The following is a 72089-nucleotide window of genomic DNA, read 5'->3' as shown; positions in this document are numbered from 1 at the left end:
GTTTTTAATGGAGTTGTATGAGGTATTTGTCAGTGAGTAATAAGTCAGAGTATCACTCATAGGGGATCCTGCTCAGCCCCTTTTTTCAGAAATCAAACAGAATTGAGGCAGACAGGATCAGCTCCACTGCATAAATGAACTTACTCTGAGAAAGTATAATGTGTTGTCGTCTCTTTGGAACGTTTTCAGGGCGTAACTTTGCTGTCTTATTTTTCACATAGGCACAAACATGTTCTTCTGCTAGATCAGCTAGTCCAGGTCTATGATGAACAAGTCACCTTTAATTTACTCCGAACACTGTTATGTTGTGAATTGTAATATTTCTGTATCTCAGTTTTATTTCACTTTAGTAAAAAAAATCTCTGCTCTACCCCGCTGACACAGTTATTACAGCAGAGTTTGTTGTTTCAGCTTAGGCTTTCCCCTTCAATAGTTTGAATGATGTAATTTGATAAGGAACATATCTCATGGGCCATGGGTCAGGTTATTATTAATTACAAAAAAAAAAAAAAGATGTGAGTCAAAAGTATTATCTTAAAACAAATCAAGACAACCTAGGTACTACACAGTTTTGTTTTTTTTTTCTTTTTTTTCTTTTTTTTCATGTTTTCACAATCTAGTCTGTGTAATTCAATGACTCGTTGCTCTTAAGTCATTCGTATCTGATCCACTGAGATCTGACCTGCTGGATCACACGCAGCCGGTACGTGATGTTGGGAGCCAGTGTGAGATCAGGTGCCGTGACGAAGTAGAGACAGATCTGGTGTGATTTGACCAAAACACGGTGGGCCTTCAGTTGATGGTGAGTGATGAAGAAGTTTTCCAATCTCTCTTTTTTTTTTTAGTCTACAGAGCCTCATTCTGCCTCTAAACTCCTGTTCATAAAGTGAACTTCTTGAATCCACAGTAAAGGGCATGTTATCGTTGCTGTCAGATTCATTTATTTTTAGTGTGTTTGTATTTGTGTCTCTTTTGAAGACAAGAGACTTGGAAAGTTGTTTGGTGCACTGCAGGCAGAAGAATACTTCAGTGTCACATACAGAAAACAAAGGGAAGCAAAGCAAAGCTCTGAAAATGTTCTGAATATTGCTAATGCTTACCCCAATTCAATGTTTGGGCTTATGTTTCTGTAACCCAGATTAATTCTATCAAAACATTGATCCTTTCAGCAGTGGTTGATAGTTTCTCAGCAAGTTTCTTCTAAAACAGCACTTAAGAAAAAATGCCATCCCTTTCAGTTAATACATTGTGCTCTTGTAATTTTTCCAGCAAGACTATGCAAGACCACAAGGCATCAACACATCATTAGAAGCATGTCACATCTTATACATATATATATATGCTGAAAACAATTTCAGTGATTAATTTTGTAGTGATGGTGGACACAGGAGTCTAACTGTCAGACAAAAAAAAGGACAGAAGAGCAGAAGAAAGCTAAACGGGAGAGTGATTCAGCCCGAGCTAAAAGCTAACACAGCTAAACTGATTGTGATAATGTTCATACCAACCCACAGTCAGTAGTTATTCTGCAGTGGTTTGTTCACACTTGAGAGTCTATCAATAAAATAAAGAGTTAGGTTACGTTTGTGCTGCTTAGTAGATGACTGGCAGGACATAACTAACCAGGATTTACTAATGTTACACATTACAGACATGTCTTACAGCACCGGGCTGCCAGCTGCCCTAAGTATAGATGGCTACAAATCGACGGTACAAACAAGACATGGCCGCTTTCCTTAATTTAAGGGGATCTGGGATCAGTGATCGGCCCATCCTTACATATCAAACTGATCTTATAAACCTCCAAAAGGTCTGACAGCCAGCCATTGTTGGTTTTTCTCTGAGACCTAAAACTCGGGACACTTCATTCGTTGTTCAAGTTAAAACAAAAGTTTATTGTTTCACAGACATTCAATGATTTTCAATAAAATAAGATTGGAACATTGAGGGTATGTGCTGTCAGTTATACAAAACAAAAATAAATAATAGAAATCGGTATCGGTCCAAATCAATATCAACAGGTCAGGCTTTTTAAAGATCAGTGATAGGCCAGAAAAATGTGATCGGTGCACCCCTGGTACAAACTTATGTTTGCTTGTTGCCACTTGTCAAACAACAAGGATATGTAACTGTAGCTGATAAAAACCTTAGTTCACTATGTTGTATCCAGTAAAAAGTTGTATTGAACAAAGTAAATTTGTTTTGATACGATCTCCATTTAATTCCAAAACAAACACAAGCCTCGCTAAAAGTCGCGTCTTCTCGACGGTATTTGTGAGACTCTGGACCAAAAGGTGGCGCTGCAGTCCAATTAAAATTGACCCTCCTCACAGCATCGTTTAACAACTGCAGCAGAACAGTATCAACTAATAACATACATATTGTTTAATATTTACTCAGAGTTTAAAAAACGTTAAACAGTTTAAATTCAGAGGTAATCCTGTTTTGATGCTTGTTGTAAGAAACAGCAGACACAAAGCTGATGTTCTCTTTTCTGTTTCGCAAAGGTATTTTGGATCTTATCAGAAATGCCAGATGACCATACCCGAAACACACAATGAACCAAACATACAAAGAAGGGAAAGTAGACTTCTGTCCCATAAAAAAGACAGCAGAAAGAAGGTAGTATAAAAAAAAACCCTGCACACTGTGAATCTGAAAAACATGCAGACAGCAACAAAAGCCTCCTGAGCAAAATATGATGGTGAAAGGGTTAGAAAATAAGAATGACATGCACACAACCCCCCGTACATGCTCCCTCACCTCCCCCACTCTGACTGCATCCTCTCTCATCTGTCCATCCCCTCTTCTCCTTTCTCTTTCCCTCTTCCATCTCCATCTCTCTGCTCAAAAGGTTAGTAAATGTCAGATGGGAGTTGTCATCATCTTCAATGGCGTCATCTTTCTTCATAGAAATACTGTCTGCTCCTTGTGTGTGTGTGTGTGTGTGTGTGTGTGTGTGTGTGTGTGTGTGTGTGTGCGCAGAGAAGTTGAAGGGAATACAATTGAACAGAATGAAATGGAACAGGGTATTGAAAATGGGAAATTACAGCTTTCAACAAAGGGTGAACACACACACACACACACACACACACACCAACAGATACACATAAACATGCACACTCTACAAAAGACATCAAGATAGAGATATACAGTAGACTTCATACAGCTCAGCTACTTCTCTTTCTTTTCCATTTACGTGTCTTCAGCCTCTCCGTGTTCGTCATAAAGAAATCACAAGACTTCAGTGAACGACTTAGATTCAGTGTAGCTGCCTGTGACTTATCCAATTCCAGCACACCCAATTTTGTTTTTATCTCTTTCTGTCTCTCTGCTGCGCCTTCATCACAGCCTGTATTTGCCTCTCTATATATTTCATGACTAATGGAAGGAGCGGGCCTTTGTGGTGATGACAAATCCCCACTCTCAGACACTTTTACAGCCCCTAAAGAGCCCTTTGACAAACGACTGGGCTGTAAACCTAATATTCTAATGCTGTGTGTTATTGTAATGGCGTGTATGTGCATGAGTGAATATTTAGGAGATGTTAAGTATTGCTTATTTCCGCCCAATTACAAAAGCGCTTTAGCATCAGAAACAAATCATACCACAGAGGCGTACATGCAAGAGCACTCTCACTGGGGTTTATAGACTGGAGAAGTGTCAACTTCAATACATGTTTAAAGATGTAGTGTGTGCAACTAGCACTGTGTGCATGTGCAGTTATATGATACCTGTGCAACACTAAAAAGTTAGCCATCCTATCCTTTAAAACAGAAACTGTGATGAGAAGGCTAAATCTAGACAATACTGGTTTCTAGACCAGTTTTAGAAGAGCTGAAGCATCCCTGAAATTTAGAGTGCATTTACAGGGACTTTGGTCTCCTGTTTCGAGCCTTTCCCTTGTGTTGAGGGTTTTTCAGAATGGGGCATTTACATGCACACCTTGCTATTCTTCTTCACCTTGCTCTAGTGTTTGGCCCTTAAGTGAAGTTACTTCAGAAATTTGCAACAAGATCTGACTTGCTTTAGAAAACAGCTCCCTGTAGCATGTCAGTGCCTTCACTCATCTGAGGCCATGTCCAGATGTAGCTAAGTATCTAGTATCATACCTTGTTAATATCCCAGTGAAGTTATTTGACCCCATAGAACATAATGGGAGGCCCTGAGCTCCCTTCTCCATACTGTCCTCTGGATCATTGCTTCAGATGGCCCAGCTGCATCCAAAAAAGTGAAGATTTTGGAAAACTCCAGGTTAGATGCTGGAAAAGAGGTTTTGGTTCTCAAACATCAAAGCTCATTGACTTTGACATTGGGATTAATTATGATAAGCTGTCATGGGTTTCATGTCTGATAAACGCTGCCTCATATGGGTTGGACCAGGTGCATGTGAACAAAAGTATTTTTAAAAACGAATGAAGGGGGATATCAGTTCTTGAAAATACCCAACTACATGTGTACAAGGCCTAAATTTCAATTTATATTTTAGTCTTTCCTTACAGGAGGATCCCTTTCTTAATTGATCTGTCATGACTGCTTACATTTGATCTAAGTGCTTACAACAAGTGGAGGAGGCACAGAACCTCAATGGTTACCAAAAAGTTGACAGTCAAAGCTCTCTATGTTTGGGATCATGTGATGCTCTTAACATGGTGTGGTTCTGCCTGAGGTTTCTGTCTATTAAAGGAGATTTGTCCCTGTTGTAACTCACTATATGCTGCAAAGGTCTGTATTAATGGTGGGTTAAGATGAGATCAGATTTCTTATCTTTTTTTGATGTTGGGTCTTAGTTAAAAATCTTGCATTAGCGTATTACAATAGCAGGTCTAAACTCATTAATGTTGGAGATTGGTAGTGTATATATATATATATATATATATATATATATATATATATATATATATATATATATATATATATAAATGTGTATATATATATGTGTATTTATATATATATATATATATATATATATATATATATATATATATATATATATATATATATATATACACATTTATATATATATATATATATATATATATATATATATATATATATATATATATATATATATATATATATATATATATATATATATATACACATTTATATATATATATAAACACACACACACACACGGAGTCTCTCACTCAGTGATAAACATCTACCCATTTTTCCTGCTAAGAGACTTGGCTTATGGCATGCTGGGTTTTACTATTACGAACATTTTTAGTGTGTCCCAAATCGCATACTTCCATACTGTGTACTCAAAATTTTCAAACTGAGTGTACCAAGCATACTACATACTCAGTGGCTTAGTGCGCAAATTTTGAGGGTGTAGTGCTGTCTCAAATTGCATACTGCCGAGCGCTGTACTTACCAGAAATGACGACATGATGTCGACCTCTTCTTCTTCTACATCTAATTGTGACCGGCTTCCAGCGCGTTTCTGCCAAATACCTCCACTATTTGCCAGCGAATTTTCACCTGATTCAAATGAATGGCTCGTTATCAGGCTCGAGCAGAGCTTGATGACGAGCTGATTATTTGAATGAGGTGTGTTGGAGTCGGGTAACATCTAAAACATGCAGGGCAGGGGGGCCCCAGGACCAGATTTGAGAAACACTGGCATAGCCTATCATTCGCGGAACAAAGCAAACAAAAACAAGTTACACCACATACACAACGTCAACAGCTGATGGTGCTTGGTTGGAAACAACACGTGTAAAAAAACAACATCAACAAGTTACATTTATACATTGCTGCCAGAGGAGGAAATGAGTGTGTTAAGTGTCCACAGCTGCATACTCAAAATCCGGGACAATTTGAGTACATCATCCTGGTACTTTTGCATACTCATTTTTTGCATACTATGCATACTGTTTTTCATTTTGACGCAGTATACTCAAAATTTTGAGTGTTTGAGTATGGAAGTATGCGATTTGGGACACACTCTTTGAATTGGCCTGCTTCATTAGGACCTTTTCTTTTCTTTTTTTTTTTTCTTTTTTTTATTGTTTTACCATGATCTGCCCCTTAGATTCAGCCAGAAAGATAAGGAAGCATTCAAGTAAACTGTCTCTCCTCATCCTCAGCTGCAGAGCACCACTCACTGCTGTCTGGTGTTGTGCTGTTCTCCACCTAATCAATCTCAGTTCAATATTCACTTGAACAGTATTAGCTGTGTTTTCACCTTCACCAACACCTGGGGGAAATATCAGGTTTTATAGCTGCTACATGCTACACTTAATGCACCAGCTAAATGCTAAGTTTGTCTCTTTAGCATTTAGCTGCTGCGTAGGTAGTGCACTCGTCAGGTAGTGTAGTTTGTCTGAAATTCTTGCTGAAAACAGCAGCGGCAGGAAAGAAGTTTATGGGAGTGTTGGGAGCAAACCAGATCTATAAAGCTGTCAGCCATAAAAGCAAAACAATGAAGTGAAAAGGCTTTAAATCTCTGTAGAGCTGAGGGAAGTAGTCAGGGTTGATGATGACAACCTGATTCATAATCATGGAAGATCAGTCAGATACATAGCATGTCATTCAAGCTGTTGCTGATTCAAATATATACTTTAATTCAGCTTCAAAGTTCTTGGCCAACAGCTATATAGATACGTAATGCCTCCCTTAAACTAAGTACAGAACTCATACCTTCACTCCCCCTGTAAGATTATACAGGAGTGCAACACTCCTGAAAAAAAACCCATTAATTTTGAAAGAAAACACCAGAATCTTACATTCAGTCGCTCCTGTTTGCATCTTGGTACAGATTTTACCATCTACATCACATAATGTACCAAAGACCCAATTGTTTGAAACAACCTGCCACAAATAAATTAGATTGTGGAAAGTGTGTGGGCTTAGAGAACACTGTGTAAAGATTGACTGCTCTGTCAGTCTTTAAAATTACAGTCCAATTCATCCATTAAATTGTGAAGGTTTTTCAAAAGTTTGTTTTGTTTGTTAAAAAAAAAAAAACCTGAAAAGACATAGAAGGAGACAGAAAGATTAACCATACTTGCTGTAACGGCTTTATAAAAAATATTCATGATTAAAAAGAAGTCCAAATTTTGGCATCGTTTACATGTCTGAATTTTTGGACGTTGTTTTGCTTTTACTGCAGCCCTGGATTCATCAAGCTGGAATCTAGAAGAATTTGTGTTTCGCAGTCTTATCTTACCGTAATATTGACAGATGAAGCTCAGAGCAGCAGATGACGTTTGTCTATGGCTAAGTGGGTTGACAATTAACCAACCAAATATCAAAGGTATTAGTGAGCTTAACACTGAACTCAAAATGCCTTGCAATGACGTAAAGGACAATCTCTCCTCTGGTGGTTTGAAGGTTTGGAAAAGTAATCAACTGTGGTTGAGGGTTCAATCCCAGCTCCTGCAATCACACATAGAAGTGTCCTTGGATAAGACACTGAACCCCAATTTGTTCAAGCTGTAAAAGCCCTTTGATTGGTCAGAGAAAGTAAAAAAGTGCTTTAAACATACAAGTCTGTTTCTTATGGGTGATAAAAGATGCTATCTGTTTTTGAGTTGAATGGATCCAGATAATTTTATGACAAAAAAAAGCTGAATTTAAAATAAGCTAATAACTTCACAGAGATCACAATTAGGGCTGGGCAACGATTAAAACTTTTAATTGTAATTAATCGCATGATTTCCCCGATTAATCATAATTAATTGCATTGTAAATTCAAAATCTAATAATGAATTCAAAAGCAGTGTATAGTGTACTTTTATTGGAATGTTCTGCCATATGAACGAAAGTGCCATAACATCTGTCATGCAAACACTAAATCAGTACTTGTTATACAGTAATAGTTAAATCACATATTTAGTGCAAATCAAATTTACAAAATGTAAATACAAAATTAAAGCTTATTGCCACTGTCAGGGCATTAAAGTGATACTAGGGGATGGAACAAGTTGGGTCTTATGACAAGGTTTAGGGCAGAAATTACCCCTACAGCAGTGTTTTTGTGCAGCAGAAGCCCAGAGCGCTCACACCAAACACCCCCTCCCTGCTCCTCTGCCGGTTTCCTCTGCACTCATACGGGGCCATATTTTATTTGACCAAAAACACAAATAAACGGACTCCCACTGAAAAAATCTGATATCAGTCTGCATTCACACTTTATTAAGAGAATTTTCAGCGCGTTACTTTCACACAAAAACACCTCTAAATAAGGCTCTAGTTCTCATCGTGTCTCTTTGTCCTGGCAGACTACCTGCGTTTGTTTATATGTGGCACGCCGTGTGCGCAGACTGATACACTAAGTTCCGTGGCATTGCCCCTCTTCTCCATGCTTGTTTTGGTTACTCATCGTGTTTTTCCGCCAATTTCACTTCCGGTTCCACCGCGGTCAGCAACAGACATTTACAAAATAAAAGCATGTGAGCAACATGCACTAATGTGCAATAAAATATTCAACAGCGTTAATAGATTGACGGGTTAACGCGAAAATAACGCGTTAACTTGCCCAGCACTAATCACAATACATCCAGTGTGGATCCCCCTTAACCTCCTCATATCTGTAAAATCACATTTTTCAAACACATAATGATAAAAGCCCAAGACCAAACTGAAAACATTTGCAAAATAAATAAATAAAGTAAAAGCTCCTTGGCATTATTGTTGTGAATAAGAAAAATATTTTTTTTTGTTAAAGATCAGTGAAAGAGGGGCTTGTGTGAACCACCTGTCACAAAATGTTTGATTGTGGAAAGATCGTGGGCTAATATAACACAGTGTACATTCTGCCTGATGTTTCAGGCTTTACAGTCACAGCTAGATCTGTTATTTCATTGTGAAGGGTTTTCAACAGACTCTTTTTCTTTGGTTGTTTGTTTGCATGTCATTCAGAACAATAATGCTTTTCAAGGGTTGAACAAAAATAAGAGGAGAAAGAAGGAATAATCAACTCACAGCAGCTGCTTTATAAAGAGATTAATTAATTAATCAATAAAGAAAAATGAATTTCAGCAGCCCCGACGACATTGCCAGACCATCATGCCCCATGTCTGTTACACTGAACATGCAGCATAGATCTTATCATGTTGAGACTTGATAAATCAAGAGTGGACTCTGCTTGTACATTGATAAGGCCTCAGGGCTAGCATGCTCAGTTCTCTGCTTATACAGTCTTACAGTGTGTACGTCTCAACACCTTTTCTTTCTTCACGTGTTCATAATCCCCTAATGGCTACATGCTGTTATTTCCCCAGAGAGCCGGTGAGCCGCTCACCGCAGCGGGAATGCATTAAATTCAAGAGTTGTTGACGTACGCTCAACAGAAAGCAATAACCTGTGCAGGGTCATTTTTTCCTCCATTTCCTTTCATTTTCTGGGGTCGAGCAGAATTGCCTTTCAGTGTTAGTGTGATTATGCTCCGTTTAACATGGGAATTATGAGAATTACACAGGCAAGTGAGGCACGGCATGCTTAGACAAGATTAAAAAACAGCTGCACTGGAAGCGAGACGGACAAAGGACGAGAGGGATGAAGAGAAACAGAGGGAGAAGATAGACATGTAGCTTTACAGGTATAATATCTTTTGAGTTTGAGGCGAGATATGTTGGGTTACAATTTTTAGGGATGCAGGAATTAAATCTGAGTGAATTACATCTTAGTGACTGCAGGCATGAATACAGGATGGTGACCAGCAGCTTATCTAAAGCCCCCATAGAAAACATGTTTGGATTTATTCGATTTAAACTCTTCCTCATGTCTTTTGTGGAGACCACGCATTATATATTTAAAAGACGCTCCAGTCATTTCCCTGACCACTCACTGCCAACTCAACTCCAACATGTCAGACACTGAAACACGTCAAATCAAGACTTTTTCTGAGTCTGCATCAAAATGCGACTTGCCCTTTGCATGACCTCTGTGGTAAACACTGTAAATAACAAAGTTATCATTATAAAATAGCTCAAAGAAATCAAAGAGCGCGGAGGGTGGCATCAGCGATAGAGGGAATCCCTGGTCTCTTGAAACAGAACCCTGAAAGGCACGAGCCACGTCCCCGCTGAGCCTCCACGGTGAACAGCTCAATTACAGTGCTGGTGAAAAACGGCTGTAAAAACTTCACTCCCCTCAATCTGATTTGGACTTACTTAATTATCGGAATCAGAAGTCGAGTGTTTTCAAGCTGCCGGCATGAGACGGTTCATTAAAGATCCGCCACCGCTTTGTTAACGCGGCAGCTCCCGGGGATCGATGTGTAATGCGCTTTTTGTTTATGGACACAGAGGAAGAAGGAGAGGAGAGAGGACAAACTAATTGAGCTCCTCCAATTATTATCCGGACGGCCTGGTGGCCTGCTTGATGGCAGAAGAGAGATCCTCCCCGTGAGCAATTATAGGTGCATTCCTGAAAACTGTCACATGAACAGGACTGGGCCTAATTGTTGCTAGCAGATGCACTGGGAGGCAGCTCTGTGATTGTTGACAGAGTCGTGTGACAAACCTCTCTGTCTCTCCTCAGCAGGAAAATGAAGTAACTTTTCTCTAGCTCGCCGCTCCTTTCCTCGACGGACAGCCGATGGACTCAAATGGCAGGTATAATTGAATTTCACAGTCTTCATGGTGGCGCACACACTTACACACAAACACTCTCAGCTGTTAGCGTTGGAGTCGAAAGAAACAGCACTAATATGGTCTCACACTCAGTAATTACAACCCAATCTGTGCTGTTTCTCCTGTTTTCTCTTTTAATTGCTCCTCTCTCTTTTTATCAGTCCTTTTCTCTTACGCTCCCTCCTCCTCTGCCGTCCCTCCATCCCACTCTGTCGCTCCTCACCAATGCAGCATTTGAAGAATTAGCCGCACTAACACAGGCCCTAATTGGCTGTCACCGCGTGCTCGAAAATGTGAAGCCACTTCCTCGATATAATCATGTTTACACACGAGCGCCGGGTGCCAGACTGCTGGGCTTGTCTCTATCGAGCTTGTTTAGGAAGTAATTTACTGTAAAATTGGCTATGATAGTCCGTCACAAAGAGGGGGAGAGAGGAGCTAGCTCAGCGTAAAAAGGCTGACACAATGACTTTCCCAGCTTGCAGGGTTTTTCCTCTTTCTTACTGTTGATTTGGAGGAGGGGCCTTGCTATTGTATCAACACCAGTAAGCCTCATTATCTCCAAATTATCATAATCAGATTACTCAAAGTAAAGCAGGTTTAACAATGTGTTACGACGACTAACAAATCACATCAGATGGATTACAGGGCATCCACATCTACAAACAGGCAACATTATCATTATGCTGCTACATTGGTTTTCACAGGCTTTCTCTCTGCTACTTCAATTTATCACGCTAATTGGAGGAGATAAAACACAGCCATTTCAGAAAATAACAAATCAAGATGCAGCCTGGGAAATAAAAACACACAAACCCATAATCTGCTGCAATTCCATTCACGACAAAAGACCTTGATGGCAGCACAATCAAATGGGTTCCTTCAAATAGAACAGTCACGCCTTTTCTTTCACCGCTAACAGTGTAGGCAGTGTCTCTCATAAGTGTCAGGAGGATTCCAGATTAAAAGCATCTTTGTTTGAAAACACAGTGACCGGAGGGGCAGCTCTCCCACAACAGAAGCACATTCCTTAGTTACCGGCCCCGTTAATTCCCATTCCCTGCACAGCGAGGGTTGGTGGGTCACTTGAGGAGTCTGCACACTGTGAAGTAGACCTGACATTTTTCTCCTCTAATTGTGTTTTTCTCTCTCTTTGCAGGATTGCAGGGTGTGTGTGTGACTGTGTTTGTGTGTGTGACTGTGTTTGTGTGTTTATCTGTTTTGCTCTGTGTGCGTGTCTGCAGGAAGAAGAACTTTCAACAGAATGTGTGTTTCAGAAAGTGCATTTGTGTGTGTGAATGTAAGCAGGAATACTTATTCATCTGTCTGCGCGTGTGTGTATTTGTATGTGTGTGGGTTTTGTTTGTGTGTTTATGTGTTTGTGTGTGTGTTTTCAGCAACAGTGTGTATGTTTTTGCCAATTAGGCACTCAATGACAGGACATGTGGTGAAGCAGCTAGCTGGGCTATTCATGGATCAGCAGTTATGGGAGGAAATTTCCAAATACCAACTGGATACACACACACACACACACACACTCACACACACACACACACACACACACACACACACACACACACACACAGTCGCAGAGCCTCAGTAATTTTGAACGCTCAGTATAAGGAGTTGATCTCAGTGGCTCAGACAGCAGGATGCTGTCTGTCAATGCATCATGTGTTGACACAGTTGTCCTTCTCAAGTGTCAAGTTCCCATGTTTGTTTTGAAGATTCGCAAATTGCCCAAGTTTTGACAAGAGATGTCAAACAGAGTTTTTATTTTCACCCATTGAGGCAACAGTTTAACAGCTCTTTCAGAAAAAAAGAAGCACTTCAACATAACGTATTGACCCAAATATAAGACAAGGTTTTTTTCATTAGAAATAATGTGGAAAAAGGGGGAGTCGTCTATAATATGGGTCCAAACATTGACCTAAACATTGAATAATTGAAAATTAAAAGTAACTTAATTCTACTCCTTAATAAAATATTCAGAACAAACTTGGATAGAGCCCTGCACTTTGTATACTGGGTATAATCACAGAGGGGGTGGATTTATCGACCCAACAGATTATGTGGTGTAGACTAGCCTTTATCACAGGCTGCAGGATTATCCTTAGGCATTGGAAAACAAAAACTGTCATCCCATTTAATGAATGGCTGACAGAAATAATCAAAATAGCTAGTTATGAGCAATTAAGTTTTAAACTAAATAATAGACAAGAGGTATTTTCGAAAGTATGGGGCCCTTTTGTGAGCATGGTGCTAAATGGCTGAGGGAAAGTAGATATTATAGTCCCATATGTGTGTTTGTATATGTTCATGTGTGTTAACGGTTAGGTATGTATGTGTATGTACGTGTATATGAACAGTGTATGAATGACTAAGATGCTTCTATAATTTGAGGGACTCCCAAACCAAATATGATGGGAGGTTGTGAAGAAGGGATTATGAATGCCTTGCCAAGATGTGGACTGATAAGATGGGAAGAACACTAATGGTACTTACCCTGTAAATGCTTGTCTTGATTTTTTTTTTTTTTTTTTTAATTGTATTTTATTATCTTTATTGCTCTTTTCGTGTTTGCTATATATATATATATATATATATATATATATATATATATATATATATATATATATATATATATATATATATATATATATATATATAAATATGTGTGTGTGTGTGTGTGTGTGTGTGTGTGTGTGAGTGTAACACACTTTGTTCTCATTTTCTTCTTTCTTACCGTCTGTTCTGTATTGTTGTTGTTCAAAAACAATAAAAAGTGAGTTGCAAAAAAAAAAAAAAAAAGTGAATTAAAAGTTGGGGGAGTTAACAGTAAGTGAACAACTGAGGCGGTGATATGATGCTAATTTTAAGATGATGATGGTCAATGCAGCACTGATGTTAAACAACTGTCAGGCAGACAAAAAATGTGGAGTAAAGTCGAAGATTGCACATTTCAAAGTGCATAGAATGGGAACCGTAAGAGAAGAGCTTATTATGGTCCTAAAAGCGGCCATTTCCTAGAGATTGACAGAATTGGTATATGTTTATCAAGAAACGTAGCGAAAGCCTGCCCATTACCAGAGCTGTCATCGGAATTATATTTGAAACACTGATCTTAGTGATTGTATTTACAGACAAAGATGAAAGCAGTCTCTAATAATCATTTCAATGATAATATAATTTTAAAAAATAAAGTAATTTTTGGTTATCAGAGTCTTTTTCTAAAGATTGGTCTTGAAAAGTGGGAATCATCTTATAATCAGGGTCATCCTATATTCAACACGGGTCAACACAGTGTTTTGAAGAAGAAAAATACATTCGACACCTCACTTGTGCTTATGATTACGGGTCTGAAATTTCTTGGGTTTATAATTGTATGAACCTATAATCTTGGGATGAGTAATGAATTTTGAATACTTGAGTGTTAATCAGTTTAATTCAATAACAATAATAACGATTTAAAAAAAAAAAGTACACAAAGATATTGTCTTATTTTAAAAATACTATTTTCTATCTTTTCTGCAGTCACTGGTTGTAATACAGCACCAGACAGTGGCTGCAGTGCATCTGACAGTTATTTGAAAAACTGCTAAATAATAAAAGAAGTATCCTAGATGCTGGACATAAGATGTACTGCTGTGAGATTCAGATACTGAGAATAGCTGGGAAATGAAAATAAACACACACACACACACATACACACACACACACACACACACACACACACACACACACACACACACACACACACACACACACACACACAACACTGCTGTTTCACAAAACACCAGCACAAAGATCAGGTCAGGCACTGCCAGGGTCTGCTACCAGCTACCAGCTACTCCAGTGCCTGTAAACGCTGTCACCACACAAACAGGCCATTTCCATCATGGGTGTTCCATGGAGTGTTCACACTTAGGGTTCACACCATAATTTGTTTAGAAATAGACACTGTGTCAATGAAGTCACTGATCTGTATATGATAAGGATTTGTGAAGCCCACTGCCATTTGGTGCAGTATTGGAAACAATGACCTCAACTCCTGGCTAGTCAGATAAAAGATTGAGTCTTGGCGTGCTTTGAGCCCCCTCACTAACAGCTACATTACACCTGTTTGTCAGGTAAAGGTAGAGTCTGCAGGATTTTCCGACAAAAAAGTCAACTTTTACAAGAATAATCCTGCTCAATTGTCCCTTCTGGGCCTCGATAAATGTGTGTCAGTATCTGAATATGCCTTGAACCCTCCCCTCAGCCTGTAAGCTGATTTCTTGGTTATATCAGTGCATTTCTGGGTGGAGAGTAGGCGTGGTTACATCAGCCAATCACAGCGCGCCCAGTGCGCAAATGACTTTGCGTTAAGGTGAAGCTTGACTCGACTTTCACCGACTTTTAGGCACCTGGAGAGATGCTAGGGATGAGGAGCGATGGGAGTTGGCTTCCTGCTGAGCATGTACGTGTTAAATACCTGTGATTAGCTTATGCTAACATGCCTGGACAGGTGTACGGCTCTCGAGTCTCTCTCAAGTAGAAACGCTATGCTGCAGGTGGTTGTTAGGCTTGTAAATGTGTTCATGTAGTCACGGTCAGAAGCTGTGGGTGTGCGCTGCTGCTGGCACTGAACCAAGGAGGAGGAGCCCAGTTCAATTGTTGTGTTTACGAACAGGACATGAAAATTCCTGCAGACCCTACCTTTAAGTCAGCTGTTGTTATATAATTTGTGAAATAGTTTACATATGCATATTCTTTTCCTTGATCTGACCAGCTGAAAAAATGTCATTAAAATAATATTTGCCAACTTAATGGGCTGATATTTACAGGGCAGGACGTTTGAATACTTCCTCTGCACTTTTAAAAAAAGCAAATCAAACAAACCAATGACAGAGCAAAGACACAAAGCTTCTCTATGTTGCAGAGTAAATCAATTCAAAGATGATCCCATTTATGTTTTAAGAAGTCTTGTTTGCTTTTAGTCTTAAGCTCTTTATTTATTTGCCAGTTAAACTTTCTAATGTCTTGTGTGTGTTCTCAGATGAATTAAAAACAGAAGCCAAAGCAAACAAACTCAACCTGGAGTTGGACCACACTCACCCAAATATACGGTGTATAGGTGATGTAGGTGTAATTGCAGTTTCTGGTCAGCACATGAATTATTTTGCTCAGTGTCTGGTCTGGATCCAGGCCACATTAATCACAGCTGTGCCCTTTCATCAGGATTTTGTCGGAGTTCTTTGAGACTGCAGCTCCTGCCTCTCACAGCCATGCACCCGTACCGGATTACTCAAATATCCCTCACATTGTTTGAATAATACAACCTAAGGATGAGCAAACATGAAAACTATCATTTTTAGAAGTAAACTCAAGCCTTCTGTTTTTATTTTGTTGTCACGCTTGCCAGAAGCAGTTGAGTTGTACAAAGATAAAAGATGTCAATAAAAAAAAAAATTGTATTTTCTTGGACAATTCTTCACAGACTTATTTATGTTTAAGTCCTCAATACTTGCTTCAAAGAGTGTAAAGGTCACCACTTGTTCTTCAAACTAGCCATGGGATTGGTTATAGAAAAGAGGAAATGATGGGCAAAGGAATAAAATGGAATACACTGCAATTAAATATAATGAGCATGAAACAGCCAATAAGACACAAGTCAAGAGGGAAAAAAACAAGAAAACTCTGGAGTGGGTTTAGTAAAATAATGATCATTTTTCTTCAGTGTCAGTTTCTCTCTGAGTTATTCAATAAAACCTGGTTTGTTGTTATTTTTATTTTATTTTTAGCTTATGCACAGTGGTTCCTTGACTTATAACTACAACTCATTATGTACAGAGCTCCAAATTACTCATATGTCAAATCAATTTTAATCATTGAACCTAATTGAAATGCCAATAATTATTACCCCCCCCCCCCCAAAAAATGCATTTTTTTGTTATAATTTACAATAAAAAAAATTGTGCATAACAAATATTGAATAAAAACACAATACTACATCAGAATGTGCTGTAAAGTGGTTTTATTAAATATAATGTAAAGCACTTATCTTGGAGATCAGTCAGCTTGAACATACTAATGGAGGTGGAGGAGAAAAGCTAAAACCATCAATCCATCCATCAATCTTCTGCCTCTTATCTGGGGTCGGGTCGCGGGGGCAGCAGCCTAAGCAGGGAAGCCCAGACTTCCCTCGACCTAGCTACTTCATTCAGCTCTTCCCGGGGGATCCCGAGACGTTCCCAGGCCAGCCGAGAGATGTAGTCTTCCCAGCGTGTCCTGGGTCTGCCCCAGGGTCTCCACCCGATGGGACGTGCCCTGGACACCTCACCAGGGAGGCGTCCAGGAGGCATCCTCATCAGATGCCCGAGCCATCTCATCTGGCTCATCTCAATGTGGAGGAGTAGCGGCTCTACTTCGAGTTCCTCCCGGATAGCCGAACTTCTCACCCTATCTCTAAGGGAGAGTCCAGCCACCCTACGGAGGAAGCTCATTTCGGCCACTTGTACCCGCAATCTTGTTCTTTTGGTCACTACCCAAAGCTCATGACCATAGGTGAGGGTGGGGATGAAGATCGACCGGTAAACAGAGAGCTTTGCCTTCCGGCTCAGCTCCCTCTTCACCACGACAGACCTGTGCAGAGTCTGCATTACTGCAGACGCTGCACCGATCCGCCTGTCGATCTCTTGCTACATCCTTCCCTTACTCGTGAACAAGTACCTGGGGTAACTTAAACTCCTCAACTTGGGGCAGGATCTCCTCCCCGACCTGGAGAGGGCACTCCGCCTTCCGGCTGAGGACCATGGACTTAGATTTGGAGGTGCTGGGTGGCGCTTCACACTGCGCTGCAAACCGATCCAGAGAGAGCTGAAGGTCATGGCTCGATGAAGCCAACAGGACTACATCATCTGCAAAAAGCAGTGATCCAATCCTGAGGTCACCAAACCGACACCCTGGCTGGGCCTAGAAGTTCTGTCCATACAAGTTATGAAAAGCTAAAACCGAACAACTGAATCTTATTTGCTGATTTTTGCTCTTTTCACCAAGCTTTCACCTGCACTTTTGTCTACAGGTGTTTTTTGTGAATAAAAACATGCCCAAGGAGCTCTGTTCTGTCCTCCCTTTCAGAATGTTTCTAAAATTAGTAAGGCCGGTCACATGCCCATCTGCAACTTTTTCATGGTGCTTTTTGATTTTTTAATTTTCTGAATGAAGTCTGAAAGTTTTGCAAAAGTGCAAGCACAACCCTGACACTTTACTGTAAGCTCACTGCTTCAAGTACATGAAAGAGACACAGGATACTGGGCAGGTGTTGCAGTGTTCACTGCGGCGTACACTGTGCCAACTAACAGTGGGGTATCTGAAGCTGGATCACAACCTGAATTTTAGCTCTAAACTCAAAGCTAAAAATCATCAGTTGGGACACTTGTACGTCAAGTTACCACTGTATCTATACAAACTCGTCCAGTCCTGAGAGGATAGTGTGTTTAATGGTCACCCACTGGACTGAATGTGCACTGAGTTACCTCGATCAATCATCATACCAGCCTCCTCTCCTGAAGTGATGCCATATGGCGTCTCTCCCTCTCTGCTCTCACTCTGTCTCTTCCTCCAGCTAAATTTCTCACCTCCACGTCTTCAGTCTCACTCTCCTCTCCTTTGTCCTTACCTCTTTTCTTTGTGCCTTGGATACTTCCCCTCAGCCCCTTTGTCTCCTCTTTGCCTGTATCTCTTCCTCCTTTCTTGCTGAAGCTCACAGATGTATGTGCACACGCTGCCCAGCTTGTCCTCCTGCCACCGATTTTTCAGGGCCAGATCTGTGCATGAATGAGAGCACTGCCAGCGGGCATGACATCTCTCCTACTATCTCCCTCCTTCCTCTGTCTCCCCTCCTCTACTTTATGTATCTCCTTTTCACCTGTCTCAGCTCTGCCTTATCTGGTCTGGGATCAATACAGAAGCAAAGAAGCAAAAGAAACTACTGAAAAATAGACTTTTTGTTATCTTGTCTGTGTACAGCTGCACACATTCCTCAGTCAGAGATTACAGGGGTGCCAAATGTTGCAAATCTACTGCTTTCATGTAAAGCAAAAGTAAAACGTTCCCTGATGATGATGTTGTTTCTCAGCATAGACATCAGGAGTCTCTCCATTGACAATATTCCTGAAAACAGCATCCATGTACTGATTTTAAGGGTTAAGCTTCTCACAGTTTTTGTCTGGTGTTAATGCAGAGTCCTCACAGGCGTATTCTTTACTATTATATCTCTTTGTAGTGAGGCAGAAGCAACACAGAGTAATCTATTCATGTAAAGTTGGCTCACTGAACAAGATTTTCATGGCTCCTTACTCATTTGATTCAGATTCAGTGAGGAAACTTGCATTATTTGTTCAGCTAAAGGAAAAAAAAGACTTCTTTTGCTGTTTTCATCACTGAATGTGGGAAATGTTTGAGACTTATCAGATGGTAGTAAGTTGTGTTACACCAGTGCAAACTCACAAAAGAGCCTAGTGCTCTTTTCAGCCCCTGGAACAGTGAAGTTTTTAAGTATTAATTGATGGATGACTTTGAATTAAATAGTTCAAATGCTCATAACACATATCACAGGTACTGTGACAGACGATATACAAGTTCTCCTCTCCTTGCACTTTTTTTTCTCACTCACATCACAGTTGTATTCACACCAAGAAAGCTGGAACTTGAAAGTGTCAAATTTGTCACATAAAAACAGTAAAATATTTAATAACTGCACAAGTCTTATATCAGTCAGTGTCTGACATCAGTGCAGTTTAATGCAGTGGTTTACTTCTTTGTTTATCATACCTGTGAAAGAAGTTACTATTATGTGGTTGTTGTTTTTTTTTAATATCTTCTCAATCCATTGTTTTTAACATTACTACAAACTCTCTTTTACTGTATAAGTCTTTTCAAATATCCAGTGCAAAAAGTCTCACCACATACCTGTCTTTGTTATTTTCCACCTTTTGTAGTGCTTCTTTCCATGTACATCATCCAGGTTGTTTTATGGCTCTCGTCTACAAAACAGACTAGTTTAACTTGGTATAGTGTGGTATAATGAATAAGGGCAAGTTGTCTTGCTGACAGCAGCAAAATACACACATCTTACTGGATCACTTTTGCATTTTTATGACAAACCTCACCATGGCTAGAAACTTGAAGGCTTAGTGATGGACAATACTAGATCTACTACAAGAATTACTTGTAGGTTTCTTAATGTTAGTCTGTGTCCAGTCCATTTCTGCTCCGCTATAATATAGCATTGTCAGGATGAAGAACCAATCCAGACAACAGGGCAGCTTAAGTCACAAGACTAAGGATTTACCATGCTTCCCGCGCTAATGAGTCTCTACTCATTCATGTTTTCTTCACAGTTAGCTAAAAAACCTCAAACATGTTGGCTCCAGGTCTGACTCAGATCATCATGACAGTTTGTTGAATAAGGTTATAAGTAAGGTTATAAGTAAGTGAGTAAGTATAAGTTTTGTGTATCTGGAGTTCTTCGTCTTGCTGGATCTTAAACATAATGAAGCAGAGCGGGTAGAAGTGCTGGCTCCAGTGCCGTGACAGAGTAGAGACAGGCAGGTCCATTCTTAATAGATTAGACCACTCAGCGTATTTTATCGGTCCCATGTGCTGAAGATCTAGATGATAGAAGACATAGTATCCATAGCATACCCCCCCCCCCCCCCCCCCCCCCCAGACCAACACAAACCTGCTCTACAATCTGAAGTCAGTGGTCCAGTACTTCTTTTGTTCAGACCATTGGGATTTGTGTCCCCCTTGCACTATTGCGATAAATTAATTAATTAATTAATTAACTTAAAAAAAGCACTCAGAGAGTGCAGACCTTCGCCAAGCATATTGTGATTGTCACACAACATTTTAGTCCTACTTTAATGTTATACTCCCTTTCAGCAGACTGTCTGCTACAATTTGGTGTTAGTTGCAGGTTTGTATGATAATTTGTTTCCTGACAGTGTTGGAAATTATGATGACACAGTCCATATATCATATTCTTGATCTTAGTATCCAGAATATTGGTAGGATTTGGATCATTCTTTAACATCTGTCAGAAATTATGGTGACCTTGTCTTGTATTGTTTTGCAAAGCAATCCAACCATTTACTGTGGAGTTACATACACATATGGTGAAAACGGCCCTATCTCACAATGATAAAGAATCCTTTAAAAAAATCCTGGGTACTTAGGATGATCTGGATTTGATCACTTCTTCCTTATACCAATTTGAACATTTCCTGAAAATTTCATCAAGATCATTTTGTTACTTTTTGAGTTATGTTCTTCACAGATAAACAGAAAAACAGACAAACTCACAAAACATAACCTCCTTGGTGAAGGTAATAGATAAATAAACTAAAGGTAAGTGAAATAGTATTATTGGTATTGTGCTTCTACATGTACATTATTCCTCTACTACTGGTTCTGTATAATCTATAATGTATTATCACTGTGACCATTCCTCTTAATTATCGTTTTAAACAATAATGTGGGTGTTAGAGGACTGTGTCGGACCATAACAACTTCATATAAGCCAAAAAGTTATTATAGTCTTAGCCATGTTATTTGTATTCTCCACTATGCTGATTCTGATGAGACTGCGCTTCTTGTAAACAGCTACTTTACAATGATGTAGGCGGGCCTGCAGGGGCCCAAGAAGTCCAGCCTGAGACTGACACCCAGCTGTCCCTGAAGCATGCTTATACCACTACACTCATTACACACACAGTACAGATTACAGCAGTGTGATCCAGGAAGCTTAGTATTTGTAAACTTGATTGGAGTTTAATTGATAAAGCTAGATGATACATTTTTCATTGATTCCAATTAGACACAAACTTCAGTTCAGTCTTTGCAAGTGTTTCCAGACACTGTCTTTGCAGATGATTAACAGGACTTCTTACTCCAGAAACACTGAATGCCCAAGGTGTATGTTGCTCCTGTTTCTCTCTCTCCTCCAGACTTAAACAGCCAGACTGGGCGTCTGTCCAAGAAACACACCTGCTGGATACCTCAAAACACATTAGTCTGTTGTGAGAGCCTCTTACTGCAAGCCTCTTCTCCTCCATGTTGCACTCTCCATCTCTACTCTGCTCTCATTTCCTCTCCACTCCTGTCATCCTGTAACCTCTCTGGCTGTCTGTTTTTCCCTTCTTTTCCATTCATCCTCTACATGGTGACTCAAGCAAAAACATGTTTCTATCACCAGGAGCATCCAGGGTAAATCCTCTGTAGTTTTAAGTTTATCAGGCTCATGAAGTCTGCACACAGAGCTCCATCGTTTGGCTCATTTCTGGTGAGAATTAGTTCATCCACAGGTAAAAGACAAAGAAAACCAAGCAGAAGTAAATTCCTCCATTAAATGTGGGGAAATCTAGGAGTGTTTTTGTCTTATTTTCAGTAGAAAATTCCTTTTTAGACTCAATATGAGCCAAATTCACCTGACCAATCCAGAAAAATATCTTGTTTAAAGTTATTTAAAGACAAAAATGAGGTCTGAATTGCTCGTAACCAGTAAAAAAAAAAATCTGCCAATGGAACAAGAGAAAAGTTACTTGTATCAAGACATTGTTCTAGTCTCAAGGAAATTTTCAAGCAAATTTTTCTTGTTCCATTGGCAGATTTTTTAACTGGTTACAAGCGATTCAAACCTCATTTTTGTCCTCTGATAACTTGAAACAAGACATTTTTCTGGATTGATAAGTTGAAAGTGGCTCAAATCGAGTATAATAAGACAATTTTTACTTAAAAAAAAAAGACAAAAACACTTGATAAGATTTCAGTTTTTTGCAGTTTGATCATCTCAGACTGCATTTCAGGGCTCTGGGTTTGAGCAGTATACCTGGGGTAGCAGGTCAGTGCAGTCTCCTCATTTTCAATCTCTATCTTCTCCATCTTTGATGCAGAAAGCCATTATGTCACAGACTAACAACATCCTGGTCAAACTTTTGTTTTCCTTCACTTCCTTTATGGTGGTACTGCTTTTGGTGTGATGCCCACCAAGAATGCTGTCATCGGTCTCCATTGTCATTGGTCTTCGAACATTGTGTCTTCACTAGTATCAAAGTTTCTTGGCATGAAATTTTGCAGAATACAAAAATTGTGCACAATTAAATCAGGTTTTAAAAAAAGGGGGGGGACCGAATTTTAGCATGTGACTGCAGGTGCTCTGTGCGAAATCTTCATTTCCCGCAAGTCTGGCATTAATAATGTGGGATATTTTTGCAAAGTCGGCCTAAGACACAAGTCTGGATCAGCACTCCTCACGCGTTCTCCTCTGCACACATCTAGGCACGGGAGGCTGCTGTCGTTAAAGGATCATAATTTTGACATTCAATCAGCTTATCATGACAAACTTTGAGGAACGTTGCATTTGATCAAAACTACAACAAGGCAGGGTCTATTCACCTGTTTTAAGTGTGTTTGCCCTGCTTCAACATGATGTCTGTATCAGAGTTTGAAAAAACACTATCAATCATCCTCCCCCTCATCAGCTGATGCTCATTTGAGCTAAAGTTCATGTACTGAGACTAAACTAATGGCCCCATTTTGTTAAGTGCTTGTGTTTTTTAATGGGTGGTAATTGTTAGTTTGAAGGTGTTCAGTTTCATTCTGAAGGTCTGAACGGGAGCGTTTTAACTTCACTGTGTTTGTTGTTTTTTTTGTTTTTGTTTTCTGTTTAGGGAAAATCCAACAAACTCAAGAATTGTACAGCATCTTACTCATATTAAGGAATATCTGCTGTTTAAACTTAGCTGCCAGTTGTCCCTCCTGCCCTCTTAGCTTTGGGGTAGAAGTAAACAGAGTTGTCAATAACGGAATGACAGTACAGTAACAAAGTACAAATACTTTGTTACTGTACTCAAGTAAATTTTTTACATATCTGTACTTTACTTGGTCACTTTAATGTCTGACTACTTTTACTAAAATTCCTTAATAAAATGTATACTTATACTCTGATACATTTTCTCTAGTCATATTTGTTACTTGTTACTTGTTACTACAAAATAAAATTAGAGAAAATTTGAGATGGTGACACAATGCCTACCGGATGAAATGCAGAGAGTTACTGAAACAGCAGCATGCAAGCTTTCGTTGAAGAAGTTCAAGCCTCTTTCTCCTGCGCCTGGATATTGTTCTTTTACTTTGAGGAAGCCACAACAACTTTTCAAAATCAAAATTCTAACTGCTTACTTTTCAAAAAATACTTTTACTGATGCTTTTTTAAGACTTAAGTCGATTTTATATTAGGAAATTACTTTTGATATTTAAGTGCAATAAAAATCAGGTACTTCAAGACTTTTACTCGAGCAACATTCCAATGGGTGACTTTAACTTTTACCAAAGTCGTTTTTTGGTAACTTGTACTTTTACTCAAGTACTTTATGCAAGACTGGGCAGACAACTCGAGCTGCGCTGCTATGCATATATCCCATGTCACTCGCCATAACCGTCTTCCAATCACATACCCTGCCTCTCTATTTGGGGGTCTATTTAAACTTGAAATTTCCCATATCTCCCCCTGCCTTTCAATGCTCTGTATCTCCACTGTCACTCAATGGTTCTATGTGAACTTATCTGCAGGGAGTCATGCTGGAGCCAGGGCGCCAAACATATAACATGTATTTGCTGCTACAGTGAACAATCATGAGTTGTCTGACTGAACTATTTTCAAAGTGAAAGCTCCTGGCAATCCAGCCAGTTGGCATATGGTGTGGGTCTTTAGTGAAATAATGCTCATCAAACAGCTACTCCTCACTTCATAAATCAACTGCTCCTTATCCATGTTGGTTTTGTCCAATTAGAATTCAGCCTTCACTCAAACCCCTCTGCAGATGAAGTCAATGAAGAAGTCTTCATCCAATGAGATTGTGAATTTTGCATATAGACAATACACCCAGTACTTTAGAGCCTTCAAGCTTGCATTGTACTCCAGGTTTTGGAATTTTTTCATATTGTCATAAGTTAAGATGAGGTTAATAGGAAATGGTAAAAGACAACACTGAAGACACTGGTGTCAAATGCATGGCCTGCCACGGCTACACGGTCTACTTTTTATGACCATGGCTTTAATCTGTGTCCGTCCAGTGTGTGACACTGTGTAGAAACCACAGAAAGGCATTCAGCCAGCCACTCAGAATCAAGTAAAAGGAGTTATTGTATTATTAAAAACAAACATTAAATCTCTTGAGTTTCAGAAACCCATTGCTGCAGACAGAATGTGTCTCTGTGAACGTTACACGGCTGAAAGCTGACAGTGTTCATTATTTTCTGTTCTTTGCTCTGCCTTATGTCTATCTGTTACTCTGTGTTGGGCTCAGTCACCTGCGCTCCCCCATCACCTCAGCTCATAACACAAAACTAACACACAGACTCTGCCTGTGACACCGCAGCCACATATTGCACACTTTAAAGTCCGACAGCCACATTTGTTTCATCTCTCATCTAAACTGTACGGAGGCAGCCGATGTATTCAAGTTGATTTCAGTTTGTTTCTCACACAAGATATGAGCACAGAATGAACATGAATATACTGTCATGAAACATCTTTTGAGTACTAACAAAAAGAAACATCTGGGGATCTGGGAACATTGTGAAAGCTAGATTCACCCCAGAAGACACCCTATATCTGCTGAGAACTGTCCATTGAGTGACTCATCGCCGCTCACAGATTGTAGACGCAGCAATTTTGTGTTATCAAAAACTTTTCTGCTGTTAAGTTCTATAGCTCAAAATAAGCATCAAAATAACGAGACATTTCTGCAGGGTTTTCTTTCTCAGTTCACTGTGGGTCACATGGATGAAGTGTGTATTAAATGTTTGAATGCACCTCCTTGACAGATTTCATGCTTCGTGCAGTTAAAACTGCAGAAACAGGTTTCAGTCTTCCAGTTTGTAAGACTGCAAAAATGTCAGCCAGGCTGCTCCCATCAAAATGTCACATTTGTTTGCATAGTTGAAAAAGGAGCCAGTACTGTAAGCCTTATTATGTAATTATGCTGCATAATTCTCAAATTTGCATTACTCTGTGGTAATGTGATGTAACTGTGATGGGGGTTGGTGCAAAAGTATATCAGTGGCACTTTCTTGCCCTTTGTGTGTCACTCACACAAACCAACACCTCTGGCTGCTAGGAATCCGTTGCTGAAGAGCTTAAAACTGGAGTTCATAGACCATCTTCTTGAAGCTGGATCTGGCAGTACCAGAAACCACATGCAGACTTATCCAAAAGAGCTGGTTGACAGCCTGGTACCTACAAACTGCATATGTCTAAATTGGGGGCTGTCATTTTAATGCGTTTATTAGATTAATTAATTACACCGCAAGTTTACGCATTATAAAAATTAACGCAGATTAATCAAGGACGCACTTATTTTCAAATGTCTGGTATTTACAAACCGTTTGTCCTACTTGGAAAAGTGGCGGTCTCGTCAGATTTTCACATTTCCGACAGTCCCTGAATGTATCACACCTGACGTCAGCAACATGCACTTTTTGATGAAAAGCAAACACACAGTCAAAAGAAAAACTTTCACATGACAAGCTTTATGCTGTCATAGATGGTCTTTGTATTGTTACATACAGATTTCAGCTTCTATCATTAATAGCAGGGCGGCCACATTCTCTCAGACTAACAGCAGGGAAATATTAACCAGAGCAGTGGCAGACTAGGACTGAAAAACAGCCCTGGACTTTCACCTTTGACTCGGCCCAATCTGCAACAATGGGACCCCCCACCAGCACCGGCCGTCACTTAGGGACACACAAACACAACAACACACTGACACACACACTAAAGTTTTCCCTCTCTGTCAGTGTCTCGTCTCACATGGTAAACACAGCCAGAACTTCTCTGTCCCTCTCCGTTTCATGGCACATCAAGTGTGTACACATGGGAGCTCTATTTTTAGCTTACACATACATTTCTGAAGCCTCGGGTCTACTCACCTGCTGAAGGTGCGTTGCACTCGTTCAGTTGTGCCCTGCTCATGTTTCCAAACAAGGAAACAGTAGGAAACATACTAACTCCTCGTGGTAGGAGGTACAGGGCTTTCCGGTCAGCCTTGGTTTGGTTGCACTTGTTCAGCATTACTTCAACTTTTCTCCCTGTGAGTGTGTTTTTGAGGAACTCTTACCTTGTTTATTTCATGGTGTATTAAGTAATGATTATTTACCTTTATGCTTTCAAGTGAATATTTTTTCACACAACTTTGGGAGGGTGGCTAAAGAAAAGTCCTCATCATTACTGCATGCTTTCCCCTTCAGCTGTGATTATCCACTTTCAGGAGGTTTGGTTATGAGTTAATCTGGTTTCCTTTCATTCTTAAGTGCATTTCTTCTTATTATTTCTTTTCTCATTTTTACATGTATTTGCTCATATTCAGTATTTTGCAAAAGATAAGATGGATAGTGAAGTTGGAGATTCATCAACAACAAAAAACTTTTTTTTTTTTTTTTTTTTTTCTTAATATTGCAACCAAAAATTTGAGGTTTTCGAAATTGTGGCCTTTCCTTTACCATTTTTGGTTGCAATATTAAGGTTTTTTAGCAATTCTAGGTGTAGTGGAAACAAGATTCATGATAATTCCTTTCTCTCTAAATAAACTTACTTAACATCTCCAACACACATCCAGTAACATAAGTTATGTATGCACCATGTTGTGGTTTGTTAATTTGCATGTGGATGTTGTAGTTTCTCTCATCTAATTTTAGATTAACATGAAATAACTTTTTTATAGGCTGTATCCAAGCTGTAACATTTAGTCAAAATATATGACCGATGCTGAATTGAAATAAGCAGCAGTTTTTTGAGAGTCCGCTTAAAGTTGGCTGAAGAAACACATTAAACCAAATGCACAATAAGCAAACAAACAAAAAAAATATATGACCCTTTTTAATCTGATTGGAAAAACCTTTTTTCAATCTAGTTAAAATTAGAAAATGAAACAGCATTGGGTAGTTATCATTTTATCAAGATTTCAAGCTTGCCCATTTAAGGGGATGGCTTGGGTTGCCAATTTTTGAGGCAGAAAAGTAAAGAGGAGGGGGTTAGTGGCCCAACTTTTGATTTATTATTTCAAATAACTTTCCCAAATTAATCATATATCATGATTACTGTATCTGTAGTTTTCCATATCTGATGCTTCAGATGTTGCTGTTGCATGTTCCACAGGCCACCATGCACCACTGGTGACAGATTTTGCTGTGTCCTTTGAATTCATTTCAATGACACTGTCAGGCCAGTCACTTGAGATTTCCTACTCAGGAGCCAGTATTTTTGCATCCTTTTCCTTTTCAATGTGGTTTAGGGGAGGGTTACCAGATGCATTCACAGGCACAGACAAGTTAAAGTCTTATTTCCTGTGACTTTCTCTCACCCAATTAATGATGATCATTTATTCTGTGCTTGAAATTATCAAACCAACGGACTCTCATGTTGATTTTGGGTAGATTGGTGCTGCGGTCAAGGCAAATTGAAAATACGGGACAAATTGTGCTCTGTATTGATTCAAAATGGGATGCAACATTTAAGCATGAAATACCTGGTGATTCTGTATCTTAGAGAACGGGTGGCAACCCTAGTTATATCTGACAGATGACCACACAGCTGTGAGAAAGTAATAACAACCCGTCTCTTTACCTCATCCCAACAAAGCCACGTGGAGTCAGTTTTCCAATAGGGCATTGCTGATAGGCTTCAAAACTCTGTATCAGGGAGAAATGGGTGACGTCACGATGTCAGTGTTAATGTTATACAGTTGATGACTTCACCTCTGACTTGTAGGCCAAACAAAGAACACTTGTGGTATGTTCATGTGTTTTTTGAGGGACACAGAGAGAAGAGGGAGAGGGGCCATGGGGACGCTGTGTCAGATGATGTGAAAGGGGTTTGGATCAAGCTTCCCTGGATGTGTCTGGATTTGTGTGAGTGTGCGACTGAGAGAGGTTGGTCGGGCTCAAAGGTTATCTGTCATTGGGACAGCAGAACTGCTGATCTCCTCTTTTCTTTCTGTGGAGATGTCAGCCTGACACGCTCGCTACTGCACATTCTCATTGGCTCTCCCTGTCCGCCTCTCTGCCCATCTGGCTAAAAAAAAGGGCAGAGGGGCATGACTGGGTACAGCAACAAGGAGTGTGTGTGTGTGTGTGTGTGTGTGTGTGTGTGTGTGTGTGTGTGTGTGTGTGTGTGTGTGTGTGTGTGTGTGTGTGTGCACTTGGCAGCTGTATACAAGTGTGTGCACATTTCCATAGAGCTGAAAGTATAATGCTGCATCAGATCCGACTGTCAGCTTTCTCTTGACATTGAGAGGAGAGAAAGTGTGAGAAAAGAGAGGGAAGAAAGGAGACAAAGGGGGAAAAAAAGAAAAAAAAGAAAGAAAAAGTAAGAAAAAAATTAAAGACATGATGCAGAGGAGAGGAGAAAGAGAGAGAAGTGGGGTATACAGCAGAGAAGCAGACACTTGTGGTGGGGGGAACACCACACACACACACACACACTTGCTCATAAAAACACATTTTGTTTGCTATGCAGTGACCTGCTGCAGACAATTATGTCTCCCTTGCTCTGCCACAATCAAATTACTGCTGGAGGACAAGCCCTCTGTGACAAACACACTTGCATACACACACACCTTTACCCTCACTCACCTACACGCACAATGGAGTGTGCACTCATACAACCACACCAATGCAAAATCTTTAGAGGTGATTCTATGTTTCACTGAACCCAGGTGATCTTTTGGAAGTAATAAAAAAAGTGATGAAGGTAGGAGTCAGGGAAAATAGAGGCTCATAGGGTTCATAGTCAGGAAAGAAGTGTGACTTTTCTGATGTGACTTGATGAGACTTGGCAGACAGCACCAATCAAGGCTTTCTGTCTTTCCCAGCTTGTTTGATTGTAGGAGGGTAAGAGTTACCCTCCATTTGTTCACTGTAAGACTCTTTCACTTGGCTTTGGTTGTTGGGGTTCTGGTGGCAATGCGCCTGAAACAAAAGCCCTGTTTCCACCAAGCAGTCCTGTTTAGATCAGTATGGTTTGGTACAGGTTGGCTCGGTTAAACCAGGCCCTCTTTGTGTTTCCACAGCTACCTGTACCCACTTGTGGTAAGCCAGATGCCAATAGCCAAATCAGCTAAATAATAGCTTGACGCCTTAGTAGTGTGACACAGTGCACCCCACTGATAAATCCAACGAAGAAGAAAAACACAAAACAGTGAACAAAGAGCAACTATGGGAGACATCCAGCGATTTGTCCTCTTTGTGATTGGCATGTGGCTCTTTGTTTTGAAACACAATCAAGCTTTGTTTCAGAGACGACGGTGTGCTACGAGGAAAAATACAGCCGCTGTTGCACGGTAAGTGACGATTCTTCCAACTAATCAACGGTCTGCAGTGTTGTAGCTTCACCTTTTGGCTTGGGATCGGATTGGTTTGGTCTGGCACCCCAACAAAAGGGTCCAAAAAAGTGGGACGTCTCATCTCAGTTATTTGGGGCTCTGTCCCAGGATTATTTAGCGGAAACGCTGTAAAATGCGTGCCTTGCCGAGACGAATCGAACTGAACTGCTTGGTGGAAACAGGGTTACATACTCTGTTTAATACGTCAATAATGAGAATGCATATTCCTTTTATACGGCTCATTTTTTGGACTCCCAAAAAATGCATAAATATTCTGTGTTAAGAGACCATGCAGCAACTACAATTGGCCTGTGTTACCAACAGCTTGCCAGGAATAAACTTCCTGATGACAGGACTTGAGTTACCCAAGTTTCTAACTTGGGTAACTCAAGCTTATGCCATCTCAAGGCACGTCCAACTACCATTTAGCCACTTCCCGGACATGGATATGGGAGCTGCCACTGGCCAGAATTCCTAAAATTGAAGAGATGTAATAAGAAGTCTTGTGCAGGTCTTGGTCTCTCAGCTTGGGAACATATACCCAAGCCAGGGGCTGACTGTCTGTGCTCTTAACATGGCTGCAGCGCTGCAAGTAAATCAAGCCAAAACCTCGAAAGATCCACATGAGGCCCAGACATGGAGAAGTATCTTTGCCAGGGAAGAATGAGGCTCGCAGGACTGCTGATTCTATCCTCAGGCTCTCCTTCTTAGTGGCTGTCATCTTGGGGAAAGGTATGTTTGAGATGGTGGTTACCCAGCTTCATTAATGGCTAATGTTCGCAATGCTGCAGGAGACTCAACGCAGCATGTTTCTCCATCAAGCCTTTGAGCCCTCGGGCTCAGGCATGCCCCCCAGAGTTAAGAGAGGAAATTCACTCTCTGCTGGAAAGAAAAGCAATATGCAGGGTCGTCTTGAACGAAGCTCAGTGCAGCTTTTACATCCACTACCAAGATATAGACCGTCTCTGCTCTTTGCCTACGACAACGCAGAATAGGAAGTCAAATTTCTGCCACTTGGCTTATCCCCCAATCCCTGACTATAAAGACAATTTACTGATCTTGTCTGACTCAGCATGGCAGGGTTACGCCAACACGTCCCAGCTGGTGGCTCATCTACAGTCTCCGAGGTTTGTAATGAGTCAAGAGAAGAGATGTCTCACTCAAAGACAGGAAATTTGTTTTTCATGGTTTAGTCATGGACCTGATAGAAACAAAGCCTGACTGACAAATGAGTGACGACGTACAGCTGTCTGTCTTTGTGCCTGCTACATCAGTCCCATTACCTGCTAACGTCAGAGGACAGAGTGAGAATGTAGTGAGAGTTGTTCACTACAAAGGCACGTTTTTTTGGTGCTTGGTATCCCCAGAGGGAAATGATTCTATTTCAAAGCTCAGTGGTGAATCATTTGACATTTTTCCAGGAATCATTGGAGAAAGGCCTTTCCTTTCCTACCCTTAAAATCTGTTTTTCAGCTATCTCTGTTTGCCATGTGGGATTTAATCCTGGCATGTATCTTTTTGTTTGTAAAGAGTCTACAGCGCTAGGGTCTGATGCACCAAACCATGATCCCTCAATAGGATCACACTCAGGTTTTAGATGCACTGCAAGGTGCACCTGTTGTGCCACTTCAGTCTGTGGAGGTTTAAATATACATGTGCTCTTGGATCATCCCTGGCATTTAAAGTTTGTTCTGGGTAGTTGTTAGGCGACTGCTGCATCTTTTGCTTTATATCAAAAGTTTACATCTCTTTCAAGATCCCTGTTTTGCCTTATCCAAGCACAAGTCTATGATTATAATCTGGCCTGGGATATATTTTTTTTCTTTTAATTACTTCCTACTAAGTTATTTCATGCCCATTAGACAACTCCTTTGTAGAGAAATGAAACAAAAACACCGTTCAGCATGAATAAAACATATCAGTTTCCACAAAGTAACAGCAGGTAAAAGGCTAAGGCTGCACAGGCAAGTTAGGAGTTCATTCAAATACGTTTTTTGTTGTTACTGATTGATCAGTCTAACCAAACCAAAAAGGAAAAATACACACAGTTTTAGGGAAACTCTATCATGGCACTATTTTGGGGGAGTTTAGTGGAAATGCAACATACTAAATATCTGATATACAGAGAGAAGTCCCTGTTTCAGAGGAAATATGATCTGAAGCATCATTACTAAACTGAACACACCAAACAGAAACTGAAAACAAACTTCTCACACGACCTTTGAAAAGGTAACAGCCAACGATACCGTAAACTGACTAATCATCTTACAACCCTTTCCCGTTTGCTTCTCCAAGCCTTTGAGGCTTTCCAGATTTTTAATGAGCTACTGAAAACAGGATCACTTGGTTCAACTTCTGTGTGCTCCAGATGAGATGACCTCAAGAAAAAATAAATGTAGATGTGAGCACTGGTTTCAAAATGCTCAGAAATAGCAGCTACTCAAAGAAATACTCTTTACATTTCTGTGCTTTAGTTAAATCTTCAGACTGATACCACCCTCATGGTGAGAATGACTATTATAGAGAGAGAATCACTTACCAGCAGATCATCAGCCATTAACACAAGTAACAGGTTCAGAGAACTTCCAGTGGCCCTATAACCCTGGCGTGGTGTTACATGACCCCAACACTTATTTCCATTAACTACCTGCTACTATATCCTATGAACTAAGAATACAAATATGTTAGAAAAGAAAAACAAAACAATAACTAAATGATGATTTTTCTCTTGTTATTATTATTTTTTAAATAGCCCCATTGACCCCACAACAATAGGCTGCTTGTTTTCTTCCGAGATGGGAAGCTTGTGCATGGAACTATGTGGCTGTTTACAGCCAAAAACAGAGAAGTGATGGCCCTTCGACTTTGGGTGGGGAGGGGATTCGGGGGTATCTGCTCCAGTGGACCAATCAGGTCAGACTTGCTCCTGATTGGTCAAAAAAGGGAATCGCTGACGTCAGCAAATCCCGGAAATTCCAAACAGCTTGTTTTAGGTCAGAATTTTATATTCACAAGCACTCGTAAGTACAGGTTTTGTCATTAAATATCACATTTTGTGGGCTGGGAGGAAAGCCAAAGACCCACAAATTTCACTTAAAGACTTAATAAAGTGATTTTTGCATTATATGGGACCTTTAATCATGCCTGTTTTAGACCTTGTACGCATGTAGCCGGGTATTTAAAAAAAACAATTTCCCCCCTCATTCATCTTTATAAATACTTTTGTGCACTGAACAAAAAAATATGCAAATAAGTGCAGCTCAAAGCACGCAAAACCCACAATAGGCAGTGTTCTTCAGATGTAAAACCCGAACCATGAAACCAGAGTTTTCTAAAATCTTCACTTTGATCAAAGTTTTCAGAAAACATTGTTTTGAGTGATGTAAAACTACGGTGTCCTGTGGAATACAGGCCTAACGTACATTATATATATATATATATATATATATATATATATATATATATATATATATATATATATATATATATATATATATATATATATATATATATATAAATACATATATATATATATATATATATATATATATATATATATATATATCAAACTGTCCTCAGTGTCAGCTCTCCTTCTCTGAGCTCTGCTCTTGATGCATCTTAAAAAATAAACATGGCAAATGTCACAACTTTCAACACTGATGTTACCATTTTCACCGCTGATGGTTTTAGTTTCTTTGTTGCTGCTTGCTCTTACCTGCTCCACTGCTGTCACTGGAATTTCTGGACAGGATCTTTTATGAAAATATCCATTTCATCTGCCTGATGCTAAATGAATCTAAGGTCTTAGTGGCATTGTATGATGCAAACAGAAAGTAACAGTTTTATCTGACTTGACGGTCTACAGTGTCAATAATGAGAGGCTAACTCTACCACAGATTGACTTAGTATAATGTGAGATCAGTTTGAAAATGTAATTGACCCCAGTAATCTATACAAATTCAGCAATGAATGACAAATTGGGAAAATGAAACTTTTACAAGCCTACTACTCACACGACCTGAGTTCTAGGTGTGAAAATAATGACTGTGTTGCGTGTAAAAATAATGACACATGCAGCCCATTCTCGATGGGTGCTAACTAAGGCTACATTACTGCAGACTCGTTTCCAGAACAGTAGGAGGTGAGAGTACAGCAGTATCTCTGAGTGTTTGTGCCCAGAAAGTAGATGGAAGTTCAAACTGACAAAAAACATAGTGAAAAAAAAGTCAAAATGGGAATGTAGAAGAAACCTGGTCTCAAAAATGACTCAAAGTCAAAGACCAACCAGTGAATAGAGAGAAGATGAAAGATCATTTAGAGGAGGGAAAGGAAGAGAAATAAAACTGCAGAAAAGAAAAGCATAGAGAAGAGAACTGAAGTCAGACGAAGAGGGAAAGGAAGAAGATGAGGAAGAGGGAAGATGATGTTGATGTTTGCTTGTTATTCCAGCTCTAATTTTCCCCCTGGAGCTCATTAGAGTCTGGAGAAAAACGAACCACAAAACCTTAAAAACCAACAGAGTGGAGAAAGAGGGAGAAGACAGGGGGGTAAAGGCATCCAAGGAAAATAAAAAATGTACAAACAGGAAAGAAGGATGGAGAGTAAAAGTTTCAAGGGACAAGGAGAAATATTAAGACTGACAGTGAAAGCAAAGAAACATGGAATACCCATCGGATGTGTTTTTAGGGAAAGAGAAGAAGAAGAATGGGGGAATAAAAAGATAAAGAGATAAACAGTGTAGAAGTTACTGCGTGAAGATCCAGAGAGATAAAGAGGGAGGAAACACAGCCCTGTGTTAAAGAGGGTATAGCAACATATCACCGTACCTAAGGCTGTGTTTATCTTCAGCGGCTTTCAGAAGTGATTCCAGTGTCAACAAGAAAAAGCTGCCAGGCTTAAGGTAGGTTTAAGAAAAATAAAAGTACCATTTAAATTTTATTGATTTCATCAGAGCAAATAAAAAAGAAAACAGTAGATAAATGGATTTGATTGATTGTAATAATGATAATAATAATAACAATAAAAATAATATAAAAACAATAAAAATCCTCTTAAGCTGTAGGTTTTCAAATAAATAGTCTCGACTTTTTTTGCCACATGGTTGTTTGACTTAAAACAAAAACAAGAAGCATGATTTTAATCAGAAGAGAAGGACAGCAGCCTCAGATTTCAACACACAATCACTAGTAAGTTTCTCTTAGAATATTTTTCTCTTATATAACACTGAAGTACGGAAATACAGGTAATATAGGCATCAACCAGATTCAGTTATCAATATTTGCGTTATCATTATTATCATCATAATACCAGTAGAATAGAAATGGTGGCTTAGATTTGATATATTTATATATCCATTTGTATACATACTGCATATATATATATATATATATATATATATATATATATATATATATATATATATATATATATATATATATATATATATATATATATACATATATATATATATATATATATATATATATATATATATATGCTATAGAGTTCATGGTTGTAAATTGGTTTTTGTGTCCCAAAGTCCAACAGTTAAGAAAAGCAAGGAAGGATCCGTGCTGGGAGGCAAACAAATTCAGCAGCAGATAAAGTACAGACATGAGGAAGGAGAGAAGGACAGACCTTTAGGAAATGAAGGAAGAAAGAGAGGTGTGAGTGAGGGGATAACAGGTGTTTACAAAAAGGAACGAGAGAGAGAAATCTGCACTTGTGGGTCAACAGCATAGTCAAAGAGAGAGAAGAGGATCCTGTGGAGGGAGGGGTACAAATCTGATAAACAGCAGCAGTGACAGAGGGAGTGTATCAGACCGAGGGAGGGGAGATGACTGATGGAAGAGTGAGATGAAAGATGGAAGGACAAGGTGGAGGTCAGATCAGATGTTTGTGAGGCTGCTGGGTGATAAAAGCAGCATGTAGCGGTTCTTCCTCTGCATCTTGTGTCTGTAACAGTTTGAGGTTCATTACATACAGTCACAAGAGCGTCATGGTTAATGTTGAGTAGATGACTGAAGACTTGATAAAGTTTGTATAGCATTACGCTGAACTGTCCCACTAAAGTCTTTTGCCTTTCTGCTTTTTTCCAAAATGCTTCCTAGATTAAAAAAAAATGGTGCTAGCTCTTTCATATATTCATTTGTGGTAGCCTGATGTACACCTCAGTCCTCTGTGTCTTTACATTTGAAATCATTTTTTGGTTTGTTTTGTTTTGTTTTTTTTTGTCACATTTTGTTTTCAACAGAGACACAAATGTTGCAAGCAATTTTGTAACTTTTATAGGAAAGCACTACTTCTTGTGCTGCACAGGAGCTGTGGGCAGGGAGGAGGCTTGCCTTCAAAGCACAGGCCTTTACACTTGGCACCAGAAGTGACTCCTAAATGACTTTTTAAAGTTTAAATCCAACCCAAAAATTTGGTTGAGATGGGGTAATGGATTTGATTGAACATAGTGACCTGTCATTTAAGTTATTTACATGTATTTAAAAACTAAAGACAAACTTAACATGAGGACAGCGACATGATTTGTTTTTTATTTTCATGGTTTCAGACACAAATCCCTTGGTGCCATTTATGCGTGCACAAGGTACCCTTTAAAATCTATATGAGAAGTCACAGGCTGAACATACAGTGACATAAACCCTTATTTGCCATCTGCTGATTAGAAAAACAGACATGATTTAATTAATTTGATGTTTTACAGGAATTGATTGGTCAGACCACGCACTGAGACCAGGATCAAGTCTCATGTAGAACCATGAGAAAAAGATATTAATTGTTTCTTTTTGCTAAAAAATTTCCCTTCAGACCAATCAGACTGTTTGACTTTCAGCACGTGATTCACTGAATGACGTTTGGTCATTCAGCGCCAAAGTCTTGTGATATAATGTCTGTATGGATGTTTCCTTGTTAAAATCCTAATAATAGATGTGACATCAAGGGTAAATTAACAGTTTCCCAAAAGGTCTATTTCCAATGTCAGTTATTATCCTGCCACTTTCAGTCACAGCAAGTTGGACGTCATGGTTGCTGAAAAAAATGGAATTAGAGGTAGGAAGAGACAAATCTGACTTTCAAAAACACTGCTTCTACAAGCCAATCGTTATGGTGTTAGTACACAACTTTACAAAGATTTCAGGCCTAGTGTTTGATTTTGTGATCAGAGTTGTGTTTCCTTTTCATCTGAGGTTTGGCTTTGGGAGAAGTCTGATCCAAAATCAGTGCAGTTTATCTCAAGCATGAGAAAGACATAGAAATATGGCCACAGTTACATGATGATGATGGGAGCAGTCCTTCTAGAAACATTCTTCAAAGCTTAAGTTGATGGACGTGGATAAATTAATGATTGAATGAATGAATGTGGAGGAAAGGAGGGGAGGAGTACACTCGGGCTTTAGAACACTCTGGAACATATAAATGATCAATTGCGTCTTTCAGCAGAGAATAAAAAAAGTTTTGGCTGTCCAAAGCTGCAGTCAAGCCACAGAGAAAACAGAGGGAGGATGGATGAAAGGATGGATGAAAGGAGGAGAGTGAAAACGCTGGCTATACACTTTAATCTACTGGCTTTGTATTTCTTCTCTCATTTCACTCTCGTATCATCGTTTTGTGCCATGCTCTTACATCTCCCTAACATCCCTCACCCTTCCTCTCCTCCTCCTCCTCCTCCTCCTCCTCCTCCTCCTCCCATCGTCCCAATCAGAGTCTGTTGTCACTTTCCCTCTTCTGTTTTCTTCTTTTCTTCCTTTCTCGCCATCTTTTTCAAGTCCACTTTATTTCCCTCAGGCCCCTCTTCTTCCTCCGTCTGACTTTTCTCCATCATCATCACCATCAAGCTTTTTTTTTTTCCTCTTACACCAGCTCCTCCTCCTTTTGTTTCCACCCCTTGCTCCTCCTCCTCCTCTTCCTCTACATGGGGAACACCAGGAACCCGGAGAAGGTGGAGTATTTCCATCCTCCCATTAGGTTTCCTCTCTCCAGTTTGAGGTAGGCCCGGTCTCCCTTCTCCATCTGGATCAGAACACCATTACTGGCTGCCTCGCGTGTCACATCCTGGTCGCCAGCAAACGCCGATATCACCGGCCAGCCGTTGTGCATCAGGCTCACCTGGGTGAGGAGGAAGAGGGGGGAGAGTGAATGAAAAGGTGGAAAAGAAGCAGTTATAAAGGAGAGAACACTCAAATGGTGCTTTGTGCTGTGCAGTCAGCAAATTATCTGTAGACACAGTGTGTGTGTGTGTGTGTGTCTATGTGTGTGTGTACTTCTCTTTTTTTCAATTACCACTCAGAGATTTTACAATGATATGGAGAGACATTCACTCACACAAAGACACAACAGACCCACAGTGTGTCTGACTCAACAAATGCTTCAACAGGGAATAACATCTTCTTACAAAGAGAAGGAGCTGTCAGGGATGTGTCTCCTCCCTTCCCAGAGCAGAGAAACGCACAAATACACATACACACACACACACACCCCAGTCAGCAGCTTTCATCACTCCTCTTTGAGAAACAGCAGAAATACAAGTGCTCCCTGGATTTCTTTCCCCTATGCTTCACTTAGAAACGGTTTTATGCTACCCCTGGAACCGATTCAGCGCTAAAACAAAAGAACATGCTTTGTGGAGAAATGTCTGCTGCAGGATCACACTTTATAAAACCTGTGAGAGTACAGCCTTCCTGCAAACAAACTCTGCCTTGATAATACCAAAGAAAGAACATGGGGTGCGTGTTCTTTTGCATTTGTAGAGATGTCAGCGCTCTTAAAATAACTTTCACTACAGGATGAGGGATTTAGTACAGGAATACAGACAATATGTGGTCCTCTGTGGGTCCTGTAAGATGCAGCTCTTACAAAATTGCTTAAAAAACTGTGACAGATGAATAGAGTGGCAGAGACAGTGGTCATAATAGTCATCCAGAAAAACTACAAAAAACACTTAGTTGGGAAAAAAAATAAAATTACTACATCAATCACTCCACAGGTTTCCTTATTTAAACAGTGAAAATTTCTCTGGAGCCAATAGAAGCAGAGCTGCACCAGCTTTAATCCTTCATCTGCGAGCATTTGGTAGTATTAGACTTGTGCTTCTGATCTGACACACTCAGAGGACAACAGCATTTTTTATGCATCATACAACCACTAACATCAGTGCAAGCTTCCATCTTATATAACCAACTTCTTAGAGTGGCATTACTGATCCTTAATGACTCGTCTTTTCTGACTGGCTCGTCCTGAAAGCCCCTTGAGCTCAGTAAATCAGCATTTTCCATTTCTGACCCTAACTCGTGGATTACACGTCAGACTCTTAAGATCTGAAATCCCTGGATTGTGAGACAATGATTCCTAACCACTTCATCACAGAGTGACTGTTTTAATTATTTTAACCATTTAGGGAATGATTGTATGAGTCTGTTCATTGTTTTTAAAGTGTCTGTCTTTTTTTGAAAATAATTTATTAAAAAAAAAAATTATATATATATATATATATATATATATATATATATATATATATATATATATATATATATATATATATATATATATATATATATATATATATATATATATATTTATATATATATATATATTAGAGCTGCACGATTTGGGGAAAAGGTGCGATTTGCGATTAGGTGGACAATATTGCGATTGCGATTGTGCTTGCGATTTAATAAAAAAAGTTGTGTCATGATGAGTCTACAGGCTTGCTTGGTTATCATGGAGAAAAATCTGAATTGCATGTGCTGACATTGCGATTGCGATATCCTCTTTTGCGATTACGTAATTGCGTGTGCTGACATTGCGATTGCGATTGCGATTGCGATAATCGTGCAGCCCTAATATATATATATATATATATATATATATATATATATATATATATATATATATATATATATATATATATATATATATATATATATATATTTAGAGATAGATAGATAGATAGATAGATAGATAGATAGATAGATAGATAGATAGATAGATAGATAGATAGATAGATTCAATTTATTTATTATTTTAATGTATTTATTTATCCATTGAAGAGTGTACCATTGTTTATTGGAAATGCATGGCTATAAGCAGACAAGAGAAAAAAAAAATTAAATAACTGATGCTGCTAGACTCATCTACCTTACTTTGCATCCAGAGTATTTTTCAGCTTAACAGGGTGCTTGTTTCTTTGAGCAGCATCTTGAGCATCATCTGGGTAATATAACTTAAAACCTCCTCCCTAAGCATTTAATACTGATGTATTAGTCGCAGCTTGCTTTCTAAATTATGAAATTGGAATAAGAGTGTGCAAAGTGTGTGATATACACCAGATTTGATGGTTGGGAAACTCTGAATGGGCTGATGCTTCAGCAATACAGCTCAGACTGGGAAGGTAGAAAAACTGTTGAACCTTCACATAGTTCATTGATACCTAATGAGATCCTGATTGACATGAACGTAATGGTTGTCAGATGGTGGCTCATGATGCACAATATATAATTTCTACAGCAAAATAAATGAGATGCAACTTGAATACTGGTTCATGCATGTAAATGTGTTCAGCATCTTTTTAAGGAACCAGATTTTTAGGTAATATCTGGTCCCAAAATAGATGTTTCAGCATCTTCAAATGATGCTAAAAAACAATTCAGCTTTGAACCTGTTTCAACCTCTTTTCAATGGTAACCACTGTCGTTTTGTCAACAACTATTCAATGGATAAATAGTGACTAGGAAGGGAATTGTTAAAAAGGGACATTGTGGTTTCGGTTAAAAAAAAAGAAAAAAAAAACACTGGGCTTGGACAAGTTCATCCGGCGTTGATGGTTATTTTTACATCAAGTACACTAAGCGTGCACAAAAAAATTAAATTACCTGAGGGAACATTGGAAGACTAGTCTGTATGGAAAAGCTTGCACACAATAACAAGAATCATGGGCTTTGTGACTCCAACAGAAATATATTGTATTTGGTGAGATTCATTTCCTCTCATCCAACCATCCAACAATCCATCCATCAATCTACTCTCACTTTACCATTTTTAGGTCTTGGGAGGCCAAAGCCAATCACAGCTGTCACTAGGCAAAAGACAGGGTACATCCTGAACAGGTCCCTAGCCTATCACAGGGCAGAGGTTCACTTGAATAACTAAATAATGTTTTCTTGGGATGACATCTTTGTATTTCCCAGCTTGGCTGGTTTACATTTTTACTGCCTGGTCTGTCAAAGTGTTTTCTATGTATGTCCAGATCTTGATCTCAACAACTGGATTGTGGATCTGCATAATCTAAACCAAACCACCGGCTGTTGTAGACAAAGCACATGTCACAGCCAGTGGCAGCTGCTGGTCAGTCAAGGAGCGGAAGCTCCAGTGACGGGGAGAAGCTCCGCAGCTGTAGCTGTAGCTGCTTATTGGTGAAAAGAGAGAGAGAATCTTTAAACACAACACTTTTCGTTTTCAAGAAAAGTAAACTCGCTGGGAATCGATAAAGCATCAGGATCAGTCCAGAACGACTGAATGTAAAACTCAGAAGATGCTTAAGATCGCTGACTGGCTCATTTCACTGTCTATCAAAAAGGGATTCGGCCTCAGATAGATCATCCAATCATCATGCAGAAGCCCACCGTCCAGGCCAGCCCACTGCCTCATAGACCCACAGAGACGCTGAGCATCCGATGGTGGGACAAAGCCCAGCGTTCATCCAATGACCGTCCAGTTTTCACACCGGAACAACCCACTCTACACTTCCCCACTGAAGTCAGAAGACACTGAGCGCCCGACTGTGTTAAAGAGCTGAGACCCTGCAGGGATGAATGAGAAGGAGGTGGAGCCAGTTACCTGTGATAGGTAGCTGATTCTGAACGAAAGATGAAGGAATTGTAGTGCATATTTTGTCAATGACATGTACACAGCAGTACATATCACCACTTTTTTGGTGGACATTTTAGGGGAAGCTGAGCTTCCTTTGCAGTCTTAGAGCAATCGCCACTGGTCATGGCAGAACACACAAGCCTGAGTTACTTAGCGTTAGCAGCCCCAGCTAAAATGTCAGCAGTGAGTAAACGTTTTAAAATAGAAAATAAAAAAGTCCACTAACACACAACACATGCAGTAAGATTGGTTTGAAAGGAGGTGGCAGTAAAGCTGCTTACAGCATTACCAGTTTAATCCAACATCTGGAAAAAAAACACGCAATGTAATTTTTTGCTTTCGCTTGAGTCTTACCACAAAACTCTGAGGTAACAAACCCTGGACTCTGAAAAGACAGAAACATATCCATGAAGGAGCAAAAAAGGCCGAAAGGATTACAGGAAAGGTTTTGAACTTGTTGCTTTGAACGAGCAGCCCATCTCTGTGGAAGAGCTTTCTATTTGCAAATATCAGTGGATTGTCTCCGCACTGTACAGTACTCAGCTACCATGGTTTCAAAAAACATGACTGTATTCCTCCTCTTGTAGCATCTGACTGAGCAGTAAGCTCCCCCAGCAGAGGTCTACTGCTTGCTCCAGATACCAAAATGAAAACCAAAGGGGACGGAGTGCTTAGAGTGAAAGGTCCAAAACTCTGAAACGATCTGCCGGGGGAGAACAAGTGATCACAGAGGTTTCCCTGATTTTACCTGAATTTTACTTTCAGCTTTTTCAGGTTCAGCTGTATTCCTAATCTTCACACCTGAGCTTTAAACCAGCCAAAAAATTCTGCAAACCAGGAAGTCAGCGGTGGTTGTAAAACTGTTGCTAACTGATGAAACAGTCATAAACATCCCGTAATTATACACTTATCCACCTCATTCCACCTGATGGTCAGGTGAAAGAGCAGATTTGTGTTCGTGTGTGTGTGTGTGTGTGTGTGTGTGTGTGTGTGTGTGTGTGTGTGTGTGTGTGTGTGTACGTGCAAGAGATGGAGAGCCTGTCAGAGTCAAGAGCTCTTTTGGCCAGGCACTTCTCTTAATTGCAAACTGAACATAACGACACAGACTGACTCAGAGTGTGTGTGTTTGTGTGGTGTGTGTGTGTGTGTGTGTGTGTGTGTGTGTGTGTGTGTGTGTGTGTGTGTGTGTGTGTGTGTGTGTGTGTGTGTGTGTATGCTGAACACCCAGACTTCAAATTAGATGAGCACACTCAGACTACACTTACACAGTTTTTATAATTATCAAAAGCACAGGTCATGGCAGAATACATATTACAAAAATGTTGAACATCAAGTTACTTAGGCCCAAAACACCTGAACTCAGAGAGTTTCTTTTTTATGTAGCACATGTAGTAGTGATGCCCTGATACAACTTTTTAAGCTCTCTTTTTAGAAACAATGCCTGAGTTTTAATTATGTAACCTGACACACCAGACGGACAGTTTCATATATCAGCCACGGAAAATTTTTACTAGTTCATCTGGGTAGCAGCTCTTCCGATTCGTCTTCAGAGGCGGGACCTTCAAAAAAATCAGCAGCTGGTGATTGGACGAGCGTTCTGATTGACACACTTACCACAGACCAATCCCCATCAAGCCACAGTATGACGTAGCTTGTGTGCACCACTGCTGAGAAACAATAGACGAACAACTACAGGAACGCGGGAAACAGCTGTGAAAAAGCCGTTAGACAACAGCTTCCGTTTTTATAAATTTAACTTAAGAATCAAAGAACGCTGACAAGTACGTAAGTCTGCTGACGTCACGTCTGCTCCCACAGTTCCCGCAGCTCTTCCCTGATTGGGCCGGTCAGAGTTTAGCCGAGTGAAATTGTTGGTCAAGGTTATTATTTATGAGGCCACTAATACAGATAATCAGTGCAGTACCAGTGTGACTTTAATAATACTAATGTTAACTACACTGGTTGTTTGACTGGTTGTCTAAGGATATAAGTTGACTGTATTACTGAAACAGCTTCAATCATGATCTGTCGTATCAAACATGTTTGACAGAATCAGGGCACTAGTGTGTATTTGACTGAGTTTGTAGTTTATCACACCACACTGTACTACATGTAACTCATGTGCAACCAGTCCACTGCTGAAACAGGAAAACATCTAAGCTTTAGCAGTTTAAAGCTCATCCCAGGGACATCTTAAACTGCTGCTGTCCTCCCACACATACTTATAGAGTTCAGTCAGGGCAGTCTTTGAATAATATCAAGCTGGAGGCAAACCGGACGGTGTTTTAAAGTGTTCAACTCCCTACTTGCAGAGGGTTGTTAAACAAAACAATAAATCTGAGAACCCTCTCCTAAACTGTGTTTTTTGACTACAGAGTCTAAATCTGTTTCTTGGGTATTGATCAACTCCTTGAAACAGTCCTGCTAGGGGGTAATACTTTCCAGAGGTCCGGGATCTACAAGGAGCAGGGCCCACAGTGTTTTTATTTCACCTACCACAGTCCTCAACAACATCACAAGCAGCTTTGATTCACTTGGGTTTTATGACTCCTAAACAATCGTCTCCTTTAAGCCTGATAGAGTGAATGTGTCCCTGTCAGGTCCCGGTGTTACAGTTTAAAGAGTGACTGCAAACTACAGACTTTTAGCTGAGCGTTTCAAAGCCTATCAAGTTTACAACTGTTGAAACACAGAAGAAGTCCTCATGAATACATCCTACTTTAGTTTTATGATGCCGATTGTTGTTGTACTGCCTTCTACTGGTCTGGTGGTGTTGTGCAATTACTTTTTTTTTTTCTCAATAAGTCACTGGCCCTATGTGCAATCAGGGTATTAAGCCTCAGTGGGGCCAAAGACAACAGTGGGCCACAGGAACCATTTAGGTCCCGTAAGAGTCTTCTGGTCAACAAGGGCCTTTCAACTAACTAACTTTTCGCTAACTTTACTACAGACAAAGTTGAAGCTAAAGCAGGCCATAAGCCAAGTAAATTATAACTGAATGCTGCTTAGCCTTTGTTGTTAGCGATCCCAATGCTATGTAAGCTCTACCAGACAAAATGCAAAGGTGTAACTATATGAAAAAGCACATAAAAGTCTTCGGCATAAACACAGAATAGTAAAGAACTAAATTGAAGAGATCAGCCTAATCTCACTGATGATTAATCAACCTGTTTGATTCAGATCAATATCCAACATTAGGATCCAACAGAAACACCCTTGTATAAAGTATGTGGAGACCAAAGCTGCATCAGCCAGTTTATGTTTAGAGAAAAGTGTTGTGGCTGTTTGACCGGAGCACGACTGCTGCTAAATGAACACTGGGCCATAGGGAAAATACAACTCTGCCTTCAGCATGTTGTTCAGTTTTAAACCTCTCACTTGGACATTTTTTACTCCCTTTTCTCATCCACATTCATCTCCACACTGCAGTCTAGAACAGACAACTTGTCACAACTCACACAGAGACGTATAACACTGCTCATAGAGAAGGAGAGGTCACCAAAGTCAGCAAGTTTCAGACTGTTCTTTGGGTAGATTTTCCTACCAGGAAACAGACTGGAAGAAGACTGTTGACTGAGCCGTAATGTGTGAGCTTCAGATGAAGCTGTTGCTGTGGAAATATTAATTCCATCAGAAACACTTGTCAGGTTTTAACCACTTGTTGCCAAAGGGAAATACTTGAAGCTGCAGGCTCTGCTTTTTTAAGTACTCTCCGGGTTAGCCAAGCCTACTTTGGGGAGTGTACTGCAAAATCCAACACAAGAATAAAAGGAGACATTTAGACAAGATAGAAGGAGGCTGGGATGGGGGAGGCAAAGCTTAACCAGCAGCTGCAGAATGTGGGCAGTAATAAATATGGCAGGGATCAGTGAGGGAGAAGACGTGTTTCAACAGACCACCTTGTCTTCAGAATGAGCTGTGATTGGTTGAGTGGGATTGGAAACAATCATTCAAACATCAGCCTGTCAGCTGATAATAGCTGGGCGTGTGACGACTGTGTTCTGCATGAACTAAAGGTTCATTTTGTGGATATTTTCATAAATGGAAACTTGTTAAGTGCTTGATTTAAGTATAACATCCGGAAAGTTGAAAATAACTTTAACCTAACTGAACCTATAAAAAATGATCTCAATCTGCCCAAATTCAGCCGCTGTGACTCTATTCAATGATATTCCCTGGATCCTTGAACGTGAGTTGAAATCAGCTTATTTCCTGAGTAGAGTTCAGGATTGTCCCATAGTTTTTGTTTTTTTCATACGGTGAAATCAGATAATAGGCGGTAAATGTTCATCTGTCACTTCAGTTCATTGCTTGAGGTGCTGTATCATTGGATACTTCTTTGAAAAAAATATCATCATATTTATACATGAGGAATATTGAGAAGAAAAATATCCAAGGCCTGACACCACTACACGCTGATGGAACTCCTGACACCTCCAGGTGTTCAGCATGTGATGACGTGATAATTTAGAGAAATGAAATTTCACTCACACCTTCTTTTTCAGGATTTGAGTCACAAACTAGTGTCAAACTCTCCTTACAGTTTAAAAATGAGGATGTTTATCTCATGGAGCTTAGTTACGCTCACACTGCACCGGTACAACTACTATTTCTTTGTAACCTGCTAACATGACACAGAGCTGACCAATCAGAGGCAAGAACCCAGCTCAGGGTAAATGAATGAGAAAAATTAAAACATAGGAAGCACATTCAATAGACGCTGGTCACAGATATAAGGTGCTGTTGGAAAAATATCTAAACCTCTTTATAGACAAATGCTTACTTATCAAAGTTTTCTGAGAATAGTTCTCTCTGGAAATACTTGAAACATACTTTAACTAAAGTGACTGAATTAACAGGTGTAAAACAGGTAACAGAGTGTAGAGACAAAAAGAAACCCTTTACCTTGAGTTTCTTAAGTTCTGCTGGAGAAAGAGATTAAAATGTACAGGAAAAGGACACAAGTGATTAAGCTTAGTAAATAAGATATACAAACATTGACAACATCTGTCATTGCTTCAAATTCCAAAAAAAAATATTGAGTGGGGTTGTGATTAAATTTCATGAAATCATGAAAAAAAACAGTGTTATAAATTTCAAAAATGCACAAAATAGAATCTCATTGAAAATAATTAATGGGCCAAAATTTTAGTGGTTGACCGCAGGTACCCCGCACAAAATATTACATTTCTGCAGTTCCCAGCGCTGATCATTTGGAATATATACATACAATAGCTCCATTTAACTCACAGCAAGTTTTTGCAGGGTTATGTGAAGAGTAGATTGTTCAAAGACCCATCAGTTTGTGTCAGGGCTTCTCTTCACACGCTTTCCCTTTAACATAAAACCATCTTAACGTGAAAAACTTTAAGTAACATTAGTTACTTTTGATCAAAACTGCAGTAAGGCCATGTGACTCCACCTGTTTCAGCGTGTTTACTTATGTGAAACTATTAACCCAATTTTGTTAAGTGCAAGTCTTTTTTAACAGGTAGTTGTTTTCTTCACAGTGTTCAGGGCATATTACTTCACTGTTTGTTTTCAGACTGATCCACTGAGAGCTGTCAGCTGCTCCATAAACACAGTGTTGGAAAGGGTGCGTTTGATTTGTTCACCCAGTCTGTCCTGTTTGTGGAATAGCTATTGTGGATAGGTGTCATTTTTTACCAGGTGAGTTCATTAATTTCAAAGGCAAGCTCTGCGCTATTTATTGCACTTTAATACAGTAAATGTGTTGTAAATCCTAATATTACTCCATATTCTGAAGATAATGAGGCCAGTTGTATCCGTCAGACATAAGAATCTAATCTTTGAGGAAGCAAGTGAAAAGACAAGATCAATTTTCTTTTAGAACTCCAAACCAAAATCAATCAGATATATTCAAGAAAGAATTTCTATTCAAACCCTAAACCTCAAGCCAAACCAATATTCTTACTATATAATGACAGAAAATGAAGCTAAATGGAGCATCATATGTGCAGAGGTACAACCAAAGACTCCTACTTAGCCCCATTAACCTCCGGATTATGATACAGAAGAGCGAGGCAGACAGAGCAGTCAGCACTGACATAAATAGAGAGACAGCACAAGTAAGGGGAACAGAGGAAAAAAGGAGGTGGGGGGGGGGGGGGTCTCTCAGGGAGAGAAAGATCGACAGAAAAAGTGAGACAGAGATACAGGAGGAAGAGGGAGGGGGGAGGAAACACGGTTCCTGTCCAGTGTGCATGTAATGCTTCCAAACAGAGACAGAGATAGCAGACAAAGACAAGCCAACATGGCTGCATCACTCTGTTACCCTCAGTTACACACCAACACCAACACACACAAACACACAGCTATGCAGAAAAAAAGTGTTTTCCTACTGTACCCATACATAACACACTATACCTCTCTTGTTTACCACATTTAATCATGTGCCTTCGATGTCTTGGCCTCTTTAAATCGCCTGTTATACAACAAATCTGGATCTAACATCTCAAATAATGACTGTCTGGATTTCACACAAAGGTCTGTGTTGTGGAGAGGTGCCAAGTCGACAGAGCTGTAAGTGTTAGTGAGAATTCTGTCTACTGGTAAATCTGATATGAAGAGAGAACATAAGAAGACAAAATGTTTTTCTAACATTTCAAAGCTGCAATAACAAAGAGCAGGAGAGTTGTGAGGTACAGTTGTCACAAGTCCAGTTTTCTGCCGTCAAACACGGCTTTTAGAACGTTGTGCCTCCTGATTAGGGTCCATTATCATGTGTAAGACTTTTCAGACATCATGACAGTTTCAATTCAAACCAGAGTGATGTAGAAAATTGCCATAAAATGACATTATTTTCCAACGTGATGACAACATGTAAAATTGTCGCGCATTTATAGAAAACTGTGCAAGTCTGAATGGAGCTCAAACATCTCTCTGTCTGTCTACTTTTACTGTCTCTCCCTCTTTCTGCGCTGCGCAGACACACACAGAGCCACAGCAGGTCAGCGTGTGGTGAGTCCCAGTGATGAATGGCTCTAATAAAGCTGTGACAGTGGCTTTGAAAGGATGAGACTGTGGTCACCACACTTTTCACACACACACACACGCAAACACACACACACTTAGACACACCTGTGTGACTAAAGAACATGTGGAGGATGTGCCTGTGTGCAGCTGTCTACTACCTCCTCCCTGGTCTGCTCACGCGCACACACACACACACAGTCAGCTACACCCTTGCAATTACCAGCCATAAATATGAAAGCATGATAATAGGGCTGCGCATCTTGTCGGGTCTCGATCGATCTGCATTCATTAATGCATAAGCGCCAATTAACTGGCTGAGTTACGGAGAGAAAGTCAGGATAACACAGGGAAAGAAAGGGGAGGGAGAGGATATTCTAAAAAGAGAGTTAGGAGGGGAAACTGCAGGAAAAGGTTGGAGGGGAAGAGAAAAGAAAGTGTAAGAGAAACTGACTCTTGATATGTAAATAGAAGTTGCTTGACGCCTCACTCAACACTGACAAAATGATGGCATCCTGTTATTGCATCATCAATTCCTGTCTGCTCCACTGTCTTGACATGACAATGATACTCCTTTTTCTTTGTCCGTGTCTCTCCATCTCCGCATCTCATTTTCTTTTCTCTCGATGTCACTTTTTCACTCCTCTCACATTTTTACGTAATCTGTACGATTTCCTTTGTCATCCCAACTTATTTCACCCCTCATCTCTTTCTTGCTGCCTGTCCCTTATTCTTCCAGACCCGTCTTTTGATCAGATGGAGATAGGCATCATGATGGATACACATGCAATTGTTCATCTGTCTCTGCCTGTGAAACCCTCTGTCCCTGCTAGAGTTTTCTATGGTGGTGAGTTTTTCTGTGCTTTGTTGCAAATGGCTTCAGGGTCATTCAGGGGGAGGATACACTGCACAGACCTCTGAAAGGAAAACTGTGCCTATAAAAAAGAAAATAATAAATGGTGGCAATTCCAGGTAGAAAGATAGACTTATAGTCTGATTTAATACAGAGACATGCAGGTCAACATGACATGTGGGGGTTTCATGGCAGGACACTTTAAACTCTTTGATTTGCACAAGTCTCGACCCTCAAAACAGTCGTATTGTAAAAACCTCCTTTTGTCCATTATATCACAGTTACACCCTTTTATTCTGTAAATGTGAAAACTTGTCTATGAAGAAAGCAGAAACATGCAGAGAGTTCAGTCAATGTCAACATGACTTTTACTCACCAGCATCACGTTAATACAGCAAAGTCGCAGTCAAACAATGGAAAATCTGTTTGTGCTGTGATGTCTGCGTTGCAGGAGTGGTGGCAAAAAAGGGATGTTAACCACAGGGGATTACAGCGGTGCTACTTTTTAATGAATGTTGTATACAACAGCATACACACTGTGATGTTCTAGCACAAATTGCATTACCCACAGCCAGCTGCCAGCTGCCAACAGTTTTGAGGTGGGTCCTCAGATTTTCCTTGCAACATGTTTTGCATTCTGAGAGGGGGAAAAATCCTTTCCTGCAGCAGACACTCTCATTATTAGAATCTGGAACATCTGTGCTGGCCAGGAGACTTTATGTAGGTCAGCTCTGTGTGTTTATTTGGCACTTTCAACAAGCTTTTTGATTTTCAGATTTCTCTTCTTTGCTGATGCACCTTTTGAGCACGTACTGTGGCAACAAGCAGAAAGTGCTTTCTAGAAATACAGTCTAGAAATACAATTACCAGTGTGCAACTCTCAGTGGGTTTTCTCTGTGTTTTGTAACTTTGTTTAATGAGCAGTTTTTCCAACTTGGGTAGGATTTGTACATGAAATACTGAGTTAACTATCATATTTCCTGAATATTCTACTCAGGTTTTTATATGCAGGGTCTTTCTGCCTCACAAAGATCTGAAATCATCACCGCACTCAGAATGAAGAAAACCTATGGGGACTTCTATAAACATATGTATATAAAGGCTTAGTTACAGTCTGAAGGATAGAGGTATCATCAAGGCACCTTCGCTCAGCACTTTGATTCTTTTCCTTCAAAGCCTTCGTCAAAACAGCAAACACCATGCAGATAATTGTTTTATATAGGGCCAAATATACATGGAAGTACTTCCCCTCAGATTACCATACCTTACAATACAGTTGCAGGGTGTGTTTAATTAAAGAAAAGACTGACTAACAGCCGCTCCAAAGTGGGACATTTTTGTCAAAGTTACAGTCTGTTTGCAGAGCGTATCTACAGAGGTTTCACAGTGGGACAGTATAGTTTCACCTCTGATCCTCTGTTGGAGGAAGTAACAGAGGTGAAATGTGAGGAGAGAGGTGATGGCATGCAGCGTTGGAGGAGCTGAACAGCACGTATGTCTGAGTGTATGTGGCGCTTCTGCTGTGTGTTTACGAGTTGTGCCACTTGCACTTCCTATTCCTGTGTTTTCATTTATGACCACACACTGGGACAACGTTATCGTGCTGTTTCACGGGCCATGCATAAGCACAAAGGTAAACTTATGATGGAGCCCAAGTAGGGATGGGTACCTTTCACATTTGAAACGATACGGTACCGATACCCGGTACCTGGCAATCAGTACCGGTACTCAACGGTACCAATTTTCTGTACTTTTTTTTGTGTCATGTGGTAAAAAATACAAATTTCTTTAATAATAAAATATACATATATTGTGCAGTTTAACATATCTTTTCTTCAATATATAACCTTGCAATGCTGTGTTCATGTCCAGCATGGAAAATGTCTATTCTTCCACTCCCTCACAGTCACAAGGATGCATTTAGGTACCTAAACATGGTACCTTTTGATTTAACATGAATCGGTACCCGATACTTTTGACAAAATTTGGTCGGTACCTATAAAAGTACCTAATTCGGTACCCATCCCTAAGCTCAAGTACAGCTTTTGCAAAACTGCAGCGTGTCAAAGGTTATATTTTCCATGGTCAAAGGTGTCTTCACGCCTGGAATTGTCTTAGGGAATCAGGTGGATGCACAACAACTACCAAGCCAAGAACTGCCAAACTAGGCAAAATCATTTACAACTAAGAATTAGCACAATACAAGCAAAAGACTAACAGTACTCATCATCATGTCTACCTTCTGTTGGAAGGTTAACTGGATGAGGTAAGTCAGGATCCAGTGCTACCACTACTCATCGTATTTGTTTACCTGGAAAGTGAGACTGTGTTTGCTTGGAATGTTAATAGTATCTTCAATTTTGCAATTTTATGGAAAAATAAGAATGTGTCTCAGTGCTTTCATTCACCTGTGATGGTGTGAAACAAGAAATCTCCTTGATAAGGAGTGTGAGGTTTTGTTTCAGCTATAGTGGAGCAAAGTAAAGGGGGAACTACAGAGACCATCATCCTTTGCACTCTTGCTGCCTCAAATGTTTCTGTAAATTAGTAATGACGGACAGAGTTAGAGGTAGGGCACAGCTTAATTTTGAATTCTGGTGCAGGGAAGCACAAGAGAAAAAGCCAAAAGACTGGAAAGGAAACATTTAGAGCCTCACTTCCTCATAAAGGTGCAACTTTCAAGAGATCACAAGATGTATGTTGAATATAAAGCAAAGAACTAAGGCCACTTTCTGTGGTCAGCAATGGAGAAGTTAGATTGTTGGTAAATTGCACAGGAACCAAAGTCTAAATTCTTATCACAGCTATAGTTTAGGCATACACCTTTACCATCTCTCGGCAAGGGACAAAGGCTAAAGCGACAAAGAGCCGAACAAGCAAAGCACAGGTGACTGTGAGTGTGAGAAGCTACAAAGAGCAACAGACACACTATTTTTATCCAAGCTTCCATGGACTTTTGACCACTATTTATTAAATTCTGATGTATTTACATCCCCCTTTTGATACTAACACTTATGAACATTTTCTCGCTGAAATGTGCCAGACTGTTCTGACAATTATCACCACAGCTTTAGAGTTTCAACCAATCACAATCAAGCATTTAAGTGATCAGGAAAGAAATCAGTTTGATACTGATTTGAAAAACTCTCAACATGGCAGTACACTCACCACCATGATCATGTTGAGATTAATTAACTTTTACCTTTTTCTTTGGAAGTTATTCCTTTTAGTACAACTGACAGAATTTGGTATCTTTTCTTTGGGTTGAGTAGAATCTGTGTGTTTCAGGAGAGTGAAGAAGGCTGTAAATCTGGGAAGACATTTGGATACATGAAGGGGCATATCTGGTGACCCTTCAAACCATCTAAGTATAGATAAATAGCCAAATTATGCAGCTTCAGCATTGTGGTCCTGATGATTAAATTGAGTCACTTAAACTGTGAGACAGCACAGAATAACTTTCTGTTACAAAAAGGACGTTTACCCGAAAACAACACAAACCTTTTTTTTTTTTTAAAAAGTTTGTGTCAATTTAAGCAATGCGTGTTTTTATGAGCAGGTCACATTCTCTGTATCTTAAACCATAAGTGTTGCTCCCTCAGCCATGCTTAATTGTGATGTTTATGATGGAAATAAGGGCATTAACATTAGAATTATTGGTGATGAATTGGTTCAAAGGGCAGTAGTGGCGCTATATGCTAGCTCATGCCCACCATTAAACAGAGGGAGGACAAAGAAGCAGCATCAGGAGAGGGCATTAGCCTTTGGCCTTTACAGCAATGTGTGGAATCTACTGCAGCGAAAACCAAGTCGAAAGGAGATACCAGATGAGAGTGAGGTACTCTACCTGCATCCAAATGTGTCTTTTGGATTTTGTAATAAAAAAAGGCATGATATTTAGACAATATGAAATGCAGAAACACATGATGCCCATGATAACTGTGAGAAGAAAATGTGACATCATTACAGCCAAAATTAGATATTTTTCAACCTCTACGAGTGTGTGCAGACATAAAAATGAGAATTGGGTGAATTATGTCTGATCAACTTTGATGAGAACCACACTGGTTATCTTTCTCTTGTTTCTTGTGCTAGGAAAATATTGCATTGTTTTCACAATTTAAAAAAATACATTTATAGTTTTCTGTTCTTTAGATTGCTTTAAAAGAGACACCAAGCAGAAGAGAAAGAATCTGCACATCAGAGGGCTATTTCTCTTAGGACCACAGCTCAACACACAAATGACAAATTGTCAAATATTCGCCAGAGTCCATCAATACTGCCCCGGGGAACAACATCATTAGTCATCATTAACCACTGGGCAAAGCCTTCAATCCCAATTTCTTCAAGTGAAAGGAAAAACGTGTGATCTGCCAAATGTCAAATCAAAGGTGCAAACATTATTATTAAGATGAGTTAGCTGAGAACTTCTGCCGAGCAGATGGTCCTGTGATTCTTTACAGTATCAGATCCACATAAAAACTGAAGGGATTAATTCTTTTGATGCTAGGCCCTGACTTCTTATCAGGAGATCTGCTGAACAGCAGGTGCAGCAGATGACAAAAGACAGAGCTTTATAAACCTCTCTCTGCTGGTAATAAAACTCAAAAGGATTGTGATGTTATCCCTTGAGTTGGTTATTTAAACTGTTTTTGATTTGCTCTGAGCTGTAACAAACAGAAAAAAGGCACCATCTTTAAACATGGATTTTGTCATACTATGTTTCACTGCTAAAACTGAACTCAACTCTTCTTTCCTGGCCTCTGGCTCGGCCACATATTAAAGCCACAACCCTCTGCAGTCCTGACATAGCCAACTGTTTAGTGTACCAACGCACCCATACTGTAACTTACATGGCAATCAAACTTGAGAGAATAGTAAAATAACAGAGTATTTATTTTCCAGTTCTGTTTGCAAATACAACATTTTGAGCAAGGGACAACATCTGGTTTAGAACAATGAAGCCTATGCGGAAGTGCAATAATGTTGCCGTTCATTAAGAGTCAGCATGAAGCTGGCTGCAGAAAGGGCGGAAACCATATATACACCAAGCCAAAGAAAACAGACCTCTACAGCATTAATAGTCTTTTTACAGCCTGGTTCAAAAGACTGCTTGGGTCTGAAACTCTTGATTTGGCTGTCAACACACTGTTCAGGTGTCCTTTTTTATTTTCAATTAAGTGGTTTAGAAGATATTATGTCATGAGTTTGTCCAATCAGAGATACAGCACAGCTCACATGACTGGCAGGCGCCCTATAGCTGTTAGAAAGGAAGCTCAAAGGCAGCGTCATGGCCCCTGCCAACGTTTGGCTTCATTACACTGCATCAGGAACAGACAGGCGACATCGCTGAGACTACTGATACTGGCACCTCAAGCAAAAATGCAATGCTTTCTCATGTTATTTGGATTATGTTGATGCTTTTGTTGGCAAAAGGGAACAGGTTTTTTTTTTACAACTTTCATTGGTGGTTATATCACAACATAACCAGGGGCAAGTGAAACACTTAAAAGAATATGTTTCTAAGATGAGATGATAGTCACATGAACATGTACATTTTTAATGATTAAACAGTTTTATGAATAATCAAAGTCATTTTGACATTTTGCAACATAGACCATGTTTGGTCACCGATGTTGATGTCCTGAACATTACTTGGTCAAACACTGTCAGTTTTTCTACCTTCAAATAAAATGTGTCCTGAGCCTGCATGTGTCATCTCTGACAAGCTCAATCCAAGACCCTGGTACTCTCACCATATACATGACTGGTTTAAGTCCCTGGCTATAGTGTTTCTTCTCTTCCTTCTGTCTGCATTGACAACATGTACTTTTCACAGAACTGCTCCTTCAAATCTGGGTAGAGTGGATCAAGCTTTTACTGTCTGAACAACTGAAGACTATGTTAACATTCACACATATTCCTACCACCAACAGACAAGACACACCACATACTTAAAACAACTTTCACCCTTTACATATGGTTTTGTCACCTTTGCCAAGTCACAAAAAAAAAAAAATTCCCTTCTCAAAGCAAGAGGTCTTACTTTGTGAGCACACCTCTCAGGTCAGTGCCAAACAAGAGAGGGTCAGTCAGAATAAAAGTAAAGTCTGATCGAAGAACAACGCCTAAATCCTCTCTCCAAAACACTTATGGTGAACAAGATCTTCCCATGTGAATGGAAACTTATCTGATAAGTCCAATACTGTATTCCTTCCAGATTGGGACTATTTCCTCAGATCTTTGTTATAACCATGTTTGGTCCACAAACTGTTTACTTCCAGAGAGTCATATCTCTCACCTCTTTTCTTTTTCAAATGTCAGAACAAAACAGAGCAACTTTGACTCCAATGGTAAAAAAAAAAAAAAAAAAAAAAAAGAAAGAAACTGGCGCACAGAATCTCCTGAAATACTTGTGTATTTCTAAAGCTTTGTGTTATGTGTGGCCGACTGGCTCCATCTTTGTTACTGGTTAACCACATTATATGAAAACAAATGTAGAAAACTCAAAGTCAGACTTACTTGCATTATTGTGTAAATCTCAACTATAAATGTTTTTTCAATTATATATACGTTTTTTGTGTTATGAGGAAAATTAGTCCATTACAATACATTGTTATCATTATAAGAAATGTATTAGTAGAACAAGTATAAGCAGGACGTGTCATTTACCCATGTAGGCCCGACATCCAGACTTTATAATCTTCACTTAAGAACTCATTCTTTCCAAGGAGATCCTTCAGCTTCTGACAATGAACAATTTTGACGAGTGAGTCACTGTAATGGTCACCGCCATATTTGCCCCCAAATAGATCCATTAAAATGTCACATCAGACAAAAGAACCAATGCCGTAATATGAGATGAAAGGTGGGTTTTAAAACTGACCTTATGAAACATTTTTCAGAAAGTAATATAGAAAAAAAAAAAGAAAAGAAAAAAATTCTTCTTCTTTTATAGCAATGGCAGTCGACACATTTGAGTTCTGCATTTCAAAGTGTCAATTAGCAGTAATGTCATCAGAAACTGCTTTTGTGCATTAACTCTTACAAATTAAAGATGAATAAAAAATGTGAGATATCCTCAGGTTAGAAAAGGGAACAAGAGACTGGGGATCGATGGTTATATAATTTAGGTTACATGGTGAGGGACTGTCTATTAACATGACTAAACTGATGTTTCAGTGTCCCCCGTGTTCACCATTTTACCATTGTCACATTTACTCAAACCTAAAAAGATTATTTTACAATCATAACATTAAGTTGCTGAAAAATTTCCCAAGGGATTCCAGTTGAAGGGGGCATTAGCTCATGTACCAAATTTTCAGAACAATCCACTGAAAAGCAGATGACAAATGTCACGAAAGGGGATTTCAAAAGCCAGTGAGATATGTCAAGATTTAGTGCCAGAGCAGCTGAGACATGCTGAGATATTTCACTAAACATTTAAAGACTTTGATCCCCTGGTGGTGCTCGAGGAAAGGTTAAGGGATCAGTGAGGTGAGCAGGGTTAATCCTCTTGGGACCTTGAATTATATGATATTCAAACCATCGTGGAGTTTTGCAGGCCTGCAGTCTAGACCAAGCATTTCTCAATCTTTGACACTTCCATTGCTAACAATGAAAGATTTCCCATCTGTAAAGCAAAATTAATTTTCGCCCTTGAAACAAGCTTACAAAAGAGCTGCTAAAACACACTGTCTTTGTGAGAAGCCTGACAACTTTCTAGAATATACTGTCGCCTGGCCAGCTGCAGACAAACCAACTCTATTATCTTGTCTTTTCGTCCCCCTTCTCCTTCCACCATTTCAAAAGCAAGGGACCACAGGAACAGATAAGGTGCTTATTTATGTGCCTCTGACTTGCCTCTCATTTCCCTGCATCTCCACTGTACAAGATGAGCCCTGTCTGAGCCTGTAACAGCAGATTGGAGTTCTTTCAAGCCCAGTTCTTGCAGCTTCTTCTGTTCACACTTCATGTGTAACACATCCACTCACTGCTGGCTGTTCAATTTACTCAAAAACACAGCTGTAGTACGCTATGCATGGTGACACATTGGCTTATTTGTCACACAGCACATGTGTTAGGTATTACTCTGCTATCATATCACTGGGACAGCCACAGATACAGCCCACTCAACTTTATGTTAGGGTAGAGTACAGGTGAACCATTGACTGTACATGAAGTGGGCTCTGACGTATGACACTGGTGGAGCTTAGGTGTACTCAAAAGCGATCTGGCTGTTGGAGACTGATGTCACACTAACCAAAACATGTTCAATTTCCCAACAAAACAACACATACACATCAACTGGATACAGTGTGCAGTATAACAGATACTCATGCTGGTTTGAAGCATACATTTAAAGTTACAGAAACTGCTGATCACAGTTTCAGCAGACAACTTTGAAGATGCACACATTTGTCAACAGAGCTGACAATCATGCATCGTTTTAGCATCAAATTAAAGCTGAACTTAAAGGTTATCTGGACATATACATAAGCATGAAAGCAACCAGGCGCGGTTTTCTAGTATGACCCGGGTTCCACCTTGTCTTATGTAGGACATGGACTGCAGGGAGTCCATTCACTGTTTTACACAGTCAACACTTTGGACACATCTTTTAATCACAGACACTTGCATGGAATGTAAGATTAGTTTTTAAACTTTTTAGCAACACTAAAATATTACTTTTTATTTCTTAATTAATGACACAAACACACATGACATGTATTTGGTGCTTTTAAGTCTCATTAGCCTCTAATGCTTTACACCTAGTAAGTAAAAAACTTATGTATAAATGTACTTTATATGACTGTGTGAGACTCCTGTGTGCCTTATGAAGAAAGGCTTGCCATTCCATGTGTTTAGCTGCCATCTTTGCAGGCTGTTGGATATAACAGAAAGCTGCGTAATTTAAATGAAAGTACATCTATAAAGGACATGGCTCTTACTCAGTTTATTCTCAGTAGTTTGATTTTTGAACCAACCTTTAAACGCATAAATGTTTTCAAAAGGGAATTCTTTCACACTTGAAAGCAGTGTGACCGTTTTAATCAGAGAACTTGGGCATTTAACTCAGCAACACATAATTTATCACAGATCCTACGAAATACATTACTGTGGGAAATTAAGAAAACATTAAAAATGCTCTTGGGGTTTTTAAAAGAAGCCTTTAATTTACTAGCTCTTAGGTTAGCTGTATGTGAAAAGAGATTCATTATTAGAAGCCATATCCATTCAATGTTTAGAAATTACAGCCCAAACATAACTGTGACAATATTGTCTTAAATTTAAATTATTGTGTGCTGTGTAGCGTTGTCTGCTTATATTTCCTAATGTGTAGTTAAAAAACTCCTGTTTTTGCTTCATCTGCATAGTGAGCTGTTATTTGGGTTATTTTCCATTAACTGTGAGTATGTGTGCACTAGAAACTTGATTTCATAACAACCACTTAAATCAGGCCCCATGTGTAGGACTAATTGAGAACCGGTTAACAGAATCCCTGACACTAAACACATATGCATTTTAATATTGCATAATTGTGGTGGTTTGAAATAACATAAATTGGGATGGCTGGCTTTCTTCATGCAGAACAATTAACACGGCTGGCATTTATGGCTCTAAATTAGCTACAAGACATTTGAAAACACGGCATGTCTGCTATCTCTCAGGAGAGAAATATCTCATTACAACATAGCATGACCCCAGTGACCCAAGTTAGAGAATAAAAATGTGTGTGTTGGAAACCAGAGCACAAACATGGGCTGGCACTGATACAGTGAAAGAGACTCTGTTTTGAGAGAGTGAAAAGCAGCTGCTCAGAGTCTAAATGTAAAACAAGTTTTTATAACCAAAGAGCGGGGCGTAAAAGGTAAAATAGGTTATTATCAGAGCAGTGTGCTATCAGCAGCTTGAGGCATTGCCTCCAGGTTTTCTTCTTCTTGATGGTGAAATGAAAGGCTTAATACACACTCAGCATGCTGCATTTTAGACGTGCTCCTTGTAAAGCTTTCACCCCTACAGAGCTGCTGTGACCTGAGGCTTCATGAATGCCAATTTAGAAAAGCTCAGGTGCCAAAAAAACTCAGTGAAACACCCCTCATTCACCTATTACAAATAAAAATAAACAGCACTTTCTTCTCCTTTAATATTCTACTTCTTTTTTATTCAAACATCTTTTTGTGTAATTAGCTCCAGTCTCTGTTTTAGAGACCTCTTTTGTTCAAACAAAATCTATGTCAACTTAACACCGACAAGCTGGGAAGTAATTCTTTAACCACTAGCTTATGTTTTGCTTTTCTTTAAGTTGCCTCGCTCTAACCCCTTTCTAAGACCTCAATATACAGTGATATGGTCTTAAACAAAGCAGCGCCTCAGCTGTTTGTATTTCTGATCTGCAAGCTTTCCATTTCAAGCTGCAGGTACGAGATGCTCACTGAAGAAGAGTGAATTCATTTGATTTAATTTAACTTCAACCAGAGAGCAGGGGCACGTGTAGAAAATGCAAATGCATTTGAAATGAAACCCTGTAACAAAAGAGAGTGTTTGAAATGTATATTGTCATAAACATAGTGAGAGAGCTTTTCATTAGTGGGAGGAATCCGTACAGCTGATGGGTGGCCTTGCAGACAGTGCGATGGTTTTCCTTCTGATTAAAGAACAAGCTCTATCTAATTCGCAGCAGTTGTGTACAATTGGTGGGAAGAATGAAATGAAAGTGAGGTAGCTTCACAGCAGCTTTTTGACACACACGTCACATCGTTCACCTCTCACAAGCAGACGGTCAGATTCTTGCTCAGAAAAACGACTGATGAGGTGAATAAAAAACAGTTAATCCTTCATCTTTAAACTTCTACTAAATATCCACTGATCAATAGTCCCTACAATGTCTGACTTTATTTTAATCTCTCTCTTTCCCATCACCAATCCTGTTTGCATCTTACTAGTCCTCTTCCATCCTCTTTTATTTCTCTTCATGTCACACTTTTCATCTTTATCTGTTTCCTTATTTATCTTGTCCCTCTTTTGAATCCTCCCACCTTTTCACTCCTCAAATGGCCTTCCATTTCTGTTTACTCTAGCTCTCTTTTCTTGTGTTTTCACTGACTCCCCCTGTCTGTCAGTACTTATTTTTTTACCTTGTGCCTTTCACTGATTTCATTTATTCTCATATTTTCCTCTTTCTTCCTGCTGCCCTCCTTTCCCTGCCGTCTCTCATCTCTTGCATGCGCCGCAGTAGCTGCCTCTAAGGCAATCAAACAGTGGGAGTTTTCAACACAGCAGATGCGCAGGATGGATGGGTGGATGAGTGGAAGAGGTTGAAGGTGAGCGGCTGGATGCTTTGAGGAGAAAGGACAACCTACATCTGTCTGTTTTGTGTCAGGAATGTGACAGCGCACACCTTCCTTTAGCTGTATTTTAGCGGGAAATTTTCTCCATCACTTTGGAGATGCTCTCATTTTAAAAGGTTTAGGGTGTTGGAGGTTTCAAAACTTATAAGAAAAGCCCATTAAAGCTGCACTCTTAGCTTGAGATGCTATCAATCAAATGTTCAGGCAATACTTGAATTTAGAGTGTTTTTTTTTGTTATCTTTTGGCAGTGTTTTGATGCCAAAATGTACCATAGCAATTTAAAGGCTTTATCTCGGAATAGCATTAAACTGCTTCAGAAACCGAATAAAGAAAGTGATGCGACACGCATTATCGCCACTGTGCTCTGTATGTTATGACTTCATCACGGCAGTAACATAAGTCAAGTGTTTCACTCAGCCACACAAAGATGACCAGGACTTAGTGGCGTGGTTGACAAATATCTTCCTCCTCACATATTACCCGCCCTCCTTGTTGTTGTTATTGTCGCTGCCTTGCTAATTAATTCAAGACTCCAATAATGAAGTAGGCCTATAAGTAGCAAAACATAATGCCAAAGCCGCAGGGAACCAACATCATAATTACACAACAGTTTAATTTGCAAGAGGTACATTGTAATTAATGCTATGTTGCTTGTGAAGCTTCATCGTGTGCATGTTAAACGCTGGAAATGAGCTTAAGACTGTTCAAGTGCTTCACTCCACACATCAAAAGAATGGAGAGACTGCATCTAAGACAAGATGATAACGAGGATGAGAGGCGGGTTGTGATGGGGCACACTGCAGGCTGTGTGTGAGAGAGAGTGTGTGAGAAGTAAATAAGCAGAAAACACGTTATTTCTACATAAAGACCCATGTGAGGGCTTGTTTGTTTGTGTGAAAGAGAGAAAATTAAAATGCCTGCCTCTGTTTGCTCTGTTCAAAATGTGCTTAATGTTTTAATCTCCTAAATAATCAAAACTCTCAGTCTGCCTGCTGCCTCTTTTCATGAAAAAAGACAGAGAAGGAATCGTCGCTGTCCATGGTGCTGAAACTAGAGCTGCTGGCGCCGCGTGGCCCTCCTCGCGCTCACCGTATGCAGCCCGTCCTCCTGCCGGCTGCACGCGCTTGATTTGGCTCTGTCAACTGAACATGTATTGATTAATTATGATTGGGCCGGCGGGTGGCGGGCGACTAGCTTTCATCTGTTAGCGCCCGCCTTCGTCGTCGTCTCCCGGGAAAGACAGTTCAAACATCTTCAAAATGAGTTCCACTGCGGGTGATATTCAACTTTTATGAGGGGGAAAACAGCGTGGGGTGGTCTGCGCGGAAACGCACACAAGCAGACACACACGGAGAGGACAAAACAGGAAATATGTTACCTGTATGGTTTGGCGGTTGTAGACTTTCACTACGTGGAAGTTAAAACTGTAAATCCCTTTGCGTGGTGCGATAAAATTACTTCTCTCTTCGTCGAAATTCTTCCCAACATTTACTAGAACCTAGTGAAAGAAAGAAAGAAAGAAAGAAAGAAAGAAAGAAAGAAAGAAAGAAAGAGTGACATAAATGTCTCAATCTGGAGGCTGTCTTTCAAAATTTTAGCCCCTAAAAGTCACTGCAACATGACATGGGTGCATTAAAATTTAAAGCCAGAGCGTCCTGACAAAATAACAACATCAGCAATTGAGGCTCTCCCAGCGGGAGTTTGTCTTGTCTTTTTTTCCATTTTCTGATAAACTCGAGTTGTAAAAAAAAAGAAAGAAAAGAAAGGAGGCTTGAACCATTTCCTTTGACGTGGCTGGAAATACTGTATCCAGTCTTTTCGGTCCTACTTCTGAGATACACTGTAACCGTCTTTTCTCTTACTTACCGTGTGGTAGCAGGTTCTTGCAGGCCCTTGGGGCCCCCAACCTCATATTCAGATTTAGTGTTGTAGCGGAATAACTCTGCTTTTATCTTGCCTCCTTCTCCTGTCAGAACTTCTAAACTTTACGGGGAATGAGAGGGAACTCAATCAATCTTTCAAATGGAATTTTCAATTATGCATTTCCGCAGCCAAATGTCTGGTTTTATGGAGGGAGGCGAACTATGGCGTGTAATTGAACGGCAGTTTGAGGGAGAATTAACCTTTAACGGGAGGCGGGAAGGACCTCGCCCTCGCGACCTGCCGTTACTAAATTATTTGGCGAGATGTCAGTTTCCCGTATCCTACACTGGCAGCTCTGAAAAGTTGAAATATTCAAAAGGCTTGTCTTTCAAGCTTTACTTTCTTCGCCACTTTGGAAACGTGTTGCCTATAAAAAGAATCGTTCCGGAGACGGATCATTTCCGCTCCAGTTTTAGTCTAGCAGAATGGAGCTGCTCTCTGCTTTCAACGAGACCATTACCAGAAGCGCACGACAGGCAGCTGCGCACACATCGAGCCGCCCGTATCCAAAACCATTTTAGCCTGGATTTCAGGTTTGATGGACTTTCTAAAAGATTTTTACATTGGTAAGCCCCATCTTTACCGTTAACATCACATTGGCGCAGACCTAGACGATTATTCTGTCTGTAAATACATTAATGTCACCAGGAGGACTCCAATTGGTCAACGAGGCAAAAAAGAGGAAAAAAGTTCTTCAAATATTCCTTTTTCTTTTCTCGATTTCTATCCTCTCCATTTTTTGGACACTGTAACAGAAGGTTGTAGTCTACACGCAACGTGAGCCCACGCAAACATTACAACTTCACACGTGCGGTCATCACTTCTCGAAGTGGTATTCCTGTCGAGTTAAACTGACTTACAACAGAACAGACGATACGAAACTCTCGTTCTTTGCTTGTTTTATTTTTCGCCAATAGAATAGAAAAGAATAGAATGTTTCTCACCCGATCAAAGTAGATGACCATGGTTCGGTTGCTCATCTCAGAAGGTTCGTGGTTGGTGTTCCGGACTGCAGAGAACGCCACTTTTGCGCTGCCCGAGCGCACCGAGATCCCGAGCGCCGTGCCCGTGGGGTCCGAGGTCGGGTTGGAGTCGCACACCACCAGGCACTTCCCCTCCAAAACAATTGGTTCCGTCTCATTCTGAGCGCGGGCTGGACTCGCCGCGAGCCACACGGCACTCAGCAGGCAAAGCGCCAACATACCGGACCAGAAGGATGAACTTCTTCTCTGCTTCCTTCACGCCTTACACCCGCTATTCCCTTTCACAAAGTAAGGAGGCAAGAGTTTCCCCGTGTTCCCCCGATGAACCAGGCTCGTTGGCTTGTTTTACAACTAGATGCCACTCCGTTTGCTTAAATTTAATTAGCCAGCAGAAACACTTTCCCCCCTCGTTGAGTGTTTCGCAGGGGAGCAGGACGGTTATTTTTAGGCGTCTCTTCTTTCTTCGATTATCTAACAACGTCCCGTACCTCCGTTCTTGAAACCAGTTTTCACCTGTTCTCGCACTTTTTTTGCAGCTTTTCTGTCACTTGGATGTAGGATACGCGGGATTCGCGCGCGGTGCGGAGGGGCCCTGGACGAGTGACGAGGCAGCAGAACTCATAGCGCGCGGGGGGAGCTCCGTCTGCTCTCTCTCTTTCGCGGGCTTGAATTATTGATATGTGAGATATGAGAGTTTCAAACACAAAAGGCTCGGGAGAAAGGGACGAGGCGCGCGAGCGCAAGATGCTCCCGCCCTGATCCTACTATTTTTTCAGACCCCTCCCTCCCCTCAGTAACGGAGACCTATCATCGGATTAGTGCGTGCGCGTCTACGATATTTTCCAATCACTGCGTGCCGCCCGCCCCCTCCCCGCCCCACCACTTTACCTCGCATCTCACCCTCTCTGTCTCCTTCTCTCTCTTTCACACACTCGCACACACACACTCCTGCTTTCCTCCTACTGTTGTTTGCCTTTCACCTATCTATCTATCTATCTATCTATCTATCTATCTATCTATCTATCTATCTATCTATCTATCTATCCATCTATCTATCTATCTATCTATCTATCTACAAAACTCGCAGACAGCAGCTGTGGCTGATCTGAAGGAAACATTTGAAATGAGCCTACACGAGCCTTCCTCAACAGTCTCTGCTCATCACCTTCATCATCACTGAAGCATTGCTTCAAAAATGTATTTTAAGTTGCTCCACAGCAACCCTTGAGGACTCATATTAGGTGTGCAGAATAAAACCACGCTGGAATGTAATGACCGCCAGAGGCTGGTGTGAATCTAATACATGAAAGTTTGCAGTGGGATTTTGTTAAACCTGTCGGTGGGTGCCAGTCAATATGTCTGAGGTTCTTATTTTATTCTCATTTACATATACTTTACTGCTAAAGGAACACCTGGCTGTAGCATGACAGTTATATTAAGAATATTCTGCTGGTTCTGAATCTCACTTGTAGAATAGTTAAATCTGTTGCTTCAGGAAATGAGATGTCTCACTTGCACAAGGTTTTCAGATGATGTTTCCTACATGACAGAGGTATGATAATCAGTTGGTGTCTTCAGTCACTTACATTCCTCATGTTATTGTTTTTAGCTGAATTGTTCAAAATGACTTCAATCAAGAGATGAAACTTGGATAATTTACCTAGACTTCAGGGAAAGTAGGATTTGTGACATGCAAAAACAATAGTTTTAACAATACTTACTCACATAAATCTTTGTACCAAAGGCTGATTCATGTAGGTCAAAAAGTTTACATTCAGTAACAATAAGTCCAAACTACTGAAAATCTAAATGAGCTTTGATGAGTGTGTGTGCATTGTTGCAGACATGTGTGATGCAGAGGCTCCCAGAATGAGACAAATTGAGTCATTCCTGTTTTTATTTGATTACAAAGCCAATTAAAAACATACTTTAGAATTTCATTGGTTCAAATAGATTAATTGTATTTCTAATTTCAGTTAAACAAGCTCTCCTGTGGCGATTTTGCATGCTTCAAATAGAGCTCTGTTGGCCTTATTCATGTGGTCTGCTGGCATCAGTCTGTTTAAGTGCACCTGTATGCTTGGCTTAAACTTAAAGTTTGAAAATATTCCAATTCAGCTGACACAAAGTGCATATGACTGTTGATGTGTCTATTGAGCCATGTTGGAGCTTAGTACTTTAGAAACTGCAGTGATATCCTTATTTTCCATCACTGCAAAAGCTGGAAGACACTACATAGCTGTAAAGCATTTAATGAAACGTGATTTACATGATAAAAACAGACCTTAATCACATTGTGATTATTGTGTTTGCACTGATAGCCTTTCAATATTTGATGCAAACTCAGACAAGCCCTTAATTCTTTAGCCTGAACATCTCTCCTCCACCTCTGCCTTCATTCATCAATGCTTTTTCTGCTTTTGTTATTCTTCAATTCATTTTTACTCCCCTCCCCTTCACCTCTCTTTGTTTATTTACAGGATTTTTCTTACAGTCTTCTTCCTCCATCCCTCTCTTTGTCTGTGTCCCTCCCCTCCCTTTCTGCTGTTGTTCCTGCAGTTCTTCCCCCTGTCTCTCTGTTGCTGTTTCTCTCTCTCCCTGGGGTTTTCTCCAGCCTCTAATACGAGCTGACGCTGAATGACAGGCCAAAAGGACTTTTCTCTGATGCAGGATGCCAGGGACGAGTCACAGCTACACCCTGGATTTCTCTCTCTCTTTCTCTCTGTAACACACACTTACTATGTGTGTGTGTGTGTGTGTGTGTGTGTGTGTGTGTGTGTGTGTGTGTGTGTGTGTGTGTGTGTATGTGTGTGTGTGTTGTACTATCAAGTAAAGGTGTCATGTTGTATATTCAAATAACATTGTCCTATCTTTTTCACAACAACAGTGATCTTCTGCTGACTAAAACTGATGTGTGTGAACTGTGTGTGTGTGTGTGTGTGTGTGTGTGTGTGTGTGTGTGTGTGTGTGTGTGTGTGTGTGTGTGTGTGTGTGTGTGTGTGTGTGTGTGTGTGTGTTAGAAGTGTAAGCTGTCTGAGGTTGTCACAGCCACACAGGGGGGAACAGAGCTCATTGTTTCTCTGGGTGACACTGGCCTGACTGCAGTTTAACTAAAGTGACAGACAGAAGCAAGCTGCCACCACACACCGTCTTTGCTGAAGTGTGTCAGTGTGTGTTTGTGTGTGTAGGTGTGCCAGGGTCTGCTTGTTTTCTTGGTTTTTCAGGATTTGAACGATTATTGATACATTCATCATTAGGGATGCACGATATTGGATTTTTGCCGATATCCGATATGCCGATATATCGCAACCCCTTTTGGCCGATGCCGATGCCGATACCGATAATCACAAGTTTGTTTGTTTTTTTTTCACTGTAGAGAAAGCTAAGTCTATCCTGTACTGGAATTCATGTGTTACTCTAATTGTGACGGTCTTATTTGTTTAAGAAACACATAAAACAAGACAAAAAAACATTTGATTTTACCATAAATAAGAAATGTATTATTTTCTCAAACTCAAGACATTCAGTATTGAAAAACAGAAAAATAATTTCTTTAGATCACATGAACTTTAAATGTACAATGTATTTTCAAACATAACCAAGTTGCATTTGATTATTTTGGAGCTACTGTAACAACCTGGTGACAGACACAGAGCTCTGCAGTGCAAATAAATGAAGTGCTATATTTTATTTAAGGAGCTTATTTTTCAGATGGAAGATAATAATAATCCTAACTGAATAGCACCTTATCGGCTGTGCATATCAGCAGAAATTTTCATATCTGCCGATACTGATAAACGTGTTTTTAAGCTTTTATCTGCCGATACCGATATTGTGCCGATAATATCGTGCATCCCTATTCATCATCACTGGACCACAGAGCCTCCTGAATGTCTGTCTGTTCACCTGCCAGACCAACAGTCTGTCTGTCTGTCTGTCTGTCTGTCTGTCTGTCTGTCTGTCTAATAGCCTGTGATGCTCTCTACCCTCTGACTCCGAGGCTGCATGCTGCAGCTTTGACATTTAGAAAGTAAGATCAACAAACTTCCTTTATTTGAGGGAGGGTAAAGAATGACCACAGTGCATCAGATCAGAACTAACATTGGAAAGACACATTCCTCGAATCCTGACAACGAAACCAGCGTAAAAAAAAAAAAAAAAAAAAAAAAACTATAAAAAACAGCCAATGTATGTGTATATCTTTAGTTCTATGGCAGCCAAAAGGACTAAAATGTGTGTTTTGGAAGCCAATCAAGTGTGAATGCTGAAAAGAACAAGTATCACTTTTTCTATTTGCAGGCCTATTTTGGTCTTAATACTTGCTGTGCATAAAAGAGATGTTGCTATGTGACATTATGTTCATTCTATTTTCATGCACAGTGATATTAAAGTTATTGTTTATCGCTCTTATTTCTAGAGATCAATAAAACAGATATGAAGCAAAAGTACAATCTCTTTACAAGTTAAGCTGTCACTTTACTTCTTGCATTGCAACATCTGGAGAAAAACTACATAATCAGCAGGAAAGTGGTGCATTCCTTATTTGTTGATGGTTTATGTATTTATGGTGCATGTCCCTGTCGGTCATTTTCCCTGAGATGGAGAAACTGTTTACGGCACTATGGTTTCTTAATATAATAACTGAGGTGGCCGCTGCACTGGGAAGCGTCTCAAAATTATTATTATTATTGTTACTGTAAAGGAAATGTGGCTCACAACAGCTGTGCTCTCTGCTGTCAAAAATAGGGCTTGACAGAAGAGGCAGGCTGAAGAGAAGAGACATCAGTTTAACCGCTGCTGTTCAAAGCGGCTGAAAATGCTCCACATCAACACCAGAGCCAAGCTACAAACTATTCATTTATTGTATTCGTTAAAATAGCCAAAAATGTTTTTATACATTTCTTTTATCATTTTCAAATCAGTACATGTCATGAGTCTCTGTTGCTGCAGATATTCTTGCTGCTAAAGTTCACATAGGGGCCCATTTTCATCATAAGCCTATTTGCAAATATAATTAACCATGCACCACACTTTACCGGAGGAAAGCTTTGCATGCACTTTTGATCTTCAACCCAAGATTTTTTTTTCTCTGAAATTACAATGTATGTCCAAAATTTTGGCACAGCTGTGATTTCAATAGGTGCAGCCCAGTTCACAGCTTCATTGCAGCGATCTAACAACTAATCATCTGTGTGGTGTTGGCAATACTTCTCATTTATTTGAATGTTTGGAATTCACTGTTAGGAGTTTGGTCGCTCAGTCTTACATTTTGGCTGCTCACTTTACACACACAGTACATGAACTCTATAAATTTGGTTTAATCTCTGGACTGCATGCTTAAAGGTAGAGTCTGCAGGATTTTCCTAAATGAATAGAATGTCAACTTGAACAGGCTCCATCATCACTTCTGGGCCTCTATACATGTGGGTCAGTGTCTGTGTCTGCCTCAACCCTCTCCCCTGCCTGTATGTTAATGTTTCAGTTGTATCAGGATATTTCTGGGCGGAGAGTAAGCGTGGTTACATCTGTCAATTACAGCGCTCCCAGTGCAAAAGTGACTTAGCATGTTGATTTACGAGTGGAAAATGCTATTCAGAGCGACTTCAATAGTGGATGTAGCACAGAGGAAGAAAAATGCAACCAAAAAAAACAAAACATTGAACGGATATAGCATTTTTACTGAACAAGGGTGAAGCTTGGCTCATTTTTCACTGACTTCTGACGTGGAGAGCAGCACGGGACAAAGAGCGATGTGAGTTGTCTTTCTGCCAACCAGGTTTGTGTCAAATAACACAGCGATTAGCTTGTGCTAACTTGCCAAGTCTGGTGCACGGCTCTTGAATCTCTCCCATGTAGAAATACGATGTTTCAAGTGGTTGCTAGGCCAATAAATGTGTTCATGTAGTAGCCATTAGAGGCTGTGGGTGTGTGCTGCTGCTGGCACTGAGCCAAGGAGAAGGAGCCCAGTTTGAACACTGTGTTTACTTACACGTAATGGAAATTCCCGTAGACCCTACCTTTAATGCTGGATGGTCACTGCATGACAGCTGGAGTCACATGCACTTCGTGCACCAACATGATGAGCCACTCTTCATTCCTGGTGTCTAAATAATCTTCTTGAAACCTTTAATCTGTTGACTTCTGGCCAGCTCGTAATGTTGGGTGGTTGAAGTAAAGTGATCTGGTGTTTAAGAAGCTGATATGCCTTCTTCCAACACAGCAATCCAGAGGGCCACCTGCCAGATCCAAAAAGCAGTGAAATACAAAGAAGTGGAGTCAGTGTAAGTTAACATTTTTTACCAAAACTGAAACTGAGCAGCCACGATGGAGCGGGTACAGAGCGCACAATGATCTGGTGTAACTTGGCTGTTAGTAGTTCCTTTGTTGTCAAGTTAACTGTATAAGGGTGTATTCACACCTGGATCGTTTGGGGCAGTTGTTCCAAAACAGTGAGCAGCCCTCCAAAACCTTTAGTCGTTTGGGCATATGTGAACACAGTAATCACGCTTGGTTGCGGGACAAACTAAGCAGGTCGAGAATAGGTGGTCTCAGTTTGCTTCCATTCAAGCCCTGTAGTGGTTCTTGTGCAGTAACCAGTTACAACTGACTCATAACTGTGGCTCACACTCTCATGATGTTGATGTTCTTCCCTGTGGAGAGGGGGTAACAACATGAATGAATGAGGACAAGGAGAACTCCCTGTCCTCAAGGTATGATTTCTGACCAATGAGAGAAAAAAATTCGATTGCACGTGGCATTTGTTTACAGCTTTGGACCACTAGAGATGTTTGAGTGTGAACACAAACGGACCAAGAGATATTTTTGCCCCTGAATCAGAACAAAGCAAACGAGCCACAGGAAGTGAATACACCCTAAGTTATTGTTTGGTGCTCAAGAAATGTATAGCAACTGTGAGCTATCCAATAAACCAGTAACCATACTGAATGAAGTAATTTCACATCAAACATCTAAAACACTGATGACACCAGGAACATTGAACCATATAAAACAGCTGAAAACTTTTAGAGGTTTAATTGTATGCTTATACATTTTTATGGACATCATTACAGCAACGCCTGCAATAACGGTCTCCACTGCATTTCACTTTTCAGAAGTGCTTTCTATCTTCCAAGACAGCTCAATCCAACTTGACCAGTAATATAACAGGATATAAAATTGACTGAAATGCTTGCTTGCTGTTCAAAGGTAAAAGTAAATTAAAGACAAGGTGTGGAAAGAAAGTGTGAATAAAGCCTTATGTAACTCATACTTTAACAGTTGCACTCATGTATAAAGACACACTGTGATTTTTCATCAGCTAAAAAGAACATCTCAGAGGAGAAATCTCAGGTCCCACAGTTTTCTGCAAAACAACACACCCACACACACTTCCCCACATACACACACACAGCTCACACAGCTCACACAGAGAGACAGAGGCAGTCTTCCAGAACAAAACGTGCACACATGCACTCGTGCGATACATGCTCAGACACAGTGAGGCAGGTAAACACAGAGGGATCAGGGTTAACCAGGCATCAGTAAGATGTGCTGTCTGGTGATTGGTGGCCTCCCTCCAGAGACCCTGTACTTTTACTGTGTCAGTGCCGGTGTGTGTGTATGTGTGTGCATGTGTGGGTGGGTGGGTTCATTTAAGTGTGCTTTCTCATTGCGTCACACCATTGCCTGAGGTACAATATGTTTTTTTTCTTGACTGCCTCAAAGAAATAGGAATCAGAGGAATAAAAGCAGCTGCCCTCTGCTTTCTGTCTGCCCTCCCATTGTTTCATGAGCAGCTTTGTCTCTGCTTCCTTCCAGCTTGTACATGTCAGACATTTTTGAGAAATAGGAGATGACTTAACATGAAGAGAGCAGCAAAATGGGGAAAAAATGCAATCCACCACTGGGACATTACGTTTTTGTTTTTTTTTTGGGAGCCACCAACAGGACAGGCACGGCAGCGGTGAGCAAAATGTCTTGTCTCAATTATTCCATCAGCGGACGCCCATTCTCCTGGTTTCATATCCCTATCTGGTTCTCAATCTCTGTGTGCTTTTCCTAATGTAGGTTGTTGTGTGTGATGGTTGTGTGTGGCAAA

The 72089-nt window shown here is 40.0% G+C and overlaps 1 protein-coding gene across 1 annotated transcript; it reads right to left on the bottom strand.

The window, feature by feature from the left end:
- Nucleotides 1-36160: 36160 nt before the first annotated feature.
- On the bottom strand, nucleotides 36161-64741 carry cbln1 (cerebellin 1 precursor). The gene is made up of 3 exons (XM_074678502.1): nucleotides 63953-64741; nucleotides 62464-62583; nucleotides 36161-38128 (listed from the first exon to the last, which is right to left on the bottom strand). The coding sequence occupies exons 1-3, from the start codon at nucleotides 64208-64210 to the stop codon at nucleotides 37931-37933; spliced, it is 576 nt and encodes a 191-aa protein (XP_074534603.1). The 5' UTR covers nucleotides 64211-64741; the 3' UTR covers nucleotides 36161-37930.
- Nucleotides 64742-72089: the final 7348 nt, after the last annotated feature.

Source organism: Halichoeres trimaculatus, unplaced genomic scaffold, assembly GCF_033239565.1.
Source record: "Halichoeres trimaculatus isolate MK-OKI-2021-1 unplaced genomic scaffold, fHalTri1.1 fHalTri1_scaffold_10, whole genome shotgun sequence".
In the NCBI taxonomy this organism is placed as follows: Eukaryota; Metazoa; Chordata; class Actinopteri; order Labriformes; family Labridae; genus Halichoeres; species Halichoeres trimaculatus.
Note: the sequence above shows the minus strand (reverse complement) of the source record. Positions and strands in the feature narration are given on the sequence as shown.

Coding starts and splice junctions, on each gene's coding strand:
- cbln1 (XM_074678502.1), bottom strand. CDS start 64,210: ATGTTGGCGCTTTGCCTGCTGAGTGCCGTGTGGCTCGCGGCGAGTCCA. Junction 62,584..63,952: donor TGGTCATCTACTTTGATCGG/GTGAGAAACATT, acceptor TTCTTTCACTAG/GTTCTAGTAAATGTTGGGAA. Junction 38,129..62,463: donor ACAACCGCCAAACCATACAG/GTAACATATTTC, acceptor CTCCTCACCCAG/GTGAGCCTGATGCACAACGG.